Genomic DNA, 72,089 nt, shown 5'->3' on the forward strand with positions numbered 1-72,089 from the left:
TGTCGGCGCCAAATAGTTAAATCAGCCAACGTACTGTACAGCTAGGCTGTTCATTAAATGCCGGCATTTAACTGAATGGTTAGGTCGTTCTTTAAAGGAATGTTTCACGAAAGGGTCGGACGTCATTTAGCCTCTTTAAATTTAAAACAACAATAATAATTGTTTTATTTTTTGATTTTATTTTATTGTGTAAAGTTAGGTAATGTTACTATAGGTTGGGTTAAGTTTAATAACCATGAAAAAATAGTTTCATTGCAAACTTAACCCAACTTATCCAAACCTAACCCCGCGGCTTTTGATTCGTTTCCGTAGGACTAGCTTGAATCCAGCCAACACGTTGAGCGTTGAGCTATCTTAATTTTAACAAACGGCCTAGCTATTCAGTTGAAAGTCGGCATTTAATGAACATCCTACTCACCCAATTTAGCGGTTGCTTTAACTATTTGGCGGCAACACATAAAAAGCAGTTAATTTATTTTTTGACAAGATACCTAATACCAATGTGTAATGTCACCGTGGTTATTCAACATATACATGGATAAATGTATGAGAGAATTGAAAAGTATGGATGTGGGAGCGAAAATGAGTAATCTTACTGTCAGTTGCCTTCTGTACGCCGATGACGCAGTCCTCCTAGCTGACAGCGAAGAGGAACTGCAATCCTTGGTTACAAAGGTTTACGAAGTGTGCAAGGAGAGTGATTTGCTAATGAATGTGCAAAAGTCGAACGTCATGGTCTTTGAAAGAAATGTAACTATGACTGAATGTAAGATTGTAGTAAATGGAGATAGTTTGAAACAGGTCGAAGAATTTGTATATCTGGGTAGTATGTTTACTAGAGATGGAAATATGGACAAGGATATTGAAAGGAGGGTTAGTGCCGGTAACAGAGTTAATGGTGCCTTAAAGTCTGTCGTAGCAAATAAGTGTCTATCGCAAGAGGCTAAATTAGCAGTTCATAATGGAGTTCTGGTACCAACCCTAATGTATGGAAGCGAAGCATGGAGTTGGAAAAAAAGGGACGAAAGTAGACTGAATGCTGTTGAAATGCGATCCCTCAGGCGAATGTGCGGAAAAACAATGTATGATAGGTGCCCTAATGTCGAAATTAGAGCAGAATGCAAGGCTGAGTTAAGCATTATCGACAAAATTAAGAAAGGTCTTTTGCGATGGTTCGGTCATGTGGAGCGAATTAATGATGAAAGAACGGCTAAAAAGATTTATGATGCGAATGTGTCTGGTTGTAGAAGTCGAGGAAGGCCGAGAAAGACATGGCATGATCAAGTACAACAAATTCTTGAAAGTGGTCATGTGAAAAGTCGGAATAATCGACGTGCGTGCATGAGAAGATGTATGAATGTGAAGGAAGCAAAGGAAGTGTGCCAGGACAGAGTGGTGTGGCGTTCTATCCTCTCTGCCTACCCCTCTGGGGAAATGGCGTGATGGTTAGTTAGTTAGTTAGTTAGTTACCTAATACCTACATACATTTATTGAGTTGTTACCGACATAGCTTATAGCGACGCAACCAGAAACATTAAAATAAAAAGCAAAAAATACGCCCCGCCCTATTTTACATTTTAAAATGCTATCTTAAATTCTGAATTTAGGTTTTGTAAGAAAAATTAAAGGATTTGTTTAAATGCTGACTTTAAAATTTGAAAGTCTCAAGAAAATACACTTTTCATAAATAGTTTTGGCAGTTATAACTTATGTTTATTACTTTTATGGTTTATTGATCCTTATTTCTAATACAATTACGATAATTTTCACTTCAATTAAAATCGTATTAAAATAATAGCTCATTAGTGAGACCAAGTTTATTAATATTGGTTTTGCTAAAAAGTGACTAGGACTCTATAGAATTTGTATAGATTGGAGATTTTTACAGGATGTTAAAAATAAAGAATACTGAAAAAAATACAAAAAGCGATCGTGAAGTTTCGCAGATGTTAATTAAATTTTGTATCTTTTATGTATGTATATACGAGTATGCGCATGTATATGTGTATGTATGTATGTACGTATGCATGTATGTGTATGTGTGTATATATTTACATATATTTATATTTATATTCGTATGTATATGTATTTATATGTTTGTATATGTGTATGTGTATGTATCAATATGTGTATACTAGTAAGTTTATATTTTATTTATCTGTTATTTCTTTAAACTTGTAAATTATTATAATGTATTAAAGAGTAATTGGCTAGCTTGGAAGGGGTAGGTATGTGCCCGTGTTAGCTGGGCAAAGTATGATAATATGTATTGTATTTAGAAAAAAATTCTCATTCTAATTTATAAAAAACGTTTACAGAAAGAAGAAAAACCGTGTCTGCGGAAATTTAAAATTTTGTAATTTGTTAATAAGCACATAGGAAGAATTTTCGCTCAGGTTTTTTCAATTAAATTTCCCGTAACAGATCAATTAAAACATTAAATACGATTTACAATATATTTCCTCTATTCTATAATCGATTAACATAAAAGAGGTAACCGCGTATTTCGTTTTTGTAAAATCACTAAAATAAATGTATTATGACCAGTTTCAGAAAATGACTTCCTTTGTCAAGGTTTAAAATCTAACACACAAATTTAGTGCTTCAAATATGAATGTTAATTTATTTATATTGGGTGAGTGTCATACTTGTTTATAAATTCAAATTAATTATTAAATGCTCTATTTTTCTAATCCTATCTATATTTTTGGATACTTTAATATGTGTATACTGAGAAAAATAATACAGTTCTTTTTTTAAAATTTCAATTGGGTATATTTTCATATTTTAGGTATGTAGACAATATGGCTACATCAGGTATACAAGGTTTGAAATTGTTTCTGATAATAAAAATTGCGGAAACAATTTTAACTTCAAATCATGTATAAATACAAAGAAACCACCATCTGAAGTGCAACTGGCTTTTTGTTTCATATTTATAGCGTTGACTGAATTATATAAGTGTTTTGTTAAATTTATTATATAAGTGTTTTGTTAAATTTATTATAAAAGTTTTTTTTTAAAATTGCTTATAATGTGAAGAAAAGTGAAAATGCACATTAAAATTAACCATAAAATTCGTTAGCGTTTGTTAATTTGAAAAAAAAATAAAACAAAATAAAATATCAATATCTTTACTATGGGAATTAGTCGTATATTTTTACCCTCAGAGAATTCTCATTTTTTTTATAGGGTTTAAAGTAGATTTGACTGGTTTTCCCTACAAACTAAAAACCGAACATTAAACCCGTACCGTATTATTAAGATCAATATTTCCAGTAATATCAATATGACTCGTTTTGTAAATCTTGTTCTTGGCTTAATAATCTAGAAGTAATCATAGCAATTTACCTCGAACGCAATATGCATTACAAAATGGCGCCTATCTGCACGTAATGTCGCGTGCACATTACAATCCATTCATTATATAATTACACGATGATTACAACCAATGTTTGTACTAGGAATGAGTACCTTCCGAACCCAGAATTAGCTGGAAAACGTTATAGGAAATGCGCTTTACAATCAAAGAAAATAAGAATAGATACATTTCTCAAACGAGGCGAAGAAAATATCTTGTCATGATCGTCAAAACCTCGTAACCGACAAAAACAATATTTTACAGGAAAATATCACTTCTAATAATATAATAGGAATACTGCCATGCAATCCCTAAACTGCCGTAACTTAAAAAATCCACTTTCGAGAAAAACGCAAAAACTTTTCAAATAAATAAATCGCAATATCTACTGATAAATACTTTTTAAATTTCATCATAAGTCTATGATGATGACGATTAATCGTGAGAAAAATATTTGTCAAATGCGTCATTAAAAAAAGGTTTTTTTTTCGAAATCGTATCAGAATGCATACAAAAAGTTACAAAAACTATTTGAATTGCGGTATTAAAACTTAACATTGTCAAAAAATATACTTTTATTAATTATTATGCAGTATTTCATAAGGTTTGCTGCGTTTTAATTTGTTTTTAGGATAAACTTATAGCAGAGTAGAAGCAGTTAAAATAGTTTATTTTTTGTTTTTGAAAAACCTACTTTATTTATTAAATTATAATACAAAATTTTTTAAAAAAATATGTAGGGTCTATTTTTATAAATATAAATATTCAACATAATCAACCTACAAATCTTTTTTAATAACCGAATTTTAGTTGGTATTTTAATCATTTTATGTTATTGTATGGTTAGGTATTAATTTAACAACCTTCCACTTATTTTAGCAAAAAAAAAAGTTGGATGCACTAATAGATAATTAAATTCCGATGAATTGACAAATAACTCAAAAACGACAAAATATGAGTTGCGGCGGTTTGGGCTCTGTACGGCAGCTTACTTTGAGAGTCAAATTTTATTTGAAATATTTTTCTGATATTAAAACAATAAATATTCTAAACTTTCTTTGTTCTCAAAGTGTGAATATTCGTTTATAGGATACGTGTTGCCAGATAATTTCGATGAATAGGTATTTGAACGTTGTTTTTCTGTCACGGTCCCGCAAATGCCTCATTTTTACAGCGCAAAAAAGGCAACTGCACGTCAAACTTATTTTGGCAACTATTATTTATTATATTTGTTCCATACGTCTGAAGACGGTAGACAAAACTAGGCACTTTAATGTGTTTTCGGATGGACCTCGCGCCCATTAAAAACAATTTATCATAAAAGCAAAACGATAAAGACGCGCCAATGTTAAATATTCATAGTGTGTAAAAAAACTCTAGTGCTTTAATCTAAGGAGAAAATACGGAAATACGTATGTGCGAAGAAAAGTAAGACCACGTATCCTCTTAATAATTATGAAAAAAAAATTCTCCCCACAAATACTGTTCTTGTCGGTTACAATGTTTTGGTGATCGTGACTCGATATTATGGGTAATGTTTAGGGTTGTAGATAAAGAATCATCATCATTTCCCTTTCGCACCCAGTGGTGCATAGGGCACTGAATAACCGCGTGTTTCGGTGATCTGTTATATGAAGATAAGGTTATCAGTTTTTCTCCGCAGGTGTCTATGGCAGTCAATCTAGGGCAGTGAAATATTGCAGAGTAAAATCACCTCATAAACGAGTACAATATGTTGACCTTCCCAGGAATTGAACCCGTGCCTTCAAGCATGGTAGGCAAACAAACCAACCACTGAACTACGAGCAAAGTAGTCATTAAGTCGAAAAACACTAGCCCAGGTTGTCGGTTGTTTTTTACCCACAGAAAACAATAAATAATAGACAATTGTATTACAATTAAAGAAAATATTGATTTTTTAACCATAGCGGAATTTATTTTATTTTATCCTTTTTATTTATTTTTAAATTGTAGATATTATATTTATGTCCGTTAAATTATCGTGGCTAATAAAGCGGCCTTATAAATCAGCGCTCTGAGGTTAGAACCCCACTCTACTTAACTTAATTCCTGTTTTCTATTAGTGAGTTATATAAGGCGTTGACATACGTTATGTCCGTTTTTCCCAAATGAATATTACACAACAAAAAAGTTGAAACAAATTAGTCAATAATATATTCTTCTTCATTAGTTTAGAACAAATTAGTCAATAATTCATAAAATCTTCTCCGTACACTGCACAAATATCACGATCAGCTTTATTCCCTCGATTGAACGCGAACAGAAAAAGGTGTCGAAAATGCTCACTTTCGTCTACTTGACATTCCATTTTCAAGGCTTGTAATCAAATAAAATAATAAACCCAGCGCAAAATATTTCATATAAAATCAAACACAATATCTTGTCGAGCAAAATAAATCGTTTCGAATGATTTTTTTATTTTTGACTTTTGTTCAAAAACTGGCACAACTTACGTTAACATTCAATATTTAAAATTCGTTGAAAATGGCTTTTAAAATTTAAATGTTTGTATAAATTAAAAGAACGAAAAAATAAACTCGGCGGAGACGAAGGTATCACGGAAAATACTTATATCATTTGAAAATTACACATAATTGAAGAAAAAAAAAGATTTCTAGATTTTCTTAAAAAAACTGTTTTATTTTTCACTACGCACTGACCGGAGGCCTATTACAGAACAATCAGTTTTTTTTTTTTATTTGTTTATATTTGCAAAGCTTTAAACAATATAATTTCTTCATTCAGGTTTATAAAATATATGAAATAATAAGATTCAAAATACGAACAAAACCGATTTAATAATTATTTTGAATTAGTAAATAGGTACTTAACTAATAATTAGAGTTCCTATCATCAACCTCCTGCGTCTTTATCTGCCGGAAAAGCGTATAACCTTTTTGTTGATTCAACGTTGATTGATTGTTGAAACGCTCGATTAGAACTGGCATTAGCGGTCGAGCAATTTGTTGCTAAACGGAATCTGTAATTAAAGGAAGTATTATATGCTCAGAAGGTATTTATTGTTTCTAATAAGCCCAGTTGTTACCAATACTGCCTAAAGGAATATTTACAAGTACACGGTGGCGAAAAATCTAAGGGCTACACAAACAAATTATTACACAGTTTCCTCGTGGCGGTTCAGAGAGGATATAACGCCATATAAGGATATTATATATGCTCTATTCCACTGAGCTTCTCCAGGTGGCGCTTAATTACAACAGCTTAAAAAAAAGTCAACGCTTATTTATTTATTTTTTCCAAATCATAAACAATAATTAATAATAAAAATAATCTGACCTCAATGGAGTTACCAGTGCCAAGGACACTTAACAAATTATTTTAAAAATATTTTTACATGTGAGAATATACAATTTACATGAGAAGACTTATACCCGTATGCAGAGACAAACCTTAAGGTGAGGAGAGTACATTCTATTGTCTTTACCTTCGGGTTATTCTTTGCATTTGAAATTAGAATGAACTTTCCTCACCTTAAGTTTTGTCTCTGCATACGGGTATTAATATACAGAGAGAAATAACAAAATATTCCGACAGTTTTAAACACTTCGTATTTATGTTTATATTTAATATGTGCATACCTTTATTATTCATGTTTTAAAATGCACAATAAAAAAACAAAAACAAAAGGTGAACATTATCAGTTAATGGTTTACCTCTTCGTTCTAATTCTCAAAGCACCCTCTTAATACATGGATGGCCATAATTTATTTTTCTTCTCTAACTCATATAGTGTCCATGCGGCTCGACTGTGGAATCTTCTCCTATCCACTATAAGAGGTGTTACTCCAGTATCTCTGTTTAAACCACGGCTGAAGAAACATCTCCGTTATTTCTCTCCTTTATCTCTCCTCTTTTCTTCTTTTCTCTTTTTTCTTTATTCCTTTTTCGCATTGGGCAAAAGTATTGATTTAAGGTAATTTATGTACGAGTACATGAACAATTTGAGATGAATAAGTCACTCAGATACCAAAATAATACTAAAATCCCCAAATTACACACAAGTCAAAGGAAAAATAGATTTGTCTACAAAGGTGTAAAAAATTTCAATTATCTCCCTAATGAACTAAAAGCTATTAAAACTAATAGATCAATAAATAAATTCAAAGTAAATTAAAATGAATTTTTTGAACAAGTGTAAAAACTGCATACAACTTTAATTAGTATGAATGTATTATTATTTTCTGTTTTTTTTTTATATCCCATAAGTTTTTTTTCCTCATGTACTCGTATATTCAAACTCACATCAATTCTAATAAATAAATAACTATCACAGTGTCAGTCACTCTCCAAGCAGAAGAGTTAGTATCTTTTTTGGAAAGTTACAGTTATACCATTTACTATATGTACAAATGTAGATTTGTATAGAACAAAAAAAACATGTACCATTTATGAAATAAATTGATTAATTTATTTTTTTAAATATGTATTTTTTGTATATCATTTGTTTTTATATTTTCTATTGAATATGTTTTGCGACTTGACTTACAAAAATTAAACTTTTATTTTATTGATTTTTAGAAAATAATTGCCATTTGGCAATAAGCCCGCCAATGCACCTCCAATATTTTTGTTGTGAATGCGAATTTTGCAATCTGAAACTAGTAAGTAAAAAAAACAGCGACTCCATTCGTTAATTTTATTATTATGTTTCACTACAGTGCTTACATGTTTCAGTCGTCTATTTCCTAAACCCGCTATCTCCTTATGGCGGGTATAGGAAGAAAAAGGGAAAACAGACTTATTTTTGAAAAACCTTTTTAGTGCATCGTATTTTCGGGTAACCGTGTTTTATTATTTATTATGATTGTAGTGGAGAAGAATGTTGGGTAGTTGAATAAGTAGACGAGATCTTATCTCGGAGATGGGTGGCAGCAATTAAAACAGCATTGACGAAACGGGGTGTAGGTAATAAACAGTAACAGATAATAAAATAAACATTTTGATACAATTCTAAATAAAAATTGGTACCAAGTTACGGAGGAAAAAACACGTTGGGTAAATATTTTTATATGAAGGATTTGTTAATTATTTTTGGGAGGACAAAATATTTCCGGCAAAGGGTGTTTGTTAACAAGAATGACGTTTGTTACATCAGAGATGTAAAACACTTATATGAAGGAGATGTCTTTTTTTTTACTGAGTCAAAGTTTTTTGAAGTTTATATGTATGATTCTCACTCGGAAATTTTCTCATGTGGTAGATTCTCTAGAGTGAGAGATAAGAAAAAAATGAGGCATTTTCTGTGTCTAGGCGTATGAAGAATACAGTTCAGTGGTTGAAATAGAACCAGATGCTTGGAAGGGTGTTTTCGACTAGATGGCTGTCCTCAGGTAAAAATCCTTAATAAAGAAAACAGTTCAATAAGTTAGCCTCATAGTTTAGGGGTTAGCGCATTCGCCTACCATTCTTGAGTGCCCAATTTGATTCCTGGCAGTTTCGAAGTAAAATATTTGTTTTAATCGTGGTTTTACACTACAATACTTAACTATACCTAGACTGGTACCAAAAGCGTAAGACTGATCACTTTACCTTCCATGTAACAAAAATAATCTTGATACGCTGCAAAATATTTCGACAATAACACGAAAAACTAAATGGCCGTGGAAATCTAAAAAAATAATTGCCTAGACTTGACGATATAATTACGCCTATAGAGGTATTTTTTGTGTAGTTACAATTAGGTGTAATTAAAACAATACAATAACTATGTATGGTTTATTCAAGGTAGATACACATGTAAAGTGATTGTTTTATGATCTATTAGCGCGGGTTTAAAGCCTGTTTTTACATGGGGTTTCGTATCTTATAGATAAATCTAGTAATATTTTATGTATGTATGAAAAATAGACATGTTTTGCGTCAATTGAACCTAGTTATGCAAAAATCTGCTATATTGCATATTAGAAAATATTGAAAAATGATGAATTTTATTTATTTCTTTATTAGACTACCAAACTAAGCCAATAAAAAAAAAACAATATGTACCGTATTATCAGTGCTATGATTTTATTAAGTTTTGTGATTTTTAAAAAAAATAAATATTTGTGTTCTCATGATTTACCCGAGTATTTTAATTTTGGGGGCCTTTCTCAACAAGTTGCAAATAACTCACTGTTAGAAAATAGGAACCAAGTTGTAATACAGAGGGGTACGAATCTCGGACCTCTGATTCGTGAGTCCGCGATACAAGCCACGGGAGCACAACCCGGTTCATTTTGAAATTACTCCGCCTGTGACGTCTTAAGTTCTCAACGGAGATTTGCCATGATCGGTTGGTAATCGGAAATGTATCACAACACTGCCATTAGCTGATTTTGGAGAACTTGTGACGTCGCTCAAAGTAGCTCATTTTTGTCAAAATCATTTATCAAATAATATACAATAAATACGTGGCTTCACTTTTTTTTCGCAGTCTCAATCCTGGGGATTAGTTTGCAGCAAAGTCTTGCATCTCGTCCTCCATTGGTTTATATTTTCTGCAGCTCTTTCTGCTCGACATATGAGGCGCTGTTTAAATCTTCGCACACTTGCTCCAAATATTCCTGTCAGGGGCGCCCTCTATAATTTGTCCCCTCGGCCGTTCCCTCTATAATGTCGTGCAGGAGACCCTCCTGGCGCATAATGTGGCCGATCCATCGGGCTCGCCTCTCTGAGATGGTTTTGATTAGGTGCCTACCTTTTTCGATTATGTTGAGAACCTCGTCATTCGTGATGTGGTCTCTCCAGCAAATTCCTAATATTTTTCTGTAGTACCGCATCTCGAAGGCCTCTAGTCTTTTTTTATCTCTTTCGGTAGGGCACCATGTCTCATAACCGAACATCAAAATGCTCCATACATATGTCTTGGCAAGTTGCTTGCGGAGTTTTAGATTGATATTATTCGACTCAAAAATCTTTGATTTTATCTTTTTATCTTCACTTAGCACTTCTCATAAATTCTAAATGTTAAAAGCTGCAACGTTAATTGCTATCAATGGCTAAAAATCAGTAACACTGACTTCTGATACCGTAACCTCATAATTGTTCCAAATTCCGAACTAAGCTCTCAGTCCTCAAAAAAGTAATCAATCATTCTTTGCTCTTTATTAAAGATAAAACCAATAACATTTAAACATCAAACCAAGATGTGAAATAATTTTTTTTTCTGTAAACGTGTTTAATTCAGCATAACTAAATGATACAACGTGAACAAAACTCGCGAAAAAAATGTGACACCCACACTACTAAAAAAATCTTACGGTACTTTAAAAATCAATTAAACTGGTCAAATACATAATAAGATTATTGTTTGTGGTATAGTTAAAAACTCATGAATTCGTTGTTTATTTTTTTTTTAAGTCAAAAACTTTTTAAAAGTCCAACTGCTGTGTAAATTCGATTTTTGACTCTTTTCATAAAATTGCTATTATCTCAGTTTTACTTTTCTATGGCTAGCTGCTTTCTGCATAACTACGTTTAAATGTCAAGTAAATCTCCGCACTTAAAAAATATTTTTTTTAAATATAGTTAACATGATAAATAATGTTAAAATACCGTGTTTGATGTTTTTCATGTGTATTGTTTCTATATTAGGTGGTGTTTAATTGATATTACGTATTGTCATAAATATGTTCCTTTTTAATGTAAAGTGTCCCAAGTAAGTTTTTTTAAACACCCGTCAAAGCAATATGTTAAACAACATGTATTACATGTTTTATTATTACACACGTTTTTTTGAAGTGTCTCATTATTAGCAATAACTCTAACATAATAAATGTTGATAATTAAGTTAGGATACTGATAACCGTTATATATTTTTATTCGCTTCAGTAGATTTTTAACGTTATTCATGCGCGCACCTCATGTTACTTACAGTATGCCCCGTATCATCTCAAACAGCTCAGTTTATTTTCACCTTCTCTAAATGAGCTCAAGAAAATAATTATTTATCATATTTGTATTCTGATCGTCCAAAGACGGCAGATAAAACTAGATGTTTTATGGTTTTTTTAGGGTACTAGCTCCCATTAAGAAACAATTTATCAAAAAAGCAAAACGCTCAACTGAATCCTCAACTCGTGAGACAAATTTACTTTGCTTTTTGCCAAAGCAAACTATCATATTGCAATTTAGCTTGTGGAGGTTGCTCTCGTTCAATCCTTGAACCAGTAAAAATAGCACAAAAATGGATCATGAAGATCATTCTCAAAAAACCCTTGAGGTATTCAACGGAAGATCTATTCGCCGAGTTAAAGATATTGGATGTAAGACAGTTGTTTGTGAGGCGTCTACTACTTAAATTTTATGATAAATTAAGTGAGGTCAAAAGAACCCAACAAATTATAAACACTCGTTCAGCAACACAAATTAACTGTATTGTCCCATTTGTATCAACCGCTTTTGGTAAAAAGCAATTCAACGTAATTGGTCCAAAAATATTCAATGATCTATTTCCAAATATAAAAGACTCAAAATGTAAAACAAATTTCAAAAAAAAAAAAATTGATTTTTTGAAAAATAAATGTAAATCAAAAAACGTAGTACCTACTTTATATAATTGGTTCACATACTGTTTATATTTTTATGTATTTCATTGCTTTATATTTGTTTTATTATATATTATATTATATTATTTATGTTTAAGTAACATGTATTTTTGGCATTTATATATACTTTATATTTATATAACATTTTTTTTTTAAATTTCTTACATTTGATTACTTAGGCATTTATAATTAAGTAGTTTTAGTTTTTCTTTTTTATGTTGTTGTTTTATTAGTATAGGGCTACTTATGTTCTAAAAATAGAAAATCTTAGAACAGGCTGTGCCATGTTAGACGGAGACTATCATAAACAGAGAACACTCCGTTTTCATTTTACATTAATTGGTTTCATATCGATTCCCTGTTATTAAGTATGTATATTATTTTTTGCATCAAATTTATAAATAAATAAAAACAAAAATAAATAGAGACTCGCTAATGGTAAATAAATAAATAATAAGTCAGGTTGTGGTCATGTGGCAAGTGTCTCGGACTCACGGATCAAAGGTCCGTAGTTTGAATCCAACTCGACCCCGACTTGACTCGAGGGAGTTTTTTCACACAGTATGTTAAAGGCTTATTGGGTTTAGTGAAAAGTTGATAATTTTTATTAATGTATTGAAAAAAAATATTTATCTTAACAAACACTTTATAACCCACCTTTCATAACTATCGCTCTTGGCTCCCTCATTGCGCTTAATAACCACCATATTGGTTTTAATAATCACCCTATAGTTTCCTTATAAACATCACCCAGCTTCGTGCTGTTTTATAAGTATTAAAACGTCAGAAGTTTTACTGGGATAATTAACTAAGTTAATTAACCTTTTCATGACGGCTGCAGGTAAAACCAGCCAAGTGACTTGTAAACAAACAAACGTATCTCTCGTCATACAAAAGCCATGCAAATCTTTATAATACCATGTCACGTTAAGGCGGGTTTTCACATGGCAATAATTGCTGGGTATTAATTAATATAAGGTAGTAAAACAGTTTATTTAAATAGTGTGACGTAATATATAACAATTTGAAAAAATATATTTTGAACACCTCTGCATTTAAAAATGATATATAATTAACAAATGCAGAATTAGATATTTGTATGGTGAAAAGTGTAAAAATATACTTTAGAATATAAACATAGTATGAATCGAACAAAAAAGGCTCCAATTTTCTACTGTAAAAAAATCATTTCTTCAAATTTTATAATAATTAGTATTTGATTTGTAAAAAGTTTTTTAAATAGTTGCGAAGGATTTCAGGGTCACTGTTATCAATATGTTTCTTTTTTGGGTGATGATGTGTTGGATTTGTTCCGACGTTTCGGCTACCATTGCAGGAGCCATCTTCAGGGTAAACTTTAGCCAGTTGTCCCTGAAGATGGCTCCTGCAATGGAAGCCGAAACGTCGAAACAAACTTAACACACACAGTATCACCCAAAAAAGAAACATACTGAGTTACGTAATTATTTTTTACCATACGAAATATTTCAATCATTGGCCGTCCTTCTGCTGGACAGTATTTTTTAAATTAGTTTACATGATGAAATTTTAGGGGGAATCGATTATTTATAGTACCGAAACAAATCTTAAGAATTTCGGTTGATTTTGTCTTATTGATACTGGTGAGCAAAAAACCCCCACAAAGCAATAATTTAATAAGAAATTTCAGTCCTACGGGAAATTGAACATAAAAAATATTTTCTTACACAAGGTAAAAATTAGATTAGAAATAATAAAACAAAAATGCCACTGAACTTCTTCATTCCCAACCACTATTCCTCATTTTTTTCGTTTTTAAAAATATTTTTTTTTGCACCACAACAGGCCGGGGTCCAATTACAGTGGTGAATTACAGTACAGAACACCCAGGCTTTAGAGAAATTACATTTAAATTTTCGGGTTCTCACCGGAAATCGAACCCGGATCCTCCTATGCGTGACTCAAGCATCTTAACCACTGCATTACAGAGGCCGCTGAGAGTTTACTCTACTTAAATTACAAAGTGTATAATTAACAAAAGGTATGTACTCGTATATAGCATAATCTAGGCGGAAACGGCAAGTGTGACATCGCGAGCCAGGAGAGACAACACCGCTTGCTTCTTAAATGCCCGCCCTTGCTGTAGGAACACATCGACAGTACCGTTTAGTAAGATTTCGTTCACTGTTCTGAGGATCCTTGGCAGAGGGGAACAGAATCCGATGTTAGTTTTATAATTTCGCACAGCAAAGACAGGATTGGTACGCAAGTTACGGCAAGGAGCATTAAGGTTTATCTGAGCAAGATGGCTAAAGATGTGAAAGTACTCTAGACGATCATAATAGCTGATTATGAAAGTATTTGATCCAACTCTAAATATTAACGATTTTAAAAATTTACGTTGCACCGATTCAATCCGCGTTATATGAATATTATAATTAGGAGACCATATTATAGAATTAAATTCAAGCAAACTACGAACAAATGATTTATACAATGTAATTTCAATTTTCGGGCTTTTGAATGGCTCAGATATTCGCAAAATAAATCCACAGATTATGGACGCTTTATGTTTCTACAGTAGCTCTGTTTAAATCATGCCCAAAGAAACATTTCCATTCTTCCTTATCTCTTCGTTTTTTCTTTCTATTTATTCCGCTTTTCCGAATAAAAACTTCTATGGATATTTATTCATTTATATACGTGCACGACGTGCACGTATTGTCAGTTCTATTTTTGTAACTATTATTTATTTTTAAAATAAAAATAAATAAATAACACCTTTTATTTTATTGGTGGGTAGGTTGCAAGAAGTTGCTATTAGGTAATAAGTTAGCTAGTTAACTAATATGTACATACAAAAATGTAAATAAACTATCAGTATAAATAAAGCGATTTTGACTTAATCTAAAATGGCCGGTATGCACAGGGTTAAATAACGATTTTCATTCCATTGTTTTTATTGATCGCTTTAATAAGTGCCAGGGTAGTTATAATCGCTATGTACCACCTGTATTAAACATGATCAGTACCTTCCTGTTATAATATTTAACGAACATCAAACCTGTAAATAATTTTATACTTTAACAAGCAAATTTTTTTGTCTGTGGCGTAAATAAAAAAGAAAGCAGTTCTGTGTGTGAAATAGAACCAGATCCGCGGACGAGTGTTAACGACTTGATGACTGCTATCTGAAAAAAAACGAGTACAGATTAGTCCTCGTAGTAGTGTAGTGATCGGCGCGTTTGCGTACCATTTTTGAGGTCATGGGTACAATTCTTAGCAGGGAGGACGTAAAATATTGATTTAAAAGGTTGTTTAAACGGCAATATCTCATTCATCCAGGACTAGCACCTGAATTGTAAGACTGATCATATTACCCTCACGGAACATTTGATCAAATTACGCTGCATTTAGTTTATCAATGCCGTTCCCTATGCACCACTGGTTGCGGAAAAGGGATGATGATGATGCGTTATTGGGCTCGCATATGTAATTAAGAGAATATGCAATGACATGCAATTTAAACGAACAGGTATGCGAACATTGTTTTTCTGTCACTCCTTCGCAAATGCCTCCCCGATACTGCGCGAAAAAAGCTACTGCGCGCTAACTGAAACGACTAAATCGACGTTTGGCGGTCCCATTTTCCGCACCCTAAAACTGAACCGATTTGGTTATTTTTTTAAATAAATAGTATCAGAGGCGTCCTCCGTGGTGTACCTAGTGGTCAAGAAGCTTGACTCACTCACGGAAAGTTTCGAGTAGGATTCCCGGTGAGAAAACAAGTCTTAAATGTGATTTTTCTCAAGCCTGGGTGTTCTGTGATGTAATTCACCACTGTAATTGAGCTTTCTGACCAGTTGTGGTGCAAAAAAAAAAACAAAAAAAAATTTTCTGTAGAAACATTTTTTCATTTTATCAAAATTTATTTTTCATATTTGTATACCAAACGTCCAAAGATGGCAAACTTGGGGCTTTTTCGGGTTTTTGGATGGTCTTAGCTCCCATAAGAAACAATTTATCAAAAAAGTAAAACAATATTGACAAGCTAATGGTAAATATCTATGGAGTGTAAAAAAATCATTGCTCTAGTTCCATAATCCAGGGGGAAAATACGTTTGTATGAAAAAAAAGTCAGACCTCGCTTCCTCTATGATTTTTACCACAATGATTTTTATTCCAAGTGATCGTCTTAAAACTTAAAACATAGTTTACTGACCTGTTTATCATACGTTTAGTTATTAAAGAGTTTGGATAGAATAGTCATACTGTTCGAATTAATATAGACACGCCCCAGGGCCCAATTATGTATATTTTACGATGTTTTTATGGGATTATTTAAAGCATGTTTCTAAAACCAAATCTTCGGATTAACAAGCTAGCAGGTACGGAGAAAAATAAAGCATAAATATCTGACCACATATTTGTATTTTACAATACGTCATAATCGTGTTTACAAAAGGTCAGTAGGTACTTAACGTATTACAACAGAGATGGAGAACAATTTAGGGGAGGGAATATGGAAGTCTGGTCTATTGACAGGGTTTATGACCTATAACTGGCTGGTTTATGCACTGTGTAACATTGCTTAAACATCTATATTTTTCAATTCTTCCAGCTTTTGATTTTTTGTGAAGTTAAGAACAGAAACCTTTAATGGTGTGGGTGAGATTCACTAAAATATTTCACTTACCAGGCAACACCTGAACATCGATAAAGGTTTGAATAAATTAATGTAAAAAATACCTATTAAATAATTGATCTAGCTGATGAAGCATAATAATCTATAATGGAAATTATGCAAATAAAATTAAATACAGGTAAGGAAAAATTATAAATATATTCGCTATTTGTACACAATCAAATAAGAACCAAAATACTTTTATAATAAAAATAGAATCGATCATGTATTCATTGGGTGGGAAGGAAAATCATTTATATAATTAGTTATTGAATCAAAAACCAAGACTTCAAAGTTTTTAAATGTTATATCACGATTTAAAATAAAAATTATGGTATGTTTTTTTTTTAATTCTTAGAATATATATATTTTTTGTGTTAACTTAATGTTTTGTGAAAATTTCCTGTTTTTTTTCATTTGTATTAGAAACGCGCCGTAAACTTTTCTTTATTATTGGTTTGGTAAAATCTAGATATTGTCCACTTTTGTTTGTAAATTTTACGAATAAAAATATTTATACATGTAGGTACAATAACAGTATTAAGAACATTAAAATTAAAATAATGTGAAATACTTTAAAAAATTAGAATCAAAATTATACATAACATGGAAATATCACATTTTTACAATTTTAAAGTAATAAAGGTCTATGAAATACTGTGCCGTAAAATAAATTTAAATTGTAATTTTAAATTCTTATTGGTTTGGTACAATCTAGATATTGTCCACTTTTGTTTATAAATTTTACGAATAAAAATATTTATACATGTAGGTACAATAACAGTATTAAGAACATTAAAATTAAAATAATGTGAAATACTTTTAAAAATTAGAATCAAAATTATACATAACATGGAAATATCACATTTTTACATTTTTAAAGTAATAAAGGTCTATGAAATACTGTGCCGTAAAATAAATTTAAATTGTAATTTTAAATTCCGCAACAACGGTCATTCCATTGGCCACGCCCCTAATACGTCACGATTCATGATTATTCGTTCCTGACCATTCAAATTTGTTTTTAACATTATCACGAATCTTGACGTCACAACTACCAAGGCCAAACACGTCGCGTTTTTCTAGCAACGTTTTATTATTGAATTTCTTTTTCACATTTATGTATGAAAACATTTCTCCACAATATCGATATTGCTTTCGAAAATACAATTAATTATTCTCAATCCATTTCATATATCTTTATCGGTATTCGTAGTATGTGATATTTTCTTATAACAAACATAAAACAGAGTATCAAAATCAAATAGTTTCTAGGAAAGCGTTGATTATATAATATTACAATAAAAGTTACACACTGTTACAAACCTAATAAACAACATTAAATAAATATTTGCCCATCGTAAAGTGTTTTTTTTTCTAGATAAAGTATGTAGGCAGGCATTAATATAATGCACTATTGATATTTTTGTTTTATAACACCGGAAAAAGTTACATAATTGATTGTTTTTATAGGTACTATTTGTATAATTATTTTTGGAGGGTACTTAAAAGTTATTACAGTAAATTATCTGCCGACATACGGCTATCGAGCAGATAATTCTGAATAAATTATTTTCTTCCATCATTTAAATATTATTACCTCTAAATTATCAATAATTTGATCGATACACACCTTGAGGCGATTTCTGAGATGAGGTAGGAATTCAATTATTTTAATAGGAATTGTGACGTAGGATTCCGGATCAAAATTAGTTTATTAATGCATTCAATAATTTTATGTGTATTTTTATCTCAAGAAAGAGAAAAGAGTTATCTGATAATATAAAACTTTATGCAATTATTAGAAACTTTATGCACTGATTTCATAAAATAAACGTGAGTTTAAGTAAGTAATTTAAATATTTTTTAGGTTTTTATCAAAATTGATCAAATAAGTTGCATTAATAAAAAAAAAATAAACAACCCGTTTGGACCATTTTGACAGAAACGCAGAAATATTTTGGTACAACTTTGTTTAATTATTTTAATAGGTATTGTGACGTAGGATTCCCAATTAAAATAAGTTGAGTGATGTATGAAAAAATTCAAGGTTTATTTTTATCTCAAGAAAGACTGAGTAATTATTTGACAAAATTGAATTTTACGCATTTATGGTTAGATATTAGGTGGTATCTAACCATAAATGATGGTTAGAAAAAAGTTCGTTAAAGATTGTGATTATGTGTGCCCTTTTTTAAGATTCAAAATAAATTAATAATAATAAAAATGAAGTTGAATAATTGTTTTGTTTTCATCTTTTATCGAAAGTGAGAAAATAACATGCATTCAAAGATTTAGAATAAACAAAATATTTGACAAGAACACAAAATTATTTCGGTTGCAACTGGACTTTACTACATAAATGACTTGCCATTATTTGATTTAAGTATAGTTTGATATAAATTATTGTTATTCAATATAATTGCTTTTTCCTTTCACTGCCCAATGGTGCATAGGGCACAGCATCAGTACACCAACCGCAGTGTGTCTAAATTATTATTGTTTCGTGAAGGTAAAATAATCAGTCAAACGCTTTAGGTGTTCAATTATTCTTTAAAAAAAATATTCAAAGTTATGTAAGCTATTGACATTAATTCGATCTTTGAAAATCCATTGTGACGAGTAAATCAAATTGTAAACTCTCTTTTTGACGTACCAAAGATACTTGAATTGATTAATTTTAGAGTACCTGCTGTCAACACTAGGAGTATTTTATTGTTTCATTGCTCCAGTACTTCTTCCAACCAACAAAACAATTCATTGATACCGAGGCTGCATAGGTTAGTTAACACTCATGGAATGGCTGCAGACATTCTGTCCAATTCTTTATTATCTTATAAGTCCACAATATCAAGTTTATTTGTAGCTGCTCTTCAAACTATTTTTGACAATTCAATTCCATAAATTAAAAAAATACTTACTTTTTATTTTTATTATCTTATACTTGTTTTTTTTTATTTTTTACTATTATATCAAATTAAATTGTAGTATTGGCAAATACGCATTTCATATAAACATGTTTTTATTTCTTCTTTTTTCGCGAGTAACTTCATATATTTTTTTCTGTGTATTCTGTATTATTTAGCATGTATTTTATTTTTTATCTTTTGTAAATATATTTTGGGCGATAATGATCAAAATAAATAAAAAAAAAAATAAATATAACAGAAGAGTAATTATTTACCCGTTTCATGGCGTTTTCATGAACTGTTTGGCGTCTTAACAACATAACAATACAATAAACATGTGTGTAAAATAGTTAAATACAATTTATTTTTAAAGAAGATGTTTTGTTGATTTTTAGAATTTTTTATTTAAAAATAGACTACCATACTAAGCCAATTTTTTTGAAAAATATATTTTAATTTTTTTAAGTTTTGCGATTTTGAAATAACTTTGTCTTTGACGTCTTAAGTTTTCTACGGTAAGTTTTTCTGCTTCCCGATAACCAAAAATGTGTATAACCACTCAGTCATCGGTTGATTTCTCAATGACTTTTTTCATACATTTTCGAGAAACTTCGCCGTACAATCAAATGCCTTAATTATTACCGCGCGTAAGAAAACACTGTCAAATTTCCCGTCCCACTAACTTTCGCATTGACATCCACCCTCTACAAAATGGTGGCAAGAAAATTTGAAATCGAACCCAAAGCCTCTTGTAAGGTAGGCAAACGCACGCACCGTTTTGACCACGAGGTGGATAATCCTATGCACCGGACTCATAAAAAAGGTTAAAAAAAAAACAACATATTTCATATATAAAGGGTGCCTGGAAGAATGACTAGACAGGTGCCACCGTTTTGTAGCAACAATTCACGGACAGTGTATACTTGTAATGCCGTATCAAATAGACTTCATGAACTCGGCAATAGTTATTCCCACTTATCTGATATATTTAGTGTGGGGTATTGTTCCTATAAACAAACCTTTTGAACTTTTTCAAAGATGGTGAATGGTAATTATATTTTAATTAAATTATATTTTATTCATGCATTTCATAATATATATAAATACCGTTTTTTGTTCACTTTGCCTAGCTGTGTGAAACAGTACTTATGATTTTCTTGTTGTATTACTGTAGAATGTTTTATTATTTAAACTTTCTACTGAATATGCTGTATAATTTTTAGGTTAATTTTTTAATATAAATCTTGTATAATTTTTGGTTCAATTTTTTTTTTATAAATCTTGGGTATAAAGGAAATTCATGTTTTTTAAAAAAAAATATATATTAAGCAAAATATGTTAATATTATAAATGTTTGTAAAAGGCAGATTTTCCGTTTGTGTTAATAAAATAAAATATACTTCTTTATTACCTTCTCTTAAATGTTCTTCATCTCTACTGTAATATGTTAATGTTAACAGCTTCCTAGGGAGTTGCATCCAGTCCTTGTCTACAAAAATTCAGACAAACTCAAAATATTGTTGATAAATTCACCTGGTCCATGAAGAAGTATAGAAATTGAATCTCACCCGCATAAATAAAGGTTTCAGCTGTTTAACTTCACAAATATAAACAGATGAAAGAATTGAAGAAGTATAGATGTTCAAATATGGGCAGAATGGTGAATGTTACACAGTCTGTAAAGTGGCCACTTAAACCAGCCAATGACATGTCATAAGCCCTGTAGATGCATAGACTTCTATATTACCTTCTCTTAAATGTTCTTTATCTCTGTTGTAATATGTAATTATTTTATATTGTAACGTTGTTTAATTACCTACTGAAATAATTGAGCATTTTTTTAATGACAAATAATCAATAGATACCCCAAATAAGGCAGTCGTCAATTACGTATTTAGCAATTATTAAAAATGATTAAAACAAAGGGAGCACAAATAAAATATAAAAAAAAACTTGAAACGAGTTTTAGTCATAAAAATGTAATTAAACAAGAAAAACGTAATTAAATTAATTAACAGCAAAATGGAGGTTTAAGATTAAAACCTGCTTAGCAAAATTCAGCTGTTATTACCGTGTTTTTACATCATTATTAATTACTTTATCAGTCGTGTATAAACTATATAAACCATTAATTAATTTAACACTATGCTTTATAGAAATACACATGCTTCATAAAGTATTAATTTATATACTAGTTTTATCCTCTAGCTTCTCTGTTTTTTACTCGATATTCGAGTTCATTTAACCCTTCCGAGTCTGAAGGTGGAAAAAATCCTCGAGTTCCTGAGGGGGTACTAAGAATACCCCAGCTAAAATGCTATAAATACGTCTTTAAATTGTTTTTTATGATTCTCGTGCTAGAGTTTTTGAGTTTCCTGCGTATTTTTTTTTATATCACACTGTTGTGAGATGATGTTTTATGCTATTTGGTATCTCTTGACGGCACGTTGAAGATCACTGATCTCAAATCTTGCTACGTTTTAGTACAACGGTACGCCGGGGATTTAGGAGCAGGACTGCATGTAAAATGTAAAGCACGAAATCCGTTTTTTTGTGGTTATGGCTGGAAATTCGCACGCAAATAAAAAAAAATACACGTGCTAACTGACCAATATATCAAAGAATTGTAATGTTTGATGCTTGCACGGGTGTAAAGCAAAGAAAAATGACAATTATCATTGGATAAATTCGTCAAAAAATTTTTTTAATAATATTCATGCATTCTGAACGAGTGATTTATGATTAATTAAATCTAAATGATGACAAAAAAGTTATTGAAAAAATATCTTTCCTAGGGGACCCTAGATACCCCCCTTCTGCCATGAAGAGTTAAAATTTAGTTACACTAACGTGCTAATTCTACTATAAACCTTTACCTTAGTAATTGCACAAAAATATAAAACCAACGTGCTGATAGCACACATGCTTATTAAAAGCTACCCCTCCTCTACTTAATTGCTTTCGTAGTCCGCATTTGGTACGTATAGTTTTGTTGGTCAAATACGTTTTTAATCCCATTTTTTGTTTGTTATTAAAACGTTTATGTAATTGTAACAATTTGTATACAAATTGAGTGAATAAAACTTTCCTTAAAGTTCTTAAGCCGCATATTTCTTTGATATCAGGCACTTGGTGAGTTGAATTATTACATAATTTTTTTTGTTCAATCTATGATTTAACACGTATCAGTCCTTTTTTTATTAAAAAAAATATAAATTTCTAAAATTCTTAATTTTTATATTCCCTTTACTGATCTATCTTTTACACAATATGTTAGCTTGATCATTTTATGAAACCACCGTGAACAATATACACATGTAAACTTTTTATGCTTTTTTGTTTTTTGTTCATATACTGTATATTATTTGAGGTTTTCATTTCTACGCACAATGTATTTTTTGGATGGAAAAAGGCACTACTAGCCGTGTACATAAATATTTAAATTAAAAATAATATACTGCCATTTTTGTGAAAATCGCCTCAATAATTAGTATTTTAACAAATCAAGGCATAATATATGAAGTTCCACGCGAAGAATCCAGTACCTATGTGTACCAAATAATATACAAGCCGGTATTCCGTGAATATTTATACACCTGATGAAGATTAATACCTGAGAAGCACACAACTCATTGAATTCGTTGTAATTAAAAGTGGATTCGTGGTACAGATATGTCTGTGAAGTCGCTATGTATGTAATTTTGAAGTCGTTAGCTATCTTGAAGTATTTACTTTTAAACTACGTCTCAACATTTGCTAATAACCTAAAGTTTAACATGCGATGTGTTCATTAGAGCAGGGGTACTCAACGAGGGGGAACAGGGTCAGTAGCAACATGTTTAAAAATAATTCAAATAAGTCAGTGCGTTGTTATAAATTTATCATTACAATTCCCTTCCGCATCTAATGGTGCATAGGGCACTGCATTGATACACCAACATCTACGAATCTTGGTAATTTTTATTCATGCTCTCACATAAATGTAAGATGATCAGTGATACGCTTTAGATGCCAGTCCGGGAACTAATCCATATCAGCATATTTTGTAATATTTTTATGTATTTTTTGCAAATGTGCACATTCAAGGGTTTTTTGCTAAATGGCAATTTTTTTTCAACCAACCAATATCATATATCGTGTTGTTTATGTATTTTTATTTGTTTCAAAACGTATTCGAGAAATAAAGAAAAAAAATAGATACAAAAACAAAACTGCAATGTGTGTATAAAAATGAATTAATAGCGTTACTTATATTTAATGGGAAAAGGGGAATAAGGAAACAGGAAAGGAGGAGAGGTTATGGAAGAGAATGGTTATATTTCTTCAGGCTTGATTTAAACATAGCTGCTGTAGAAACATCTTAAATAGTGGGTGGCAGATGACTACCCAGTCCAGCTGCGTTAACACTATGTAAGTAAGAGAAGAGCAAATAGTTGTGGATGGGAATTAATAGCTAATAATAAATTGTATTGTATTGTATTCAATTATATTCTTTTAAGCGAAGTTCAGTGCCAAAGAAGCCCCTTACATCAATGCAACCTGTGTCAATCTATTGTGACGAATCCCCGTAGATTAAATAATAATCACCCCGTGTCTAAGACTTTGAAGAACTGGCTACCAAATGGATGACAAGTGTTCTTATATCTATTGCTAAATCTCCTCCAATCTCTTCCTCCAAGCCCAAATGTTTTAAGTATTAAGATATTCTGTAAGGGGCAAGTGCTCTCACATCCACAGGTTTGACTAACGGCACACGGAATATGAAAAAGATTTTTTAAATGTAAAGCATTACATTCATATATGTGTACAGGTATTATATCTGCACAGTGGAACCTACATCTAGAAGTATTATAATTATCGATAATTTAAAAAACTTCTGGAAAATTTAGTCCAATAATATTACGACGTCATCATTACAATGCTATCGTCGTTTAGTTAATGAGGAAGTTCAGTGGTTTTTAATTTTGTATATGTGTTAATAGGCTATTAAAATCATTTTCAATTTTTATAAATCGTATTATCAGTGCTACGATTTTTTAAAGTTTTGTATTTTTGAAACAACTCCACGTGTAACGTTAGAGGTTCATTTCCGCTTATTCTCATTCAGTTCTTCCCATTGGTCCAGAAGCGACAAGCAGACCGAAAATCTTCCATGGCTCTCAGATCATAGGTTGATTCACATGAACCAGTGACGTCATTCGAAGTAGTGCGTTTTCATTAAAATATTTTTTATAATTTTTTCCGTACATTTCAAAGAAACTTTGCTTTAAAATTTAATGCTCTAATTTTTACCCCGCGCAAAAAAACATTTTTTGTATCCCATTTCTCGTAGGGCTGAAGTTCCTCATTGCAAATATGTAATATAAAACCAAGTTTAGCTTTTTTCTCATGCAATTCAAAAACATTAGGTTATCTTCTAATTTTCATTGGACCCAATCGCGCTACGGTGAATGCGTTTAAAACCCCTGAATATGTAGTTACTACCAATATCTTATTTTGCTCACTATGCAAATAGATCGTGCAATATGTAATTAAAACATAATTAAGTAACTGACATTAATAAATTATATTTATTTATCAAAAGTAAATAATTTACAAGTTTTTACAAACGGAGTGAAGTACTCGGAGGGTAAAATTAAGTATTTGTTCAACGAGTTTCCATAATGCGAGTTTTATTTTTTACTCTCTCCGTCATGTTTAGAATAAAATTACAGATCCCGTTGCCTAGTGGTTAACGCGTTTGCCTGCCATTCATGAGGTTCTAAGTTCGATTCCTGGCAAGATCGACTGCCCCGACTCAACACGAATTTTCTAGTGAGTCGGGGAAAGTTCGCAGTCATGGGACGTTTCTGATTGTGTCACTATAAACTATGTCTCTATCCCCAATAAATGTATCAACAAAGTTACTAATAAATAAAAAATAAAATAGTTAATTTATGTACATAGTTATTTTACCCGGTATTAGTTGCATATATCAATCGCTCTCCCAACATTGTTAAGAGAGTGCTTTATTTATAAATTTTTGCATTATTTGCTTTTTTTACAAACGGACGCTGGGTCTCATTGACGAAAAAGTTTTTTAATTCAAATCCACAAAGTCAACATAAATAGTAGTGTTTCTACGTCACAAAACGTAACTACGCGACCTAGAACAAGTGGTAACATCTTAATTCCAAAATTAAAAACAACTACAGCACAACATCATTATAATTACAAAGGAATATTTTTCTCTAATGAAATGAACAAATGAAATAAATAAATGCAGTCAGAAATGTAACATATTTAAGAAAAAAATATTTGTGTATTTTATTTTGTGTAGCACTGATTGAAAACGCCTTTTGTTTATTTTTTTGTAATTTATTTGTTGTATTAAAAATAATATTAATCAAAAATAAAAAATAAAACAAATTACTGTAAGACGTCACTCCCCATTATGCACACAATAATTATTTTTTCTTTCACGTAATGGGAAACGTTAATGTAAATATATGAATTAAATTTATATTTAAAAAATGTATTTAGTAGTAATATTGTATGAATACTTACGAGTGTATTTTTTATCTGAATAAACTAAAAATAAATATAATAATTATTTCGTTCTTTCATCCGAACCCAATGGTGCATAGGGCACAGTTTTGTAAAGTGCATGCCATGTATCTCGATCAAGTGTTACAAGAAGGTAAGGTAATCAGTCTTATACTTCAAGTGCCAGTCAATGGACAGTGAATTATTGTAGTGTAAAACCACCTTGAAAACAATTTATTTATGTTGATCCTCCTAGGAACCGAACCCACGACCTCAAGAATGGTAGGAAAATACACTTACCACTACACCACGAGGTGGATTTTTTTTTCGTCATTTCCTTTATCAGGATTTTTACACGAGAGTAGCCATCGGGACGAAAACTCATCCACGTCCAGGGTTCTGGTTCTATTTCACACACAAAACTGTATTCTTCGTCCGTCCGGACACATGCACGGTTGTGGTGTATTATTTTATTCCAACTCAAGCCTCAAACTTTGAGTCCTTATATCCTAAAAATATAAATATTTTTTTATATTTTATATAAAATACACCCATTATTTCAATGTAATATAAAAAGAAAACAAAGTATTAAAACATATTTTGTCCCAATAAACTATTAAATAATAGTTTGTCATTAAGAATCAAATAAAAGAGTACAGGCATAGTACTGTATACATATAAAATAATTAACGTATATAATTTTATTTTTGATGCTTTAAAAAATTAAAAATATTATTAAGAATATAAAAAAGAAAAAACTCAACAAAACCAGATAACAGTATTTAAAATAACATTATTTTCAAGCAAGAAAATAGAGAAAAATAATACTATTAAAATAAAGAATATGTCTAAAAATATATGACTGGAAAAGAAATCAAAAGCAATGTCCCAGAACTGCCTTATGTACAAGGGAATACAACTATTTGAGGAATGTAAAAAGTATATATGTAAAAATATTAGGTAATATATGGTGTAAATAGTGAATATAATTAATGAAAATGTACATATGAAACAGTGAATATTATGAATGAGGATATTACGTGTAATAGTGATAAATAATGTTAGAATAAGTATAGATGTAAATATTGTGTTGTAAATATATATTTTGTTAATCATAGAACTAAAAAAAAATATATATATAATAGCCATTTATATGAGTATATTTAAATAGTATGTGCTCATAAATGTAATTAAAACAAGATAAAAAATAAAACAAAGTAAATCGAAAATTTCAAATCAATTCTACAGAAAAAAAAATGTCATGTGAATTTATTTCAGGCGCAATGCACAGTGAAATAAAAAAGAAAATAAAACATAAAGTAAATTAAAATAATTAAAAAAGTTAATTATTTAAAACATTTTTTTTCGTTAATCATTAGGTAAATAATGAATAAAAATTGCACTCGGGTCGCATTTCATACTAAAACGGCGTTTAACGTGAATGTATGTACCTGTAACTTGAGAAATGTTGAATATTTTAAGATGTCATAAACTTTACGACGACAGTTAACAATTAGATTTATGTTAAACAAAACAGGAGGTTCGCAGTTTAATAGCAACACTGAAATACTGGCTGCCTTTTAAAATTAAATAAATCTTAACTTAAGTGTCTGTTTAAGTACCCTATGCGACAATGCTAAGTATTATTACCGTTCATGTAGTTAATCGTCCCACGATTATAATCAAGTTCAAATAAGCAGTAACTTTCTGAATTCGTTTATTTTTTATTCTGTTTATTTGGTTTTCTTTGTCTAATTAGTTTTTAGTTCAGATTTTCAGTTAATAGGCATTCACACGTGGACAATACAATATCGTTTTGTCCCCGGACTCGACCATTATCCACGTGTAAACAGCAATTTGTAGACACATTTGTTAAGGTATCCAAAATAAAATACTTTTGTTGGATTTAATTCTACTTTCATTATTTAAATATATAAGAGTGTATAATGTGACGCATTTCATCTTGTTATGACATTATCCAAAAAACTCATAGTTTGTTTTTTGGGAAGTCACTAGTCAGGACGACTCACCGACGACAACTAGTGACGTCACAGGAGGAGTAATTTCAAAATTATAAAACATAAAAAAATCATAGCAATGATAACACGATTACAAAAAAAAAAAATTGTTTGATAGCATTTTTATAGATATAAATTTTTGTAATAAAAAAATACAAAAACCACTAAACTTCCTTATTAGCTCCAAAATACGCGAATCGCGGAAGCAGGATCCGATATCTGGCCGAATCATATAAGTTATTTTTGTGGGTGCTACTCGCACCTTTTGCGACGATTTGGATCACACTGCAGTGTCCATCAACCTTGATGATGCATAAAATCATAACTATTTTTTTAACTCATTTAATTATAACTCTTGCATTTCCAACTAACTAAACGGGTGTTTCTCACCTGAAGTAATAGTCAACTTTCTGTTTCCAGGTCCAGATATCCCCGGATTCCTGCTGCAGCCCTTCCGGAAGCCCAAGAGAATAAGAACGGCCTTCTCTCCCTCACAACTCCTGAAGCTAGAACACGCCTTCGAAAAGAATCACTATGTGGTCGGTGCAGAGAGAAAACAGCTGGCGCAGTCCCTAAGCTTAACAGAAACACAGGTAAATTAATAATGAATTTATTTCAATTGGGTTGTGGTCCGTGGTTCGAATCTCACTCTATCCTAACTTGATTTCCATTTTCTAATAGTGAGTTATGTACAACTTGTTGAAAATGGCACTTAAATGGTAAATCATGAGAACGCAAATATTTCTTCTTATTAAAAAACTAAACAAAAAAATATGCCAGTTGTTTTAAAATTCTATTTTGCAAGTCGCTGTTATTATTGATTTTTTTGCACCAAAATAGGCCAGGAGGCCCAACTAAAATACAAAAAATTAAATGAAAAAACAGTCCACAAAAAGAATACATTAAGCAAGTAATAAACGTATGATTATGATTAAACGGCACAAAAAGTTGGCAGTAAAAAAATAAGCAAATATAACATTCCTCAATATATTATGGTAACATGATGATATAGATACATAGCGGCCCTTGAGTCACCCACGCAAGTTCCGGGTTCGATTCCCTGTGAGAACACAAAAATCATATTTGATTTTTTTCAAGCCTGCGTTTTCTGTGCGGTAATTCACCACTGATATTGAGCCTCCTGGCCTGTTGTGGTAAAAAAATAATCTAGTTCTATTATATATTGACATTTAAGGGGACTAGGAGGAATCTTTGAAATCTCTACCAAAACCGGAAAATTAGTTATTAATGCCAAAGTAAATTGTACAAAAAAATCTGCCTATCTAAATAATAGCCTAATTCAAAACCGTCTCTAAATCTTGCAAAAACAGATTTCAATTACACTACTTGACACCGCAAACTAAGCATTCTCTATCGAGTTAGGGAAGCAAAATCTCACAATTTTCCTTTTTAAAACCCTCATTTGTAAAAACCTTTGGCTGAATGTTTGTACGCATGAAATACATTTTATTTTCATGGAATTGCTTGGATTTTTCTAATAAAATTATGCGACATATCAAGTTTACTCGAATTAATGTTCGTACTTAAAAAATATTTCATCAAAAATTTCTGCAGTCAAGTTTTTTTCTAAACAAAATTTTGAGTCCTCAAAATGGTTTCTTACTCGTAAAAGAACATTTGTTTTGAAATATGTAATTATTTTAATATTTTTTCCTATTTTCAATTTTGCCGGTTACAACATTATTGGATGGGCGTCTAACTTCTTTAAATACTCCACCATAAGGGCGAAATAATCAAACGGAATAATTAAATTAACGGGGGTAAAACTCACCACTTTGTAACTCGTCGTTAGGCTCACGATACGCTTAATTTTAGGGTGTGGCATCGTTAGTACGAATGTTAACGTTTTACCCTAGAAAATGTTCCCCGGGGCTTTTAAGTTAACGAAGGGTTCTATGAGTTAAATTGTAGTATTTAATGGAAGTAGTTTAGAAGAAACATTGGTATTATTAACCCTTTTATAGGGCGAACTATTTATTTTAAAATAACATATTTTAAAACGGTTATTTCCCAAATAAATTTGATTAAAAAAATTAAGGGTAGTTTTTCAGAAAAACGTAAATATTTATCATCATCCCTATAACCGCAAATTAGTGCATAGAGCGCAATGGTATACGCATCAATGGTATACCAAATGTAGTGTAGTTGGATCATTTGTTACATGAAGGTGATGTGGTCAGTCTTACGCTTTAGGTACCAGTCCAGAAGCAACGAAATATTTCAGTTCAAAAACCTTTTGAATCAATATTTTACGTCCACCCTGCAAATAATCGAACCCATGACCTCAAGGGTGGAAGGTCAACGCGTTATCGATTTATCTTTAATCAACTTCCTTATTCAGGATTTTTATGAGAGTAGCCATCAAGTCGAAAACAATTGTTAAAGGTTTTGATTCTATTTCACACAAATAAATATAATGTATTAATTATATACCTGAAGCGTAAGACTGATCATCTTATATTCGTGTAACAATGATCAATATTCGCTGCGATTGGTGTACCAATGCAGTGCCTTATAAACCATTAGGTACGGAAAGGGAATGGTTATGATTTTTATAATAAATGTTACGAATAAAACAAAATTCTCTTTCGCATAAACGAAAAACAAAAAATCTCACAAAGGCGTTACCTGTGAGTGAGTACATTTACATTAAAATAAATCATTAATAAGAAACGCAGTCTGACTTTTCCTCATACATACGTTACGTAGTTCTATATTTTTCGTTAAATAATTTTTCATTACATTATTTATTTTTAAATTGGGCTGCAGATTTTCACGGTATGTATTTATTTTTGTCAGTGATCGAGCAATTATGTCTCTTCCCTACCCCTTGGTTATTCCGTTATACATAGTGAGCAATCTCTCCCTAAATGGCTAAGATCTCTAGGGGATGGCAGTCACGGTGTAAACTACCCTACAGGGAGTACACACCCTTATATTACCCCTACAAGTTTGATGTATGATGGATTGTAAGAAATCAGAGAAGTTACAATATAAGTTGATTTATATGCCGAATTACATTCATGCAACTGTATCAATGCCAGTACCCTGCCGATGACAGATTAAATTATAAGTTCTGTAAATGAGTAGACTTCTATTTTCTCAAAGAACTAATCTCTGTTGAAAAGGCATGTAATATTTCATTGAGTATTTAAAAAATAAGCAAATTTTGCTAAAGCCATGACTTTGGCTACACACTTAAGATGTTAGGCATCATAAAATCAGTGGTGTTTAAATTGATCGTGATATAAAAATGGATTTTTTTAAATTAATTTAATTTAATACGTCGAATATTTAAAAACAATTTAGACATGGTTGACATGAAAAATTTTAAACGGAGTTTTTACACTGGAATATTTCATAATCCCTGGACTGATACCTGAAGCGTAATACTAATCATCTTACCTTGAAGTTACAAAAAAAACCAAGATACACTGCGATTGGTGTACGAATGCAGTATCCTTTGCATTATAAGGTGCGGAAGGGAATGATCATAATAAAAGTTATTAAATTTAAGGTAATCTAAAAGATCTCCAAATCATTAAAATTTTGTCAGCAAATTATGAATTTCAAATTATGTTTCAAATTGTGTCAAATAAAAAAGAGATTAATTTATTACACTGAACACTATCTCATCAGTGGCAGATCGCACACGTCTCAAATAAGGTAATAAGTTAAAAAAAAGTCAACCCATCTTTTGAAATATTCAATTCCAGTATTATACTTAAAAGTTTATTTGAAAACCTGTTCTTACAGTTCAAGCTTACGGGAATTGAATTACCGGGATAGCAATTCGCCCCGAATAAGCAGTTAAAGTTTTTACTGGAAGAAATCATATACAATCTGGACCGTTTCAATAATTCATTTGCGACAGATACGGTAGACGATCTAGCACGGCCTCTGACTGAAAAAATAATAAATATATTGAAACTTAAAATGACACAGCAATGATTTTTCACGTGTAAACGACTACCTACATGCGTAATTATACAAAAACACTTGTAGCAAATATTCCTATTAAATTTAATCTAATAAATAAACAAGCAGATTGCGAGCATAATAAAAAGGATTACATCATATTTATGGGAAAATTTAGAAATTTACGACGGCTTTATTACCCTTTTTATGACCACCATATCTACATTGACCTCTAGTAAGCCTGATTAGATCTCAAATCTAAAATAAAGCGTTTATTCGCAGTCAGTTTTTTTTTATTCGTACTATTTTTGGAGTGCTATTTTTTATTTTCGATTAAATAATATATATCTACGCAACTTTCGATATAAAGAATACGAGTTTTACCATTGATATTAAACTCTGATTTGAATAACGAAATTTGAATGGGTTTTTTTTTCTGATCAGGTTGCCTAATTAGAAATGTATTAATTGATTAACGTTTGTCTAAAAACATGCTTTAGAAATTGATATTTTTAGTCAAAATATTCTACCTAAAGAAAACAACAAATAAAAATCCTTATAAAAGAGTTGAAAATATTGAAAGTGGTACAATTTTAGTTTTTTGAAAACGATCATCAAAAGCAACATTTAACCTAGAATAAGAAAAATACCACGAAATATTTGCAAATTTATGCTTTATTTCTTTCAATAAATTGAAATTTTTCTTTTGCACTTAAAAAAAATCTTGAAAGCTTAGGAACAAATTTAACTTTAATTATTAGATTTGTATTTGAAGCTCTATCTTTGTGGTTATTTATAATAATAATAAAACAACTTTGTTTTTAAGGTTTTTTTTATTTTACCGACCGGTTTCAAAGCGACTCTAACACTTACCTTACTTATTAGCTCCATATGCTTAGATTTAATATTTAGTAGACACTGTTCAAATAAAATAGGATAAGATTTGTAACTTTATTATACCTTGATAAAGGAGCATGTGTAGCTTTGAAAACGGTTGGTAGAAAAAAAAAGAAGTGGTTAAAAACAAAGTTGTTTTATTGTTATTATTGAATTATTTGTATTTAAATAATTACCAATGTTTCTTTCCAAATTTCATGAAGCGTAATCTGTCGGTCGTACAGTAGTTATATGTTAATTACATTTTTAAGAAAAAACTTTTTTTTTAAAGGATGGCGTTTTAAAATGGCTCAATTATATGATTTCTTTTGATTTCATCAAACAACAGCCTTAGTAATATCTAAACCCTTGTGGAGGCCATTTTTATCTTTAGATATATTTTAACAAGCATGATACAAATGGGAATCAATTTGTGGCAAAGCGAGAAGCGAACCATTGATTTTTGTAAGTATGCAAAAACTAGTTTCAGTTATTAAATAAACATGTGTTATTTTTTTTACTGTTTGGAGTCTTTGAAGTTATTTTCGTGAAAATATCGCTATGCCTATAAATCATCCTCAATTATTGATATTTCATTATGATATCACGACTTAAAATCTTTCAACCTTTCGTAAGGTAAGAGACGTGAAAATGTAAGCTATTTTAACAGTGTTGTATAAAAATAAGTTCATATAAATATATAAATTAACACCTCATATTTGACGTCCAAAATTTATATCAAATATTACAATGTATGATGGCTTGCGCCATCTACAAGCCAGACTCGCAAACTGCAAAAGTAAAATGGCCGCCTCACAGGCTCGCTTCGCTTATCCAAACAACTCTGTCATTAAACGTTATTAAAAATAACTGCCTACTGAAAAAATTAAATAAATGATTTCAATATAATGGCAAGAATCCATCAAGGTCCATTTAACTCTGTAATAACAGATTATTTATTAGCTTATTAACTTGTTTAAGTGGCTTTATTGTTTATTTGTAATTTTGTAGGTAAGCTTTTCGTTATAATAAACTGTCAAGTCATTTTGTAGCAACCTGTTCATAAATTACACCCGCTTTTATTTTCAAAAATGTGTGTTAATTGATTGCAAAATACTTACAGAGGTTTTGTAATTTTTTGCGTTTTAGGTACCTACTTGCCTTGAAATCGGATATAAATAAGCTTAATTTTACCGGAAATCATTATAAGTCTGGCTTCCCCTACAAAATGATTGCATGTACAAACTTTTGACAGCTTCATAAAAATATTATGCTGTTTTCCCAAGTTCGCGAAAATAATATTATAATTACTGTAATTCCGCCTGGTATCAAACCCAAATTACCGTAATCGAAACCGGTGTTTTGGCCATTGCACTAAATTTGAGACAAAAACAAGAAATTGGTATGAAGATTTAAAAAATAAACAATAGAAAATATACATACTGAAGATGACTAAACTATGAATATTTAATCATCATCATCATTCCCTTTCCACACCTAATGGTGCATAGGGCACTGCACTGGTACACCAATTGCAGCGTATCGTAATAATTTATGTTACATGAAGGTAAAATAATCAGTCTTAGGCTTGGGTGCCAGTCCAAGGGCTATGAAACATTCTAGTGTAAAAACCCTTTTTTTTTAAATAAATATTTCGTGTCAACCATTTCGGGAATCAAACCCGAGACCTCTTGCATAGATATTTAACATACCTAAACATTACAAAATTTTGAAAATCGATGGTTGACCGCTTATTTATCTAAACCAACGTAAATCTTAGGTCTAAAAGATAAATTTTCAACGTAAATAGCCATTATTTATGGTATTTCAATGTATTATTTTAAGTAAAATAAAGTTAAAGAGCTGAAACCCATATTGATGTGAGTAAGATTTAATTACTATTACTAGGAAACGCCTACAAATCTTTTATTTTTGGTAAATTTTGAAACTATAATATGGTTTGTTTTGGAAACGTTAAAAAAACGAATTAAAAATAGCTTAATGCAAAAAGAGTCGAAATATGCTGAAATTCCTGGAAGAATAAAGGGTAAAATATTTTTTTTTTCGTCGTAACGAAGAGGGAAAACGTTTTTAAGAAGGAAATATGGAAGTCGGGCATTTTCAGGGCTTGTGACCTGTCATTTGCTGGTTTCAGCGGCCATTATACTCACTGTGTAACATTCATCATTCTGGCAATGTTCGAACATCCACATTCCCTTAACTTTTCCATCTGTTGACTCTTGTGAAGTTAACGAGCTAAAACCTTTATTATGTGGGTGAGATTCACCGGCTGAACCATGTCACAGATTAATAAATTAGTATTATGCGATTAAAATAATTGTTGACAAACAAATGTAATTTATTCTAACCATCAAAAGGAAATAAATATGAATATAAATAAAAAAGTATAATGTAAGCAAGCAAAGTACATTTTTATATTATTTTAATACATGAGGGCATTAGCAGCAAAGAGAGCAACCTCCAAAAAATATATTTTTTGGTTATGATGTCATTCTGTAGTTTATCAACTTTTTTTTTATAAAAATCATGAGTTGAGTTGCAAATGTAGTTTAAAATCATACTTCTGATGGTTTGAAAATAGTGTTTGGAAGCAAACATAGCAATATCCATTAGCCATTTTATTTGACCAAAATTTGAAATTTTCAAAATGACCGTGTCATACAAATATTAAGAAAGTTTTTTGAATTCGTGTTTGTATTAAAGCTATTGTATAAGTACCTCAAAGTTTAATTTCAGTAAAAAATCATTTGTAACATGAAGACTCCTTTGGCATTAGTGTAGCAGTTTTTGATATTTTTCTCGAAAACACCAAAACGGGAATTTGCCATTTTTGCTTCCATATATGATAAAATTTGCTTGTAAAGATTCAATTAATATCACGCGATATTAAAAACAACGTAGTATTTTAACACAATTACGAGCTACAATATCTTTTTTTTACATTTTGACAAGTCGTTTATCAATCTTCAAGCGTTTTCAATTAATTTTGAAAAGAAAAGTGTTAAATAGATACGGACCATCTTTCGTTTCGTTTAAGGTTTTATAATTGCTCCGATTAAAATGCAATTAAATGTAAGATGCGTAAATAATGATAAGAATATCCGTGTCAGGAATTCAAGAAAAGTTTAATTGAAAAGAAGAATACTGAATCCCAAAGGCTCATTAAAATGTAAAGAATTCAACAGTTAAAACGCCAAGATAATTTTTTGATTGAATTTTTATTGGAGTTTAATATTTAAGGATGTTGCAAAAAGTTTAATTTGAAACATGAAAGAGAGAGTGGGATAAAAAGAGCTACCTGTTGAAAATGATAATGGACAGAATTGTTCCACTTTTCAACAATAATATGCCACTGCATGACATAACCAATACTATTTTGAATTTCATAAACTTTTCTGCTCATTCAAAATTAAAATACACATTTGGTCATGATATTCACAATTACAATACGCGTTACTTGGGAAATCTTCATGTCTCTAAGTTTCGCTCAACAAAGTTTGGCCGAAGGTTATTGGAAAATATTGGCCATTCCGAATTTGATAAACTGCCCGATGAGCTAAAACACGAAAAGTCGAATAGAAAATACATAAGTGTCGTAATTAAAAAATATTACTTAAATCATTTTGATAGTGATAGTTATTAATGGGATTTACATAGATGGTGTAAAGTACTGTGTTTTATGTTTCTTATAAAATGTTTTCTTACTATTTTGGATGTATTAACTGTGTATGATATGATGTATTGTCACAAAGTGTTTTTTTTTTGTACCGTCCCAAGTGAGTTTTTTTGAAAATTCCTGGGAATATAATATGTACTTTTTGTATTCAATGTTTTATTTATAACTATAAAAAATATTTATTTATATATATATATATATATATATACATATATATATAAATATACATTATATCTACAGGTACCATGAGTCGTTCCTGGGCCACCATTACAAACGTTATCTTCATCGGGACATACCGAGACAGTATTTTCCTACCATATCTATCTCCCTCGGGATGACTGGTAGACCAACCTGTGGATACGCGTTTTCACCACATTATTTCAGGCGTCATCAAATTTAACCAATAAGTGTCGCCGACATTTTACTCCGGGTTCAATGCTACATTGAAATTACAATCTTTCTCTTTCGTGTTTTAAATAGGCTCCCATGATAAAAACAGTATCTTCAAAACGTTTTAAAATTCCAATAGATTGTAATTAAAATCAAAAGTCCTAGCTTGAACATGATTTTTAAACGAAATTAATTTGACGATTCTAAGACGGTAAGTTTAACTTTTCGACCATACATATTACAAATTGATATGTAGGTACGTGGCTCTCAGGAAAATAGGAAATAATATAACAATCATGACGGTAAATATTTTTACCAAATCCAAACCTCGAGATATCAAACCAAACGACTAGATGTTATCTGCATTAATTTCCCTTTTCCCATTGAAGACTAGTATCGATATGAGTTTATTTGTATACACATATTGATTTTTCCAATTGGCAATAAAATAATCTATGACGATGTAAAGTTGAAAATATAGGTACACAATGCGAAGTGTATATTCAAATATAAGTACATACATGGTTTTGAATAAAGTGAAAAAAAATCTGACATTAACCAACAATGATAATTACACAGCGCTATATTTCATCAAGAAGGCAAATGGAAATCTATCAATGTTATTCATAAATCAATTTCAAATGGATTTTGCCTTCCTGGCTTCGGATTCAATCGAAGCAAGTCAAAAACAAGATAAATTTTAGAAGTGATGTTAAAATGGTGATAAAAAGTATCCACGTACTTAAAAAGTTGCCTACTTTTTTATTTGGCCGAGAAATAAATTAATATTATACAGTACTCCTTCCATAATCCGACACTTCACTTTTCCGGTCTTGCCAGTAGTCCGGCGTTTTAATTCTGGCAGCTACCAAGCGGGTGGCCATTGATACAAAACTACAGTAGTACAGTCTATTGTAAAAATGTTTTTTCCGTTATTGTAGTTTTAGTTTAAGTTTATGTTAACACTTGCACGTGTGTTCTTGTTTACGGTATAACAAAGTATAACACGCATATTTTTTTACTATAAAACATAACTTTCGGCGTTTAAATGCGTCATCATAAGTAATTTCCAGTAATCCAGCATTGCTCTGTTCCGATATTTGCCGGATTACCGAGATACCATTGCATAATCATTCCAATGAGTTCAAAGAAATATTTTTAATTATGTGTAACATGCACGTATTTGTTATAAAAATCTACTTCGCTAAAGACCCTGGAGCCTATAGGAACGCCTGATAAGCTCTAATAACGAAATTCTCCAAGCTACTGCAGGGTGGATCTATTCACCGTTGTTCGAGCGATGGCGGGATATGCTAAGACAACCACAAGTGCTGCAAATATAGCATTTTATTTTATGTTTATGTTTATATGAAAGAATTATCTCTGCACTATATAGCCATTTTACTGGAATGAAAAAAAAAAATATTTTTAAAAAAAGCAAGCGGGTGAAGAATACAGTTCAGCGTGTTGAATAAAACAAAAACCCTGGACGAGTGTTTCCAACTCGATGGCTACTTTCAGGTAAATGAATACGGAAACGAGTGGAGATAAGTGGTTGGCGCGTTCACCTTACTTTCTTGAGGTCCTGAGTTCGATTTCTGGTGATGAACATACATTATTAATTTATAAGATTATTAACACATCAGTATTTCAACGTTTCTCAACTAGCATCTGAAGCATAATACTGATCACCTAACAGATGATCTAAATATGCTGCATTTAGTTTGTATTTTTTTTTTTGTGATTTACCCAAATATTTCAATTTTGAGGGCCGTTTTCAACAAATTGTAAGTAACTCACTATTAAACAATAGAAAACCAGTTGTGGTGGATTCCGGCTCGAACCTTCGACCTCTGTTCCGTAAGGCCACTACACTAGCCACCGAAGCACAAGCCGATTCATTGCCGTGCTCTATGTACCACTGGGTGCAGAAAGGGGAATAATGAGGAAATTTAAAAAAAAATATTGGTGTATCTCATAAATGAGGCAATTTTTTTTGGATTGCGACTTGAGCTAATATATTATTGAATTCTACAAATGTAGGCTATATTGTGGGTATCCATTTATTCAATTAGCATCGTATTTTGCGTTAATTACATTTGAATTACATCACATTATTGCTGAAAGTTAATATATTAAAGTGTGTCAAGAATTAACGGATCGCTAGATGTAGGCGGAAGCAGTATTCACTTGATGAAAATTAATATTAAAGAGATTCCTTAATCATTTCATAGTAATGACAAATCATATGAAATAATGATAAAATAAACGTTAATTTATTTTAATTCGTGAAGCTTTATATTGTAAAATAAAATATTTAAGCGTTAAAATCTGCAGTGTACCTTATGTCATGCTCCAAACACACATATTTTATATTTACTTAATAACAAAAATCACAACGCATAGATATTGTTTTTTTTTTTTTGTTGAGCCAAGGACAAAGGTAAGAGTAAACGCGATTTGACTTTTTTTTTTAACAAAAATATGTGTTACTTTACTTAATATTCTTTAATTAATTGAAAGCATTTAAACGACTGCGTCATTCATTCTCAAAAAATATATTTTTCTGTCAATGTGTATTTTGCAAAGATCTGGATACTCAAATCTTCGTTGGAAAATGCGGTATTTTATTTCATTCATTTCATCTTCACCCAGTGGTTAACAGGGTGTTGCATTAGTAAATCAAGTGCAGTATATTGCGATCGTCTGTTACATGAAGCTTCAGTTACTTACGCTTCAAGTGTCAGTCTAAAAAAAAGATGGAAATATTGCAGTTTAAACAATCTTCTAAATCAATATTTAACATCTACCCTGTTAAGATTTGAACTCGTGGACGAATGCGCCAACTTCTTCATAACAAGGCAGACGAATTTATCTCCGCTCGATTTCCCTACTCAGGACTTTCATTTGAGATCACCCATCTATATCTAGGTTTCTGGTTCTATTTCACACACAGAACTGTTTACTTCATTCGCTTGGACAAATAATACATATTTGGTAACTGCATCAAAATTTACAATTGCGTTTTTATGTGGTGGTTCCAACCCCACGGGTAATTGAACCCCTATTTATAAATTGTCAGTAATAAAGAATACACTTAATGTCCAACGATCTATGGTACAGATGTGATTCTAAGGCCTACTGATGGTACATAGGAGTAATAAAGCACCCAATGATGAAATCATAATTCTATGCAATTAATTCTAAGGGGTAATCGGTGTTAGTATTCGGTATGATCATTCTAGGGCTAGGGGTGCAAATAAGGGTGACTCGTGTCAGCTTATTTGAATGCAGTAATTAGTTTATAATATAAGTATTTTCATTCTTATACACACACACATATACTTTAAAAAATAAAGGATTCAACATTTTGTGTCTAGAAAACTATGCTTTATATTCCTATTTTATTTATTCTCTTCAGAAAAAAACTTTCCCGAAAAGCTTTTCAGAAAAACGTTCTAAACTTTGTTTCTTTGTAACTCGTACTTACGTTTAGATAATATATCCTTGTAAAGCCATGTAATAAAAATATATGGTTTATTTTAAATACGTACCGAGAGGTATATATAATTTGAAGTTAGCCTTGAGGGTGATTAATTATATTTTTTATTACAAATATATGACGCGAAAAGAACAGCATTATAGAAAATATTAAATATATACAAATCATCTAACAATTTTACTAGCCAATTATATTTTTTTACCCGTATATTTTTTCAAAACTATGTTTTATAATCAATTGAACGCAGTTATGATGTAAGCAGCCAGCCATAGAAAATTGAAACTGAGATAATATAATTTATTTAAAAGGGTGTTTTCACACTAGAATATTTCACAGTCTCTGGACCGGTACCTGAAGCGTAAGACTAATCGTCTTACCTCCATGTAACAACAATGATCAAGATACGCAGTGATTAGTGTACCAATGCAGTGCCTTGTGCACCATAGGTGCGGAAAGGGAATGATGATGATGATGATAGTTGAAACCAAGTCAGTTTGTGATTTAGTAGTAGTGTCGCGGACTTAAAAATCAGAGATACGTATTAGGTTGAAACTGCAGCCTACTTAAATTGAAATATTTCTGTAAATTATAAAAACGTAGATAAGTATTTTTTTAAATATATAAGCTTTTATTTTGTATGTTCCGCCACTGATTTATAAATGGATAATTGGAATAATTTTATTAAGTGTATAATCTTCCTTGTTTATTCATCCCCCTCCAAATTCGCGTTATTATTCTACCAACCCCATTGTTGGAATATTGAGTGCAGAACTCAATTTATTATTGGCTGTCATCCATACTCACCCTTCGTATGATAGGGGATGAAACACCCCTAAACTTTTGTGGAATTTCAGTTGTCAGTGGTCGACATTTTCAAACATATACTTTAACGTCATTACGCATGTATGCTTCCAAAATAAATTTTATAATTTAAAAATGATTGTTAAGGCAAGTAGTATCTCAATGTAAATTACTTTTACTCTTTAACGTTGTCTGTTTATGTATTACTTATTCTTTAATTACAAAATATGTGTTTTAATGAAAACATAATTTTTTATTTCCTCAATTATCACAGCACAAACTATGGCATGCATGCTCTAAGTAGTAATTTCTTTATTTTTAATTGGTTTTATTTTTATTTAATTTTATCATACCCGTATGTACAAAAATAATGTATTTATTGAATTAAATGAACCGCGTGAGTCCGTAAATAAATAAATCAATGATATATAAATAATAAAAAAAGGTGTTTTTTAATATTGTCATAAAAATAATAAATACATTTTTAAAAATAACTACATGTTTTCAGTTTACATACATGTATTTATATATGCTTATTTCCCATGTCAATGTTCTGAAAATCAAGGCACCTAGGCCTTGATAGTATTCGTTATATACGCTGAAATCTGGATACAACTCTTTATTTTGAGTCCAGTCGTACTACAAATGTTTGAATTTCCGCTCACGCGTATTGAGATTCATAACGTTGTCATATTGTTCCACGAGACTCGTAGAGATAAGAGCATCCAACTCGTGTAATGCAAAGAAAAGAAGACTCTAATAGCATGTTGCATAAATGATAGAATTGCGTATCATTGTTATTTGGCCAATATTTAAGAACATCATAAGTTTTGGGTACTGTCCTAATGTGTACATCTTCACAGCTAGACGCGCTTGTTTCTGTGCTCCGTTTACTTACAGAAGGTCAACTATAAATTATTATTCTTGTAATATAAAACTTACAAACCATCATATTATTGATATAATACCTCATGCGTACTTTACAAATGTGATTTCATGCCATATTGATCATACCATCATACCTACGAAAGATAAGAACATGATTTTTTTTGTTAGCTTCCCTACTGACAATATTCACCGCACGCGCCTGATGTACTTCTATGCAAACAGGAAATATATTATGTAAAACGATATGTACCTACTTATACCAATATCTAATTAAATATTATGTTTAGTATTTTGATATCAACTATTTTTGTTTGTGGTAGATGTAACATTATCAACTTATTTGTTGATATTTCAAAAGTTACGCATGAAACATAAAGAATACAAAAATATTAAACTATTATTAAAAACCTATTATTCTTATTTTTATTTATGAATTTTTGTCCTTCGGGACCTGTTGTTAGAAATGATACACGGCCAACTACGTGTGTTTACATACTCAGTGTTGTTTAAATTATTTTCAATATATTGTATATAGTCGAAAATGTTACAAAGGTGATAAAACCGGTCATTTGGTGTTTCAAATTTGACAAATCGTTAATAATTTTTATTTTCTTTCGTAAATTAGTATTTTTTCCACGACAAATTATATTAAACTTGTCAAAATAAGTTTAATAGTTTATGTGCGAATCGATGCTTTTTTACCCCTGCAAAGAGCAACAAATATTGTAAATTGAACCAGTAAATTTATTCCGTCTAAGTGGCGCGAAAAGCTCCTTTAAACGAACCCCACTCATTGCCTTCCTCTCGCTCGCGCACATTGAGGGGAGGTAATTTTCCCCATTAGTCCGAGGGAGACAGCTGTATTTTTGTTGGTAAGTGGCGGGAGGTATGAAAAATTTCCACTTAGAATGTTTTCCCTCGAAAATGGCTGTTTGCGTTGCTTATTGAGAGGGGTGCTAAACCTTTTACCATTAAAAGCAACAATAAAAGATTATCACCTACGTGCTTATTACATTTATATTATGATAGCAAAATTTATGATTAAGTATTATCAGTATGGATAATTTAAATATAAACTGATAGTAAATGCTAATCAATTTATAATTAATAATAAGTCTATAAGATGCTTTGGGTTTGATTTTTCAAACATTATTTTATTTATTAAAGGTCCTGGGTTCGATAGCTGGAAGGATGGGCGTAGAATATTGTTTTCTCATTTTTTTCATTTACTTAATATTTATTTGTTTTTTAACGCCCAAAAGGCTTTAACATATTCAGAGATTATAAACAATTTACAAATATAGAAACGCAATGAAAAATGAAAAAAATACACACATTAAAAAGAAATGAAAATACAAGAAACTAAATTTTTAAAAAGAATAATTGTCTCTTTAAGTTTGATAAAGCTAAAACAAATACATATATTTTTAGGCCATCAGTGTATTATATGATTATCATTTACATAACATTTTACATGTATACAAAGTTGCTTTGACTGTCTGAGTTATTTACCGCGTTCTAAGTCAGTCAAACAATTTATGAAAAACACAGTGAAAGTATACTGAAAAACAAGGTAAAATTCATCTAAAAAAACACAGTAAAGAATATACTAATAGACAAAGCAAAAAACATATTTATAAACCCAATAAAGAATGAAGTAAAAATAAAATGATTACGAAGCATACTAAAAAATATACGATAAAAGGCATACGTAAAAAAAAACCATTTATAGCACAAAACATTTTTGGAAAAAAACCTTTAAAAAAAACATAATATAAGATACAATAAAAAAATATGTGTATGTAGAGTGACAAAACAAAAAATAATACTGTAAAAAAATAATGAGGATCTCTAAAAACTCAATCAATAAAAATAAAAAATTTTATAAAAACAATTCAAATAAGAGCATGCGTTAATTACCGACATGGTTGACATGAAATATTTATTTAAAGGAATGTTTTATATTAGAATATTAAACAGTCCCAGGTTTGGCACCTGAGGCGTAAGACTGATCATCTTAGCTTCACATGGTAAAAAAATGACAAAATACGCTATGGTCGGTACACCAATGCAGCGATTTATGCACCATTGGGTGCTAAAGGGAAGTAATGAATGAAAAAATACTTCAGAGTGCGGAAAATATGAAAGTTTAAACATTAGTTTTTCTTTCATACTACAACTCTCATATTAAGACAGTTCAGAGTTTAAAAAAGAACCAGAACCGTGGACGAGCGTTTTTTACTCGATGGCTGCTCTCAGGTAAAAATCCTGAACAGTGAAGTCAACCTCGTTGTGTAGTGGCGCATTTGCTTTCTGATCTTGAGGTCCTGGGTTCAATTCCTGGCAGGGTGAACGTGAAATATTGCTTTTCAAAATGCAGTATTTCAATGCTCCTGGACTGACACTTGAATCGTTGGACTGATTACCTTTTCTTCCACGTAACATAAATGATCTAGATACGTTGCAATTGCCAAAGCCGTGTCTTATGCACCACTAGGTTTGGATAGGAAAATAAAGATAATTTTCTTTCATTCTATCATTTGCTTCAATTTTTAGAAGTACGGCAAAAGCTTCAGGTTTTATTGCTGAAGTCGTCAATTGTTACCTCAAATCCGAGAGGAGTAAACAATACAGTTCTAACGTATCGGTAGACACAGAAAAATCAGTAAGTGGTTATGTTAAAATATTGATTTATTTTGCTATTAAAGACATTTTAAAAGTAGATCATTTAAGGCTACGGGAAATTGAATATAAAAAAATATTTCTTACGCGCGGTAAAAATAAAAACATTAATTCGGTAGTTAAACGGCAGAAAGGACCAATTTTATTTTTAAGGATGTTCAGAAGAGAAATAAGACCTTGATTTAAGCTACAAACTAAAACATTTTAAATTTTTTGATTCAGTTTTCAATAATGAGCTACTTTTTAAAATAATGATGTTTTTTATATGTGTACTTACTGAAATATTTATTAAAACTGTTGAAAATTAAAAAACCTTAAAAATTACAGATAGTCCCTTTTACCATCTTACTACCGAATAATTTGTGAAGTTTCTGGAAAACGTATAACAAAAAACGAATTACTTTGAACGACGTCACTAGTTCTTCCGAATGAAACTATGATAGAGTGTTGTGATAGTTATCCGGTTTTCGGAAAACCAATTCACCAATCAGCAGAACTCACCAAAGAGATCTTGTGACATCACACACGAAGTAATTCCAAAATTAAAAGAAAAACGTAGCGCTGATAATACGATACATAAAAGTATTTTTCTCAAAAAATTATTGTAATTGGATATTAAATTTATTGTTGTACCTATTGATTCAATCCTTTTCATACCAGTAAAAAATATTTGAAATAAACCGTTTTAGCTGCTTTAATAATTTCGTTTGCTATCTGAAACAGTTTTTATTATGTAGATAATTTATAAATTATATTTATTTATTTATTTGTGGTATTTTTTCCAAAATGGCTCTTAAAAAATATTGCAATATTATATGAATATGAATATAATACAATTTATTTTATTTTGTGTTTCCTGTAAAAACTCATTCAATTTTTATTGTTCCTATACAAATTGTTTACATTTATTATTTTTTTTAAATTACTGTCATTTTTTAAATTTTTGGTATCCATTTTATAGTTAGATATTTTATTTTATTTATGTAAAACTACGTGTTTTATTTTTATAGTTCTTTCTATATTGTTCTATGAAACCTAAACATGTTTTTTTTTCATTTGGTAGAATAGGCTTTGCAATATTGGCCATTTTACAGCTGTGAAAATAATTATTATTGTATTATTGTTAAAAGATTAGACAAACGAGACAGACTTGTATTATTCATGAAACAATTAATTTGAAATAATACATCTGATAAGACAACCCCTCGAATAACCAAGGAACATAATGAGCCCCATATTGTTTCTAAAGGCGGGTGTGAATATTTTAATTCAAACTAACCCCATTCAAAATATCACGTTTATGCCTAAAAAGCGACGCGTTCACTCGTAAATATAAAATAAAGACGCTGCACTGGAATAAAATTTGAAATAGAAATTGTAATTTTAATTAAGATATTTGAATAGAGAACAGTATTTTAATTAAACCATATGAATAAAGGGATTATAAATTCGTATACATCATCAAGTATGTAAATTATTTGATAGGCTCGTGATTAATGGTCTAGGGTTATTTCTTGTTAGATTTAAGTATAATAACTTCATAAATATAATTTTTAGAAGGTAGTTAATTCATATAAAAATAACAAAAACACGCATATTTCTTCAGTTTTTATACGTATGAGCATGTAAATCGGTAGTCAGATGGCAGAAGGGACCATCTGTAATTTTCAAAAATGTTCATGAGAACTGAAATAAGACTTAATTTCATGACTAATCTACAAACTAAAATATTTTCGAATTATTTTTCAATGATAAAATACCATTCTAACTAACGCTGTTTTTTTTTTCTTTTTTCTATGTGTATTTACTGAAATATTAATTTAAACTTTTTAAAACTAAAACACAGAAAAAAATACAGATAGTCCCTTCTGCCATCTGACTACCGAAATATTCATTAAAATTATAATTTGATGGTTTTTTACCTAGTTTTTTCTCTCTTGAAGAAAACACGAATCATAAATTTTCATTTTATTGAAAACAGTTATTATGTCATCTTTTGTGGTGCTGAAATTGATTTATTTATATGATAATGTCCCGATTTTTCTATATGTTTTCACAAAATGAACATAAATAGGTTTTTGAACAAATATGGAGATCAATTTCGAAAAAGAAAAATGATTTTACTATTTTCAAATTCAAAATACACGTAAGAAAATAACAAGAAATATATTTCACCATGGTAATTTGTTAGATATTTGAGCAGGGAAAAATGACGTCTATGCATTTAGGCCTCGTGGTGTAATGGTCAGCGCGTTTGCCTACCACACAAGAGGTCTCGGGTTCTATTCTCGAAATGGTTGTATGCACACTAGAATATTTCATAGTCCCTGGACTGGTAATTTAAGCGTAAGACTGATCACCTTACCTTCATGTAACAAAATTGATCGAGATATGCTGCGATTGGTGTACCAAACCAGCGCCCAGTGGAAAGGGAATGATGATGATGATGATGATGATACGTTTATTGAGCCTACGCCATTGGCTGTATTTAGTTATCACTTCACAGGGCCAAAAATTCTTTATTTCGTCTATCTTTAATCATACATACTTCTACAATTCTTCGAACCTCGGACCTTTCTTTTTGGAGTCAGCGACACTAATCACTCAACTACAACATGTTTCTATTATACCTATGTCAAGATAGTAATTATTTATTTTAATTACGAACGATTTGCTAAAATATTTAATACTATCTTATAACCGATATTAAATTTAATCTATATATTAATATAATTATAACTTGTAATTATTAAGCATAATTAATTCAGTTTGTAAGTATTTAACGATAATTTCAATTAGAATGTGTATAAATTCATTGCATAGTTACGTAACCTTAACGTCGATTATATTGCTTTTATTATTTTTATTAATGTGCTAGCTTTTACCCGCTGCTTCGCTCACGTGGTATTATAGTGAAAATAAGTTGGGTAATTAATTAGTTTTGTCGTTTAGTGATGAGAATTTTCCTTATGGAATAATGTATTTTCTCGGTACAAAAAGAAGCTGGTATCGATTGCAGGTCCTCCAACTATTGCTATGAAAAAAATACGACGATCCGTTAGTCTATTGCGACGTAGCATCGTTATCATATTTACAAATCCAAAATCCTACAGCAAAACCAAAACAATAATCAAACTAAACTTACTATAGATAAAGCAAGTCAATTATAGAAATTCAAAGGATGAATCTCAAAACAATTATTTTTGGCATCCCGCCTTACCGCCTTCTCATTTTCAAATAATGTTTCTTATTGATTATATATCATAGATATATTTTTTTGCTATGTTTTTTTTTATATTTCGGGATGAAAAATGAGAATCCCATTTTATTTTTCCCCTCTCCGGCTATCCTAATGCAAAAAAATGACAACCGGTCGCTCCGTTGAGACGTGAAAGAAACACAAACAAACGAATAAACACACTGAGTTTTTCTACTGACATTTCTTGGTGGAACTGCATTTTAATTATAATAATAAAAATACGTAAATAGTTTTATTCCACTTTTATTTATAAATTTTTACCAGTGACCGGGTTTCGTCGTGACCGAGATCGTCAGACTGGCGTCATTCTGGCACCAGACTGGCACCAGTCTGACGATGTCGGTCACGACGAAACCCGGTCACTGGTAAAAATTTATAAATAAAAGTGGAATAAAACTATATACGTATTTTTATAATTTAAATGAACACACATTCGCATTTATAATATTAATGTGGGTATTACAATATTCCTACTTGATAATTTTACACTAGTAAGGTGTTTTTATCTACACCTGGTTATGTATCAGGATTCGCATTTATATAGATCTGGCATTATACAGGAGTTGAATAATCGGCATTTCGTTTTGGCCGAGTATAGACTAAAGTTTCAGAGAGGACGCATGGTGTTCAATGTTGCTCCAGAAATTCCTAGGCGGGCTGCGAGTTCTTTGTGCAAGACACATCCTCATTTGGGTGAACTCTCCAGTATTTAAAGCTACCAACTTTCTCGATCCTCTGCCCCTTATTATGGAGAATCTGACCAGGATCTGGACAGAATTTGTTGCACATAATCTGAGTCTTTTTGGTATTAATATTAAGACCCAGTCGAGCAGAGTTTACATGTAGTCTGTGAACAATTTCTTGCACATCTTGTTTTCACTTTAATATTAAGTATAAAAAAGAAAAGGGTAATATTAGGTTAAAACAATACTTTAATAATGAAAAGTATCAATTAAATACGAGGGTGTTTTTACACTTTAATATTTTTAGTATTTGTACTGACATCTTAATCGTAAAACTGATTATCTTCTCCATATATAACAAAAAAAATTCAAGATACGCGGCGTTTGGTATACCAATGTAGTGCCGTTTGCACCACTGCATGTGGAAAGGAATGACAATACACGAATTACTTAGATTTGGTGTCTTGTCGATAAAATGTTTAATATCCCTGCTTGTAGATTTAAGATATTGATGTTTTTGTAACGGAAACACACCATTGGATCAAATCCTTACAGGACTAGTCAAATAATAACGTAGGGGTCGTGGCAAGATTGTACATAGAAGGGGATGATCTGACGATTTACGAGGGGTGGAAATTCGAAACCGGTTAAACCACCCTTCTGTAAATCGACGCACATTAAATTACTGTATCGTCACTGGGGTAATAACTAGTATGTAATAATGTGTATTGTGGAATTACTTCTTATTAAAATGAGAGTTGAACTCGTAATGATTAATCATTCGTACGATTATTATAATTTTGTTTTATTATGACGATAATATAGTTGTCTAAAAGGGCGTCTACGAATCTGATCGAAGCCCAAATTTCGAATGAAAAAATGACTGGTATGGCATGGCGTTCAATCCTCTGCAGCTTACAGGAAATGGTTTAGTAATTTATTTTTATAAAATTTAAAAATTATTTTATCTTAATCAAATGATCTTTTAAAATGTACCTAAAGTGTGAGAATGAATCAAAATGTGTTAAGAATTTAATTTTCTATCTGAGCATATTCCGATATACTCGTATTTTGTATCTTTCAGTGCATTTTAGTGAAATAGAAACGAGAGCAAAATATGATTTTTATTGCACTAGAGTGAGATGGATATATGACGAACGAACGAAGTTACGAAACGAAATTGTGACATAATAAGCCAGCTGCTTTCCTTCCATTGTTTTATTTGCTTATTATATAATATCTTGATGTTTTCATGTTTTTTAATTATTTCATTTAGTACTCAGTGTTATTTGCTCATACATATTATTTATTACTTTAATTATTCAATGTTTTACTTTCTATTGATTTTTATATTTCGATAATTTTGTGTTTTTGCTGTGCAATTTATATTTCAATATTTATATCTGATATATTTTATGCTACTTTTATTGAGTTGTCATTTTATTGCATCACATATAATTGAATTTTAAATTATTTAGCATGTATGTTTTATTTTTGTTAATTATAATGGCCTAACACGAGCACCGCCTACAAAGCCGTAATTAATCTCTACATATTTACGTTATATGTATTCCAAAATGGGTTTGTTGTAACTCCTGGAAGTGTAAAAAAAATCGTTTCTGTAATTTAATAAAAAAAATATTTATATTTTATTAAAAGCCTTCAAAATGGAATGTGAAGTAGACGAAAGTAAGCATTTTCGACACCTTCTTCTGTTCTGTATGTAACTTAAACGCGCATCTTCTTTTCAAAATTTTCTGCTTGCAGCATCTTGTAAAGCAGATTTTTTTTTTTCGAATGACTTATAATTTTTTTTTTTTTTCTTTTGGTACCTTCTCATTTTCAAATTTGGATAAAATGGACGTAATCTATGGTAATACCCAATTAAATTAACTAATGTTAACAAAATAACTTTGGACGGTATTATTTCAAAACCATGTAACACGAGGATCCCGTGTATTCATAAAAATCAAGGTTCTTTTTTTTAATTGTCGCAATATTCCTGTCAGTTACCAGAATATGATGATATATTTATATCGCGGCCCGCAGCCAATAATGCGTGAATTTAGTCACATATTCGGATTTATATTCAGTTATTGTTATTCAATGAATATTTTGCAGCACAATAAAAACGTTAGCGTTGCGCATTTCACATGCCATTTGGCTCCTGATAAATTGCACCCGCCGCAAGTGCGAAACTGGTCCCTATTCCCCTGTATCCACGGGTTATGTTCCCCCGCGCGATGCGCTTTTTACCGCGGTTTTGTTTCACTCGGCGGGAAAACTGGATTCAAAATGGCGGCGCGGGAATGCATTACAGCGCTTCTAAAATTTACTATAATTTTCTATAAATGTTTTTTTATTAAATTCCCGAAAATGAAATCCAGCCCCATCATTTCTTTGAAATTATAAATACAACGACCCATGATCGCCAAAACATTATAACTGACAGCAATATTTATCGGGAGTATTCTTAATTATTTAGGATTATACTTTGAGAAGCAAGTTTTGAATTGAATACTTATTATATTTAAATCATTAAAATAAATAGCCGAAACAGAGTATGATTCTCAAAGTGTATTCCTTGTCAATTGAGTAAATATATTGCGACGGTAAGTTCAGGAAGGATCGATAAAAACACTTAATTTAAACATTGGAAGCATTTGTCAAAAAATGGCTTCACAAACCTGCGATCCTTTCTTGATAAAACAAGCCGCCACCGGCTAGGCCATAACTTTAGAGCATGACGAAGATACGTAGTCTCAAAGTTTAACATACAGAACACAGAAATATGTTGGCGACATAATATTGAAAATAAAACACATGCTGCAAAGCATGTGTTTTATTTTCAATATAATAATACCTAATCATAGGTTTACACTTTAATACTAGAATCTAAATATCTTCAAATATCTTAAATAAACTACCTTTTTCTACAAATTTCTAAGATTTTCAATGTTAACTATCTAAACTGGTGAATGAACTTTAACTTGTGAAAAAAAATCTAAGTTATAAAATCACTTCATCTGAAATAAAAATATTTAAATCGTCTATGTACTCGTATGTTTAAAATATTAGAAGTTGCGGATTTGACAAAAACGGGTAACAATTAAAACAACATGGCGACGCGGGATGTCAAAATATATATTCGAGTATTAAAATATGCATTCGTTAAAATATATATAAAATAAAATAAAATGCAAGAATACAATAAAAAGGGCTCTGTAAATTTCAACCAAAGATTAAAAGGAAGGTTAGAGACAGTGGATCTTGCTACATAAAAGAAATAAAAGTCACTTACGCCAAAAGGCAGCCCTTGCTTTGAAAATTACACCAGCGAGCGAACCGTTTTTGTCTACATCCTATCAATGACAGAAAAGCTTAGATTCGCCGATTTGTAGATAGGTATTTGGCATAGAAAACAAAATCCAAAGATTGGTAGCCTAATTGTATTGTCTGTGGCGGTAATAATATGATCGTTACAACAAACAATAAATAAAAAACTTTTTTAATTTAAACACGACGTTATGCATATTTATGGTTATTTTTTTAACAGGCCATAATTATATTTTTATCATATTATTTATTTTGTTATACTCGTAATAATATATTATTTTTAAATTTTATATTATTTATAAGGTTATAGTTATTCATTAGGTTATAATTATTTTTGTGATGAGATATTAAGAAACCTATTTTCCTATTTTGAGAAATGTAAGCATGTTTTTGTCATAAACAAGGGATTTTTTTTCGCTTTTGCCATTTGTATTTTTTTTTCAATATTAGTCAGAGTTTGAGAAATGCTGCATTCATGATGCACATATTGTAGGTGCATATTTTAATTTCTTATGACACGGCGCAAATTTCAGTTATTTATTTGCATAAAATTTTCTTACGAAGAAATCGTAGTGATCGTAGAACAACAATGTATGAGCGAAAATTCGTTTTTTTTTTTTAATATTTTATCTAAAAATGGTTTTGTAAAGGTTTTATGTTCCAAGTTTTAAAAAAAGTCGATATTTATATTTCTCCGAAGTATCAAAGGGTTTTTTGTACTTGAATGACAGTGTCAATAAAAAAATGAAACTGCTCTCGTGCAAATTAAAAAAAAAAAACATCACCTCCGTCGTTGTTCTACGATCATAACGACATGTTTTTTCTCCTACTGCTAATAATATATTTCAACACAATGAAATGTTATTTAATATTCCCTTTATAATATTGCACTATTGCAGGTCATTGACAAGTGAAATTACTTATTCAAATCAGATCCAATACAAAAATTGTGTTAAACATGTAATCTAACAGACACATATCTTTTTTTGCAGGTCAAAGTTTGGTTTCAAAACAGGCGAACGAAGCACAAACGAATGCAACAAGAAGAAGAGGCTAAATCATCACAGTCTGGACAGTCCAAAGGAGGTTCAGGAGCCAAGTCAAGTACTGATGATGATCAAGGACAGAGATACGACAGTCAAGGTTATGACGATGAAGAAGAAGAACTCATAGACATGGAAATGGACGACGAATGTCTCACAGAAAGTGAAAACGAAGGATGAACGAAAAAAATCATATTGAAGGGTTTAGCAATAAATAAAAGTCACATGATTTTCCTCTTTAGCTTTCGTAAATTCTTGTGGATTCGAATTCAAATTGCGGATAAAACATTTTGTGAGATTTGTTTTATGAACGCTGTATTAGTCAACGAGGCTAGGAGTGATTTTTTTTATTTCATGTTAAAATATTGAAAACCAGTGATTTGTATAAGGGTGAACTTTGGATTTTTCGATTATTTAAGTGATTCTTCGTGATTGTTTTACATTCGTTTTGGAATGTTTATTAATTAATAAGTAAATAATTTATTTAAATTGTATTATATAATTAGGTACCTATATTTAATGTAAATGAGTCTATAGTGTTATAATTTTTCAGTAATATTTGCTTATTACTTTGTATAAAAAACATGTAAAAATATCAAGCAACAGTTTTGCTCATTTGATAAATACCTTTGATACCGATAATAAAACATGTCGAAAATATTTTAAGTGTAACAAAATTTTTACTAAGTCGATTTAAAATATTAATGTCTTATATGTGGCATCCGGATTGCCATTTTAGCTGGAATACATAATATTGGCTAGGCAAATTACAAAACAGCACCGTGTAATAAATGGTACAATCAACGATTAGATGTATTACATTTTGGCTGACCATTTGCCACATCTTAAGAGGGACTACTTGCAAACCCGGCAAATGCCAAAATTATAAAAAAGTGGGATATGAATTGAAACTTATTCAGAATATAATGTTATGCGATAATTATAACATTGTCAGTTCAAAATACGCTTTTATTTTTAAGAATCTGACTTGAAATTATTGAATTTGTTGCAAACATAGCAACCTCTAGTTGAGTATTGCAAATTTGCCAATCTCAAAAATTGAATTTACTTTTTCACTACAAAAAAACAGGTTAAAGTTAAATATGTGGAAAAAATGTTGAACCTACTACTTTATAATTTTTTTTAATTTTCTCAAGATAATAAAAAAATGATTTTGACAGTTTTGCAAATAATACTCTTATTTTTTCATTCATTCCAGTTGATAAGTCATGTTTGTTACGTAAAAATTGCTAAAGTGACCATGGTTTTGAGTGAAAAGTGGACATCCACTTAATGCTACGGGGATTAGAAATATTACTTTGTAAATCAATAAGTATTACCGTATCATTAAAAAGAAAATCCACGAAGACTAAACGGTGCGTGAAATACCTACAGAACAATATTTTGATGTGTTATGTGAAGTGAGGTTAGGTGAAAATAATTTGAGTTAAGTTAATTAATAAAACAAATATTGTTTTATTAAAATTAGAGAAAAATACAACAAACTTCACCTAACAAAACCTTATTTATGATCATCATTCCCTTTCCGCACCTTATGGTGCAAAGGACACTGCATTCGTACACCAATTGCAGCGTTTCTTGATCATTTTTGTTACATGAAGGTAAAGTAATCAGTTTTTTGCTTCAGGTACCAGTCTACGGACTACGAAATATTCTAGAATGAAAACAACTTTTTAAATGAATATTTCATATCAACCACGTCGGAAATCGAACCCGAGACTTTTTGCATGGGTAACGAAATAAACGCGTTTCTTTTTTAAAAAAATAATATACAAATCATTATATGGGATAGGTCACCCGAACGCTCCTCTAAAAGATTTTAAATCTACCCCAGTATACAAAGTGGCTAAACAATTGTATCAATATCAAAATAATTGTAAAATGATAAGTGTTGACAATTTAGCTTATTTTTACATTACGGCGTCGCTACGTTTTGTAATTTCAATATATTTATTCCAGGTAAATTGACAAATCGTCTGCGGAAAAAATAACGAATGTTTTTTTTTCTTAATAGGTAAAATACTTTTTAACAATCTCACCCACATCAGACAATATCAATACTGTAAACAATGATAAAACTGTGAACGCTTTTGAGTTCTTTTCAATAATTCAATATTGTACTAACGTTTCTTTCCATCCGTGAATACAAATTAGGATGCTATCAATTTTCACATGTTCTTTTCCCGAATCAGTAATGATTTATAATTTATTTATCAAGTTTTGCCTATGATCCGCATAAACCATGTAGCTTATAATTGAAATTGTGATAAATTATGTCACTTATGACAGGCACATATAATAAATTACCATTTTTACTGATAAATTATTACATCTCAATATTTATACCTCCGTTTCCTGTGCCGAACGAAATGATTAAATTTCTCTTAACAGTTATGTTTTAATGTCTCAATCATTCGAACGTAAATGAATATTTTTTGCCGGCAAATAAAATTAAAAAACGATTTATTTGATCTGTATTTAAATTTTGAAGCTGGAAGAAAATTGGCGAGCAATTAATTGACAAATCAAAAGTATCTTCGACGGAACTTAATTATTTTACTGTAAGCATTGATTAGAGCCAGAGTTTGCCGCTTGGTACGGTTGTACTAAATTTCGTCTAATTCGAGCTGGTAGAAACATTCTCTAAAGTATATAAATTAAACTGATTTTAAAAATGTCACCTGCTGAAGTAAATTGTATAAAAGTTTATTGATCTATCGAACTAAGTGGATTAAAGTGTCATCTTGACATTTATTGAACAATTAATTGTATAAATTATAATTGACTACCAATAAGAGACTTCACTTATTAATTGGCTTCATATGAATCAACTGCTAAAAAAGTTGAAAGAACATGGATGTTCAAACAGGCAATGTAAAAAAATGTTACACAAAGTTTTAAGTAATCAATCTCTTAAAATATGTGTTTTAATTAATTAGCTACCAACATCAAAAAGAAAATCAAACGGTTAATAAAAGTGTATTTTTACTAGTGATGAAACGGATATTGGTTTGGCTGGATACCGGATATTCGGCGAGCCCCTAAGCCGGATAGCCGGATATCGAATTTTTCTCATTGTTAAAAACAAAACTTTTGTAACATAAATAAAAATAAAATAAAAGGGGGTTAAAATATTTTCATTATATTTTTAATGATCACTCATGATCAATGAGTTACATTGGTTTATCGGTTATTTCACCCTTTTTTCACGCAAATACATTTAAAATTAAAAAATCAATATTGGACAAACGTTTTTTACTTGCTGGTTAAATTTTTGGAGTGTTAACTAAACATTGACGTATTTTTTTTATGCACAAAGTCACTTTTTCCAACATTCGGGGGTACTTCCTATTTCGCAAACTCAATCAAAATTTATCATTCAGTCTAGATTTCATGAATTTTTTGCAATTTAATGAATATTAGGTATCTGCCGGATATTCAGCTACCCGGTCCATTTGACCGGATACCGGATAATTACCGGGTATTTGTTTCATCTCTAATTTTACTACTCAATTTATAATTATAGGATTTTATTAATCTAATAGGCATTCATTTTGTTACACTTCACAATAAACTATTATGAAATAGAAAATTTTCGTTAAGAGTGTTACTAACGTTTATTCAATTAAAATAATATATAAATATCTGCATAGTAAGTCACGTGTATAAGCTTGGTTTTCACCCATAATAGGTCGTAAGCCCTGTAAATGCTTAGACCTCCATGTTCCATTCTAATAATTGTCTTTTAACTCATCGCAACAGTGATTAAATTTAACATTAAATTCATACATATAATAGTATTCAGAATTTATAATATTCGTTTTGTCACCAGCGCCAAAGGCAGGGTTGTAGATACTCTCCTGCCAGTTCAATAGTATCATGTTTTTTAATTTATTTATTTAATCCACAAAATACACAATTTTACATAGACACAATTATATGTTTTTTATGTGAATCTTCGATACATAAATCAAAAATATTTATTTACATATTAAAACGATATACAGGTAATCAAAACAATATGCAAAATAATCAAAACAGTATACAAAATAATAATAGAAAAATATACAAAATAATAATATTACAACAGAGATGAAGAACACTTTTGAAAAGGGAATATTGAAGTCTAGGCATCTACAGGATTTATGACTTGTAATTGGCTGGTTTAAGTGGCCAGTTTACACACTGTGTTAAATTCACCAAGTGGATGTTTTGACCTTGTTTTATAAAGCTAGTGACACCGACAGCAAAAGTTTGAATCATAATTATATTTATTTGGTATTTTCGGATTTTTGTGACATGTCCCATATTTGACATTTTTAATAAAGACTCTTAACTATTAGAAATTAAAACCGTGCCAAATAATGTTAAGACCCTGTTGTATATATTTTAAGAAACTATTATTTTGTAAAACAATTATATATAGTTTAAATTGGTGTACTTACTAGAGTAAACAATATATATTATAGTTAAATGAGATCCTCCCAGTGATTTACTGTTATTCAATTAATGAAAAATATTTATAATGATCCTAACGAAAATTAAAGATAATTTTATTACCGATCTAAATCACGCTTTTAACTCAAAATTAAAAAGAATTTTATTCGGAAAAAAGGTTTTTTTTATTTTTAATTTACATATTAAACCAACAAATATTGAGCATTCGTAATGTAAAAACTTTTTTTATACATCTTTTTTGTCCCTCCTCGGAATAATAGTGGCACAACTCAAAAACTAATTTTTACAAGAGAGCAGTTTTACCTACACCGCTATAAGTAAACTAACATTAATTAGCAAAAACAAAGGCACAACCTAAATTTTACGCACTTGTGCTATCTTGTTTTCAGAAATGGCATAATAGTTATTGTGCCACTATTATTTCTTAAATTTGAAAAAATAAACAAAAAACATAACATATTACAACAGAGATGAAGAACATTTAAGAAAGGGTAATATAGAAGTCTAGGCATCTACAGGGCTTATGACCTGTTAATGGCTGGTTTAAGTGGCCACTTTACACACTGTGTAACATTCACCATTCTGCCTATATTTGAACATCTATATTCCTTCAATTCTTTCATCTGTTGATGTTTGTGAAGTTAAAGAAGATCACCTGCATAAATAAAGGTTTCAGCTCTTTAACTTCACAAACATCAACAGATGAAAGTATTGAAGGAATATAGATGTTCAAATATAAGCAGAATGGTGAATGTTACACAGTGTGTAAAGTGGCCACTTAAACCAGCCATTGACAGGTCATAAGCCCTGTAGATGCCTAGATTTCTATATTACCTTTTCTTAAATGTTCTTCATCTCTGTTGTAATATGTTAATATAAACAGCTCCCCAGGGAGTTAAATCCAGTCCTTGTCTACGAAAATTTGGACAAACTCAAAATATTGTTAAAAAACATAAAATTGACATTTTGGCTTGACTTAAATGTTTTAAAGAAAATATATTTGGGAACATTTCTGCAGATTAATAAACGACAATTTAGGACTTGTGCCATTATTATCGCTCAGGTGCGATGTATTTCTTTAAAATTTTAATTCAGTGTATTAAAATATTAACATAGTTCTCAGACAGATCATCAAGCTGTAAAAGTACTTCGATAAGGTTATCAAAATTGTAAATAAACATATGTAATGTAAAACATAATTTATGAAAGTATTTGTAAATAGATCGAATATGATTTTAATTATATAGTATCTAATTATCAAGATTGTAAATTTAAATTTCCAGTATAAAAGTCGATAGTCAATATCAATTTGTAATCCTGTTTATGTTCTGTTAAATGTATATGTCAGTTTAATTCCAATTCAACGCTGTATATTTTATTCATATTTTCGTTCGGTAAAAATTGTAAAATTCTGTAATTCAAAATATGTGTTTGTATTTCGAAAACAACTGAACCGAGTCAAGCGGACTGTTAAGTGAAAAATAAAAACAGATCTTGTAAAAAATATCCACAAATTCTTTGATTTACCCTTTTCCCTCAACTCTTGTGTGGCTGTGATATCACACTTGTCGGTATATGATACAAAACTTGATATATCTCCCTTATTTTTTTATATTGATGAAATTGTATTTTTGTATCTTCAAATGGACATTTTTACACCGGATTTGGAAAGTGAAATTTGTATAACTATGCTGGATTTAAATACAAAACATATTTAACCTCGCTACCCAAAGAATGATGTCCGCAAATGGAGCAATACTCGTACATCAGATCTGTATTAGAGAGTACGAAATAGAACAAATAACAAGGAAGACAGATACGCTGTTCTGTAGCCGCCGCCACCGTAGCCAGTGTTGTTTAAAACAAATTCAGTCGGTTGTTGACAGTGATGGGGGACGCACGCGTGAATAATGAGCGGAAAATATTTTTTTTGCTATAACAGAGCTTAATCATATGTTTATTATCATAAATTATTAAACTATAAAGTCTCCACTCTTTTTTCCTTCAAATGTATGGGCTTTAGAATATTCCGTCTTTTGCTTGTGGTAACACAATGTTACATCACCGCGCTCAAATGAATTATTTACCACAGTCTATTAAGAGTTAATAATCATCATTATACCCCTTATTCGTATCTGATGGACACTGTACCAGCTTTATTACCAGCAAATTAAGAAACGTTTCGTTTGTAGTTTTAACAGTACCTAATAAATAATATTAAATATCTATTTTTTAAGTTCATCATCAGCCGTCTCTTGTCCAACGGTGAACATAGGCCTTCCTTTTAGTCTCCATATTTTCCTATCCTGAGCCAACCGCATCCAACCACTTTCTGCAACTCGTCTTATGTCATCAGATCACCTTGTCTGAGGCCTGCTGACACTTCTTCTACCCGTTCTGGGTCGCCATTCCAGGACTTGTTTGGTCCATCTAGAGTCTGTGATTCTGGTTATCTGACCAGCCCAGCTCCATTTCTGGTTGGCAGCCCTGTGGACCACATCGGTGACCTTTGTTCACGCTCTAATCCATGTATTGGTTTTTCTGTCTCTCAATGAAATACCCAGAAAATACAATTAATTATTTAAAATCTATTTCATTTATTTTAAGCGATATTCGTAGTATGTAATATTTCCGCATTGCTTATTTTAATTAACAAAAACATCTCACAATAAAAAAACGAGTTACTAGATAGGACAGATGGGTCCTTAAGTAAAGAAACCACTTAAAACTCTTCAAGAGAAGCCGGCCTGTTGGCAGTAGTCAACAGGCCTTCCGTTCCACTAGAGGAGTGTTCGGCATTTTGTTCCCTACTTTGGTTTATTTTACCAATTGCCTGCACTATATTGAGCATGTATGATACTACCTCTCGTTGGTTGTGTAGCGTAAGCGTGGCAGCGATGATGTGCTGAAGAGACTGCACTTGAACTACATGCTGGAACTAAATGACGTCGTTGAGCTGGACTGACCGACTGAATTAAACTTGGGCTGACTGAGTGACGTGGCATCCTGTGGTCTCTTTATAGACCACGTTCCTTTGTAGGTCATTTCTTTATGGTAGGGACGATGTGCATGTACTGCAGAACAATGCTCCCTATTTATGTGCCATTATAATGTTGTATTGAATTCTATAGAAAATGATGATATTGCTTTCTTCGGTCATCACACTATTTCAAGTGAAACGTTTTAGCATGTGTGTGTCATCGATAATGGACTATAAAGCCCACATATAAATGTATTTGTAAATAAATAAAACAAATAAATATGTATATATATGGATATGTGTGTGTATGTATATGTATGTATGTATGTTGCATGGCAGGGGCGAACCGTGTAAAGGAGCGATTATGCACAGCTTACCATTATATTTGACTAACCATAATAATGTTTTAATGTAACTTTATTTACAGAAAAACAAATAAATAATTACCATTTATTTTCAATCATTTCCACCGTTTGTATTATTATCCAATTATAAATATAAATTTTAATAAACCGCGCCCAGCACCTGCGGTGAGCCAAGAAACTAGCCGATTATTTCAGATTATTTTTTCATACAAATAAGTACACTATATTTTGAATGTATTAACCCCAGTGCGGGTTTTTTCTCCTAGATTAAACTTGCAGATTACACAAATTATTTGAAGATTCTTGATTTATAAAACAGTATTTCAAACATTTTTTCTTAAGGACTATTTTTCTTTGAGATGGTACTTTTGACATAAGACCATAATTACTTTCATGCGTCATATTAAAGGACACATAGCACTCCACGCGGCCGTTTTCAGCACTAGTAATTACTAGAACAATGCGGCCAGTTTACATTTCAATTGAGTACCTAATATTGACTGAATTCATATTGGTATTTTTATTTATTTTTTAATGAATTATATATTAAAGTAATAAATAATAAAATAAAATTAATCGTTTGAGTTGATTTCATGGATGAGAGTTGTTGTATCACACAGAACCACAGAAAAATATCAATTTATAGAATATATTACTAACATTATATTATGTACCTCATATGTAGGTAAAAATATTTGATATTTTTTTTATAGCTTACCTGTAAATAAAATAACCATTAGCCACTGTTGCATAAGTATATTCATTTTTATTTATTTTTTCGTTGTTTTATATTTACTTACTTTTTCTTTTTCCTTTTTCTCATCCTTCCTTATTTTCCCTTCCCACTTCCTTTCACTCCTAGCAAACCGTAGGTTATGTTTTTTATAAATTGTTTCCTATGTGAAACCCGTAATTGATTTTGTTATTTGTTGTTATTCGGAAAGTATTGTTTAAATTTCTCAATTTTATTGATTCTGGTCTTGTGCTCATGTTGAGAAAGTGTATATTGGAGGTAATTTATATTACACTCCTTCTCACTTCTTCCAAACTATTATAAAAAGTTAGCAGAAAATACCCAGATCGAATTCGATTGTAATAAATTACAAACGATTTTAGTTTTTTTCATTTGATCTAGGTACAGAGGTGTAATATGCGTAAATTCTCGCACCCGTTTACACCTGCTGACGAGTTTTAAGAATTAATTCGACGTTTTTTCTAAGTATGAAAAATCGCAATGAATTATTCATTGTCAGTCGCATAATATTATATTTTTTATGATTTAAAGGTAGGATTACGCTGCTTTCGTGCGTTGTGTTGAGGTCTGGTCTGTCGTGATGGTGAATTAAGAAGTTCAGCCCTACGGGAAAAAGGATATTAAAAATGCTTTGTTACGCGCGGCAAAAAATAGACATTAAATTAAACGGTGAAGTCTCTTGTAAATGTACGAAAAAAATATTTTTAAATACGTAAATAAAAACAAACTACCTTGAATGACGTCACTGGTTCATATTAATCAACCAATGAAAAGAGAGTTGTGGAAGATTTCCGTTTTATTTCCCGTCAATAGACAGCGCTATGATTTTTTAAGGTTTTGTATTTCTGAAATTACTCCGCGTGTGACGTCTCAAGTCCCCATCCGCTTCTTTTTGGTTAGTTCTGCCGATTGTTCCTTTGACGGTAAGTAAACCGGAAATCTTCTACAACTCTCTTATCGTTAATTGATTCATGTGAACGAGTAAAGTCGTTCAAGATGGTAGTTTTTAAATATATTTTTTTCGTACATTTTCAAGAAACTTTCCCGTATAATTAATGCTCTAATTTTTACCACACGAAAGAAAATTATTTTTTTATCAAATTTTCCGTAGGGCTGAAGTTTCTCGTGCAATGAAGTTAGAAATAATATAATCAACTTAACTAGATAATTAAATAAAAATAAAAAAAACCATTATAATTTATTTATATATTTATAAATTATGTTAAATACTGGCATTATCAACAAGATTTAAGAAATATTTTGTAATTACCTAATGTAATTTGAGATTTACTACTTGACTGCTTATTCTTTTTTCGTGTTGATTATATTTCACATGGACGACATATTCCTTAAGTATCGTTTTCACGAGGACAATATAATAGATAAGATAAGATTTTCTTGTCCCAGCTCCGTGAACAGTCTCGATTGCGCAGGACAGAACACTAGGATAAAACATTTATACAATTGTGAACTATCCTACATACCAATATTTCGAAATATTTTTTGTACAGAATATGACTTTCTACTATTTAATCATTTCCGTTTATCCCAAACGCCAAACACTCCTAAACACCTAAGATACATTTGAAAGGCAACTATAAGTTGAATTATTTATAAAATTTTCTCGCTTTTGATAATTTTACGATAACGTGACCTTTACAATACTACAGAACAAACCGTTTAGGAAGTGGTAAAAATCACTCTCCTGCATATTTTATGTAATGGTGTTTAGGATCGCTCAGAATTATATAGACGAAAACATAAGGTCAGCCGCAGTTCACTCGTCAGCGCTTTGAAAAAGATCAACACAACGGCATTTATTACGAACAAGTTCACGAAAAATACTAATTATTTTATTCTAAAAGATATTGGAATTGTTAAAGGATGAACTAGATAAAAAAATAGAATAAAAAATTCTGCTTCCAGTGTCAACAGAAAAAAAATACACGGGAGCGACACGCACTTGTCAAGCATATCTCTTTTGTCATAAGTTCCTTTCCGTGAGCGTTCGCACGAGGACAATGCTTCCGCGTGCGGTGATGGGGGTTATCATTTTTCAATTAAACTTTACTAACTAGCTATCGGCTATCTGGCCTGTCTGTCTCTTTAATTTATTATTTATTATTTATTATTTATTATTTATTATTTATTATTTATTATTTATTATTTATTATTTATTATTTATTATTTATTATTTATTATTTATTATTTATTATTTATTATTTATTATTTATTATTTATTATTTATTTTACAGAAACAAACAGTCGACAATAATATAATAACATATAAAAGATACAGTTAAAGGACAGGCCAGCGAAGTTTCTAAATAAAAATCATACATATTAAATTGTGGTCCAGCAAAAGGGTGTGTTTATGTGTATTTGTGTGAGAGTAAGTGTACAGGTGTGTTTGCGTGTATGTGGGAGTAGGTGTTTAGGTGTGTGTAAGTGTGAGCATCATTAAATAGCAAGTGAGATGGTATCGCAGCCAGAAAGAATCAGTCTTAATTTATTTTTAAATAAATTAAGGGGCGTGTTAAATATATCAATAGATGAAAAAAAAGCATTATGGTTAGAGCAAGAACGATAAAGGAAGGAAAGTAAGTGCTACAGACTGGCAGATGTCAATGTCTCAAATGTCTTAAAACAACGCTTTGTCCTACAGATAATTGCTGTTTTCACATGGACAATGGTCGAGTTCTGGGACAAAACAATTTGTATTATTTACGTGTTAACGGCCTTGAACCCTCATGGACACGGACAAAAAAGTAAATGCCTTGACTTCCGTATCCTTCTCAAAAGTGTTCTCCGTCGGTTTCGTAATATATGCAATCGCATGAAATTTACTTTCTGTATTGAGTTAATTTATTTGATTAATTAAATTATAAAATAATTAATTAATGTGTACAGTTCGAATGTGGCTATGTATTTAATTTTTTATTTTGAACACTAACAACATGATATACTCACGCTCTAAGCAGGCAACGAATAGCGACTGTTTAAACGTAGAACACATAATTAATTACATCAAAATGGCAGCCGATAACTCATAACGCCTATTAACATTTCAGAAAGCCAATTAATTATGATCCAAGGTATAATATCGTGATTACCTTTACTCTTTATTAATCTAAAATATAACCCGAAAACAAGTTCAATTATAAACAATATTATTTTAAATGGTTCGATTAAATTTTTTGTAACTTTCGATAGAGGGTACTTCACGACTCGGATGCAGGTAGGAAATTTAATTAACGAAAAAAAACGAATACTAACAGAAACGGAGAGCATTTTTTAGAAGGTAATGTGGAAGTCTAGGCATTTCAGCATCATCATTCCCTTTTCGCATCTTATGATGCAAAGGGCACTGCATTGGTAATCCAATCGCAGCAAATCTTGATGATTTTAATGTTACATAAAGGTAAGATGATTAGTCTTACGCTTCATTTGCCAGTCCGGGGACTATGAAATATGCAAGTATAAAAACGCCTTCTAAATTAATATTTCGTGTCAAGCATTTTGGGAATCGAACCCGAGACCTCTTGCATGGTAGGCAAATGCGCTGACTACTACACCACGGGGCCAACAATAAGTACATTACAGGCATGTACAGGCTTATAATTTAGTGCTATTAGTGATGTCCTATTTCTGTTTCTTCCGTCAATTTCATTTCGTGTTCCTAACCTTGTCACCGGAAGACAAAATCTGCTATTATTTATCAAATCTTCAAGGAGCAACTTTTGTTTTTATGCCCCAATGTTCAGAATGCGTCAATTCGTCACAGGACTTTTTTGGGATATATCTACCGGCTTTTCGTAGATCTCTTGGCCTTTAAAGTGGTGTGGGTTGAAGATGTATAATAATGGTTTAGCTTGAAGTCTTATATGTTGATCGTAATTATAAATATATTGTACACCATTATTTTACTGCCCTTATTTGTCTTTGCTACATAGTTTTACGTTATTTATGCTCAGTTTCTTGGACATATGTATGTTTCTTCATATACCTGTTGTAATTGGCTTAGACCATAAATATAATAAATAAATAAATAACCTGTCGTTGACTGGTCTAAGTAGCCACTTTACACTCTATGTTACATTCGGCATACTGCCCATGTTTAAGAGTAGAGTACTCACGCGAACTGCTGTAGTAATCCAGGGAGACACTTTTATCGTCATTTTTTTTTTACCTGAAGGCATTTGCGAATTAAGCGTCCATGTATTTTTCAGTGACAAATGATTTTTCAGAATCAATGCTATGCAGACGCTGAGAGCGAGCACACTAGTATTAAATTTGACGTTAAATCGTATGGACTACCATGGTAGTCCACGCGAGCATTGAAGTTGTATATGAAGTATTTTTGTTTAGATTGAATGATTTTTTTCTTTCAGTAGGTTGTTTTTAATACTACCATTAGCAAAAATATTGAATTATATGGTATCTTAGATAATTTTTTGTTAATCGTTTATTTATTTTTTTATTTTATGTTAACAAAATGGCGTTACTAAACATTTAAATGGTCTACAAAAAAATGTGTAAAACATGTGGGAAGTGGGTATGTTTGGATCATCAGGCTTTTATTTGTACTCAATTTTATAAAACACAATTTCTATGTTTTTTTTGTTGATCTCTCATCAATCCTAAAATATTTTTTAACCAAGTTCCTAGAATTGAATTTCTGTTTAATTTGTCCACATATATTAAAACTTTATGCTGTGTTTTTCACCTTTAAATAAAAACACATTTTATGATAAGAACGTTTTTTGTTTTTAAAAATCATGAAATATTAAAAATCGTACACTATTTTGGCCTACTATAGTAGACCACGCAAGCGAGCATTGATTAAGCGCTATTAAGTATAAATCATACACATTTCTTTCATTCTTACAACCCTCACTCCTCATCTAGATTCTGCATTATCTGAGCATGTCGAGAATTGTCAACTTTCCTAGATTGGCCTGCACTGTTAAGGAATCGAAATTGCTGTCCAGAATCCGGGTTGAATGTTAAATCCCCGGAAATTCAGAGAAAGCTATCAACCATCGTCACCTACTCTCCAAATTAGTTATTTCTATTGATCTACTACTTTACCCTGTAATATTATAATTATCAATCTATTTTATTTAGATTTTTTATACCTATTTTTATTACTATGTGTATAGGCGTTCTGTTAATTAATTACTTACGATTTTAATCAATCAAAAATACCACTGAAGTATCAGAAAAACTATAATTAATGAAATAAAAAATAGCACGTCTCTCAGTCCCTATCGTGATTTTTTACATTAAAACATTTTCGTAAAATAACAGGTTCGCTGTATTTCAATTTTGGACAATATGTCCAAAAAAGTGAGTAACCTTAACCATGCCACGTCTTTCTTAGTCGTCTTCGTCTTAAATTGCCATTAATTTTCGTAATAAATATACGCCTTATCAGTCTTTCACCATCTATTTATTCCACCCAATTCAACCAACTTAGTGACTCTTTCTTAATCTCATCGATCATACCAATTATATTCGATTGAAAAAATTTTTAACGTCAAAAAAACTATAACAAGAAAAACCTAGTTCTTAACACGAGATTACACTTTGAATTCAAGGTAATTGTATTTATTTCAAGATGAGTTAAATGTTGGATAAATATAATTGATACCTGTACGTGTTGGAATTGTAAAAAGTGGTTTAATAAAATAGATGTATGGTCGTCAGTAAAATTAATTATAGGCTTAGCTATGAGGTGTGGAAAGAATAAATAGTATGAATGGAGAATTTAAATAAATTCAGACGTAACAGAGATATAAATCTTAGATCGAAGATAATTAACAAACGCACAGAATGAACACAAATCAAATCAAAAATTGTTAGCAAGATTTAAATGATCAAAATACAAAAAGGTCCAATAAATATTTTCAAAACTATCCGGGCCAAGATAAAACAACAATTAAAATTAAAATTTTGTTGCAACAGAGGAAAAACAAATTGAAGAAGGGAATACGAAAGATTGTGCGTTTACAAGGGCGTATTACCTATCATTGGCTGGTCATTTTAATCAGGTAACGAGGATAACACTCAAAACAAATATGATATTATGCATCTTCTTACATCTAGTATATATATAAAAGGCAATGTTTGTATGTGTGTCTTCAATATGAATAACTACTGAACCAATTTACGTGTGATTTTCAGCGAAATGTAGGTTATTGCCATGAGTATATTTATAGCTCTAATCATATTTTATTTAGAAATAAAGTTAGGAGTGTAAATGTTTTTTTCATCGTTCACTAGGGCTGCATTCGCCGATAATATATATGTACATTTTTTTTTTTTTAATATTGTTTATTATTTTTTAAATTTGGAATTCAATAATTAACAAGTACCTAGGTTCCTACTTATCAGCGAAAAGTTAAACTATCTCTTTTTCCTTTTATCTGAACAGTTTTTACACGTTATCACGCACAGTCAGGCATTAGGGTTTCAAATTAAATATCGAGCTCCCGTCAAAACCAGCTGGTGGTTAAATAATGACTAAATACGCATTGGCCATGACTGAGCGTTTGAGCACGAGCAAAATTTCATAATTTTAGAGGGATCAGAGTGCATCTATAAGTACTAATAGGTCAATAGTTTTATTTAACAAACCAATCCTGTTTCTTTGGTTACGTAAAATCATTATGAAGCGAACTTTGTAAGTAAACTTAATAATGTTTCATCTTGAGGGAAAATGTAGTCTTACCTTTCTTCATACAAACGTATTCGCGTATTTTCTCTCTCGATTATGGCACAAGAGCAGTGATTATGTATCTCCATTGTTTTGTTTGAAAAAAAAACGTTTTTTATGGGAACTAGAACCATCTAAAAACCCGTTAAAAAGTTTAATCTGCTGTCTTCGGGCGCACGGTATACAAATATAACTATTTTTAAAAAACGCAAAACGAACCGCTACAAACAATTTTATTCTGATACTCAGTATAAAAAAAAATAACAAATCTGATTCAGTTTTGAGGTGCGGAAAACGGGACAAGGAAACGTCGATTTTGTCTGTTCTTACAAAAGGTCTGACATGCAGTTCTCTTTTTCGCACAGTATCCGGGAGGCGTTTGCAAGGCATTTGCATTTGCAATGACAGGAAAACAATGTTCGAATATCTATTTATCAAAATTCTCAGTCCGCACAATTTATAAAAACCGAAACACAAAAATAATAATGTACACGTACATTTCTAATTTAGACTAAATACAATAGTTATTGGTATCAAACTTTCGATAGTGTTCATGCAATCTACATGGTGTTCATTACACCCTGTCACATCCGAAACCACGACAATCAGTATGAGCAAGAAGACATATTGGCACATTAAAATATTTTTTTAGAACGAATAAAATTTCAAAAAATCAAATATCAAAAAAATCAAATGGTTTCTTACTTCTGCAGGGTAGAAACGAGGGGCAAGAGGGAGGAGTCTGATTCTGCGCCGCGCTCCCCTCACTTCTCCTTAGCAGAAGCAAGCAACCATTTGTTTTTTTTAATATTTTATTTTTGCAAATTTTCTTTGTTCTAAATATTTTTTTAAAATATGCAAATATGTCTTCTTGCCCATACTGATCATCGTGATTTCGGATGTAACGGGGTTTAAAAAATATCCTGTATATACAAGTATGTACTCAAATCCTGAAATAGCAAAGCATTGCCAGGTTCATTTCAGTATATTTTAATCTTAATAAGTGCTTTTAATTTTAAAAGATCTATACTCGTATATGATTTTGGATTTAAATTCTTATTAATATTTTATTATTCGTTATACGCAGGCAACCTTTGTTGAAGCTCCCATATTTCGTGTACTGCTTTTTGCCTGCGTCCTTCTTCCTTCCAAAATCATCCAGACGGTTTTGAACTGGTTGACCAAAATGGAATGGACAACTTGGCTTGGCAATTTATTCTAGTCTGAGCCCTGCTGGAAAGGAAGTTTTTCTTAGGGTTGAGATGGAATTGGGGACAATAGAGCTAACCAAAAAGTTGATTTTTTTAGTTGAGTCGTTTTTGTCCTACAGGTGCGATACTACCAGAATCACCCTTTTCAAGTCAAAAATTTAGCTATCAACTTATTGAAAACATAGCAACATCCTAGTCAAGACTTACTCGTATCAAGCAACCTATTAACCACTAGAGTGTCTGTCTGTACAGTGTCTAGCATTTATTTTATGACTCTTTTATGACATATGGTCATTACAAAATTTCAGAGTATAGGCATTGCGCATTGCTAACAACCCAAGACTGAACGCCTTCAGTTTGCTTCTTCTGTACTCTATTTGAGTTTGTGAACTGTATAATTATGCCTTAGGGGTTAAACAGAGAACAAACTATAAAAGAATCATAAATTTTATAAGACTGGCTCATTAAATATTATTTACATTATTTTTAATTATCTAGTTACGTTATGAAATTGATTTTTTTACTACCTAGATTTGTATAATATAGTCTTTATAAAATTAACTCCACGATACTCGATGTCCCTTATGTTTGTCAATGTTCTTTTTTTTTTATAAATGTTTTAAACTATTAATTTATTGTAATATTTAAACCCTATAAATTGTAAACATGGACAATGTCCGTTAATAAATAAATAAATATACAAATGTATAAAGAAAAAAAAAGAAAAATGATATGAATAATACCCGTATGCAGAGACAAACCTTAAGGTGAGGTTAGTACATTCCATTGTATTTACCTTCGGGTTTTTCTCTGCATATTCTCTGCATATGCGATTAGAATGTACTTTCCTCACCTTAAGTTTTGTTACGGGTATAAGTCACTCATATACCAAAATAATATTAAAATTCCTAAATTCCACACAAGTTATGGTCAAAATAGCTTTGTCTTCAAAGGTGTAAAAAATTATAATAACCTCACCAACGAAATAAAAACAATTGAAATAATACATCAATAAATAAATTTCAAGTAAATCTAAAGAATTTTTTTGAACACGTGTAAAAACTGCATTAAATGTTAATTAATATGAACGTAGTATTATTTTGTGTTTTTTTCTTTATAATATATATTTCTTTATTGAAATATTACCGGAACGGGTGTTTTAATTTTGGTGTCTTTACCTAACTAAAATATCCGAAAAATAAATCAGGGTAGGTATTCTGATGGGAAATTAAAATTTATCTTCAAGTTTATCTACCAAGTAAAATTAAGTAAATTTAAGTTTTCTGTATGAAAAATAGAATATGTATACAATTTTTTTTCCTAAACATGTAAATTACCGGTTACCGTAGAAGATAGGTACTTTAAATTTTCATACAAAAATACACACTTTCATACATAAATATCAATATTAGTTTATACCGTCTCAGTACAATCTGATGAAGACAGCTGTTCATAATCGCGGCCCAGGTGGAGATAAAAAGTTAGATCAACAATATTTTGAGTTTGTCCAAACTTTTTAAGACAAGGACGGGATTTTATCTACTAGGGAGTAATTTAGAACATTTTAAATAAAAATATTTTCGCCATATTCATCATAATCATCTTTCCCTTTCCGCACCGAATGGTGCACCAATTGCCGTGTATCTTGATCATTTTTGTTACATGAGGGTAAGATGATCAGCCTTACGCTTCAGGTACCGGTCCAGGGACTATGAAATATTCTGGTGAGAAAACACCCTTTTAAATAAATATTTTAAATCAACCATGTCGGGAATCAAACCCGAGACCTTTTTAATGGTAGGTAAACGCGCTGACTATTACACCACGAGGCCAACATTAACCATATTACCACGGAGATGCAGAACATTTAAGAAAAAGCAATATGGAAGTCTAGTTTACAGGACTTATGGCCTGTCATTGGTTCTTTTTTTAAATGTATTTTTGAAGGAACTGCTAAGTTTTTATTTAAGAGAATTGACACCAGGTGAGAAAGAGGGGATATGCAAGAAAGCTATGAAGAATACAACACAATAACCAGACTAATCCAAAAAAAAAAGTTTTACTTTTATCCTGCAACTGGCGGGAATCGAACCCGTGACGTCAGTTTAACAGTTGGCCGTTTAACCAACTGCACCGCAGTGCCTGTGTTAAATATTAAAATGCTAAAAATAAAATAAAAAACAGTCACTTCAAAGACTGTGCAACATTCACCATTCTGCCTATATTTTAAAATGCATATTAGTCCAACTCCTCCATCTGTTTGATCAATTTTAGTTTTGTGTGTTATCCTCATTGCTTTTATTTGAAAATATGATTGTTTTCAAATTCCTTTCAGTATACAAAAAAATATCAACGTACAGTACAGTAATTTTGTCGGTCTCGTGGTGTAATGGTCAGCGCGTTTGCCCACAATGCAAGAGATCTCGGATTCAATTCCTGACAT

The 72,089-nt window shown here is 30.8% G+C and overlaps 1 protein-coding gene across 1 annotated transcript; it reads left to right on the plus strand.

Annotated features, from left to right (window-relative positions):
- Nucleotides 1–26,151: 26,151 nt before the first annotated feature.
- On the plus strand, nt 26,152–53,468 carry LOC148271353 (homeotic protein empty spiracles-like). The gene is made up of 3 exons (XM_088241494.1): nt 26,152–26,179; nt 28,440–28,636; nt 53,089–53,468. The coding sequence occupies exons 1-3, from the start codon at nt 26,152–26,154 to the stop codon at nt 53,317–53,319; spliced, it is 456 nt and encodes a 151-aa protein (XP_088097620.1). The 3' UTR covers nt 53,320–53,468.
- Nucleotides 53,469–72,089: the final 18,621 nt, after the last annotated feature.

The sequence above is a fragment of the Micrasema longulum genome, unplaced genomic scaffold (genome assembly GCF_059751315.1).
Source record: "Micrasema longulum isolate JH-2025_06_02 unplaced genomic scaffold, ASM5975131v1 h1tg002916l, whole genome shotgun sequence".
Lineage (NCBI taxonomy): Eukaryota > Metazoa > Arthropoda > Insecta > Trichoptera > Brachycentridae > Micrasema > Micrasema longulum.

Excerpts from the sequence above, each read along its gene's own strand:
- LOC148271353 (XM_088241494.1), top strand. The coding sequence starts at position 26,152 with ATGTATCTCGATCAAGTGTTACAAGAAG. Across the intron at positions 26,180-28,439 it reads CGATCAAGTGTTACAAGAAG|TAATAGTCAACTTTCTGTTT; the intron begins GTAAGGTAATCA and ends TCTCACCTGAAG. Across the intron at positions 28,637-53,088 it reads TAAGCTTAACAGAAACACAG|GTCAAAGTTTGGTTTCAAAA; the intron begins GTAAATTAATAA and ends CTTTTTTTGCAG.